Here is a 60,827-nt window from a genome sequence, read left to right on the forward strand (position 1 = left end):
CTCAACTCACTAGTATGTAAAATGCAAGTGAAACAATGATTCCGACCTCTGGGGCTCTTCATGGGATTGGATGAGTTAATGTGTGTAAAAATAAATGAAAACATAAAGTGCTAAACAAAAGTAATACAGTGTTCTGACCCTAAGGCTCAGAGCCTCAGTAGCACACCATGTTTTTAGAAAACATTTAGAAAAAGACTCCACTGTGGTGGAGGAATTGGAAAAACTTCTTTGAATAGACATCTTAGAAACAGGCATTCCTTTGGGGGAGACTAATTGGAAACAGGCTCAGCTTACCTTCCAATCAACCAATGAAAAAAGGGTACCCATCCTGGGTGGACCAATTAAAAGATGGTGCTCCTCTGGGCAGACCAATGAGAAAAAGGATGTACAGGCATATCACTGTGTCAGGGATCCTCTGGGTGCATAGAGCTGAAGAAGGGTTTCCTTGCAGATCCATGGCCCCTCTCTGAGAGTGTTGTTGTGCACATCTGTAAGAAGCGTCCCTGACTGAGTCAGTGCCCTAGAAATGGGAGACTTGAAGCCTGGGTCTTGTCCTCAGAGAGTTTCTAGTCTACCTGGGCAGACCAGTATGAAGGTTTCTAGTCAAGGACAGAACAGACAGTGAGCCCGGCATGGTGACATGAGCCTGTAGTCCCAGGCAGGAGGATCACTTGAGTCCAGGAGGCTAGCTTGGGCAATATAACAAGACCCTGATTCTCTAAAAGAAAACCAAAACAAACAAAAAACAGGCTGTGACATGGCTGCTGGTTCAAGCAAAGTCCTGCAGTGGACCTTGGGAAGGGAGATTCTGAAGGGGAGTGAGATAGGGTTGCCAGATTTAGCAAATAAAAATACAGGACCTGCAGTTAAACTTGAATTTCAGATTAATAATGAATAATTTTTAAAAATATAAGTGGGTGCTATTCAATATTCAGAATATACTAAAAATTATTCTTCATTAATCTAAAATTCAAGGTTAACTGGGTATCCTCTGTTTTATCTGGCAACCTGAGAGAGAGAGAGAGAGAGAGAGAAACGAAAGAGAGAGCGTGTGTATATGAAGGTTGCAGGTAGGAGATGACATATGGTAGCTTTTCCCAACAAGTGGATTTTGATAGGTCAAATAGCCCTGCTTTGGAGCAGGGAGCCCCAAGGAGCCTTAGTTGGTAAGGACGCTGTGGGCCAAGCTGGAGTCAGACCTGGGTCTGCCAATTCTTTCTCCAGGCAGAATCTCTCCATCTCTTCTTCCCTTATATCCTAGAGGTTCTCCATTTCAGCTGCACTGGGAAGAGAGGGGAGGAGGGGAAGCTGAGGTCCTCTGGAGGGCTGAACATTGGGAGGAGACAGGCTTGGCCATGCAGAAAGCTGATCCTGTCTTTCTCTGCATCCCGGGTTAGCCCTGGTCCCTGGACCCTCCAAACTAGTACCACCACTGAGTTTGTTGACTTCCTCTGCTTTCCTTTGGTGTCCTCGGTTTGATTATTTTATCCCATCTTCACCTCTCCTCAGTCCACCTCTGCTTGTGGTCACCTTGAGATGCCATCCAGAGGTGGAAAGATCTGCAAGAATTTATGCAGAACAGAGATTCCTCCATCTACACACTCAACCTGGGCTTCAGCCATGCCTTTGCACAGGATGTCTCCATGTCCCAGGAAGCCAGCCTGGGTAGCAGAAGGCTCGGGTCCCCTTCCACCTCTGAAGATTACTCATAAATCCCAGAGCACCAAATTCTATGATCTTCTTCAAAGTCCAGGGGCCTGTGAAGTCCCACAACTGACTTGCTGTTTTCACTTTCAAGGATACATCCTAAGCCAAACCACTTTGGATGATGTGGGGAAGGAGGGCAGCTTGCTTTGTGCACACTGGGGGGATGGGAGGGGAGTCCAAGGAGGAAAGGAAGATGAGAAAGGCAAGGTGGTTTATTGGAAAGAGGCTCAGTTCGTAGGGAGGGCATCCAGAGAGTGATTGGAGAATGGATTTGCAGCAGGGATTCTCAAAGTCTGACCTAAGATTTCCCACGTCCAAAACAATACTGTGGTGACAAGTCCCTGTGTTAATCCAGTACCATTATTTTATCCTCTGGTGGAAGTGGATGTGGGGATGGGAATGAGTAGTTGGGACAAATGAAAATGATTAATACTTGAGAAGTTGACATGAGCCAAGTATGTGCTATGTGCTTTACATAAATCATGTCACTGAATCTCTGCAACTGCCTTATGAGAAAGCTACTAGTATAAGCATCCTTATTTGAAAGATGAGAAAACTGAGACATAGATTATATCAGTTGTCCAAGGTCATAATTCTAGTAATGGAGCCAGCAATTTAAACCTGGCTGATATAACTCCTTGAACATTACACAATCTTACCTCAAGTCAAATTTATAAAATGTGAGTGAGTCTTGGGTTACCTGCACTGAATCACCTAGGGGCACTTGTTAAAAACTCAGATTCCTGAGCCCTACCCCAGACCTACTGAATCACTAAATTCTAAATACCAGTGTCCAAGAGGAAGCTAGCTCCAGCTTTTCTAAGGTTCTAGTTCTCTCCTTCCTTCCCTCCCCAGCTTGGCTGAGTAGGTTCCTGACCCAGTTGGCCAGTAGCCCTCTCCACACCTCCTCTTCAAAGAGAGCTGCTTCTCCTCCGCTCTCCCTGTGCAATGGGGCTTGGCTCAGATCCACAGTGCCTCCAGCCCTCCCAGAGTGGACAGGACTCTGAGGAGCTCATGCCAGGGCCTGGGCATGCTGCCTGCTCAGAGCAGTCTCTGGCGGCCGCCACTCCCTGGCCATTCCTCCTGCTCTGGCAGAAGGTAGCAGCAGGACCCCTGGAATCAGGCAGGATGTGTGAACCTGGACAAGGCTACTCTGGGCCTCAGTTTCTCTCTTCATAATATGAAGAACAATCAGCTTTGTCTCTGCCTCTTCCTCCTTCTCAGGAAGTGTACGGAACACAAAGTAGATTTTATCAGAAAGAATTCTGGGCTCCGGAGAAAGGCACTCATAAAAAGACCAACCTCGAACAACCATAGTAACAGGAATAATATGAGGAATCATGAGAACATGACATTAGTTTGGGAGAGCTGGAGAGGAGGCTGTCTCCAGGGTTGTGAGCACTCCAGCTGCGATGATTTGGATCCGTTATTTACTGTAGCCTCTGTGTTTAGCTGTGATTGGATTCCAGAAGCCCTGACTTTCTAGTAACTGTCTCTGCTTCTGGAAGAGAAATTTCCTCTCTAGCACATGGGGATGTAGTCTTAGCAGTCTGGGTTACATAAGCATACCTAGCTATCTCCTTCCCTGTCCATATACACACATGCACATGTTCATATGGGACTGGAAAAAGCAAGAAATTTGGAGGAAGACAGACTCGGGTTTGAATTTTTTTTTTTTTATTTTTGAGACACAGGGTCTCACTATGTTGTTCAGGCTGGTCTTGAACTCCTGGCCTCAAGTGATCCTCCCGCCTTGGCCTCCCAAAGTGCTGGGATTACAGGTGTGAGCCACCATGTCCAACTGGGTTTGGATCTTGATTTTTTCACACTGTTGTGACCTTTTTTTTTTTTGCCTTTTTTTTTGTTTGTTTCTTGTTTCTAGGGATAGAGATGGGGTGTCACTGTGCTGAGGCTGGTGTCGAACCCCTGAGCTGCAGCTATCCTCCTGCCTCGACCTCCCAGAAAGCTAGGATTACAGGCGTGAGCCACCACGCCCCGCTTGTTTGTGACCTTTACAAGTCCACTAACCTCTCTGAGTTTCTGCCATTTCAAAATGGGAGGAAAACAATTCCTGCCTTTTCTATTATCCCATGTGTTATGGGGAGCAAACTAAGAAACTGTTAAATCCTGCAAAGTGCTGGATATTGGGTACACAGACCCAAGCATGCACTCATGTATTCTGTGCACAGGTTCACACTTGATCACACTCACATCTAAACGACATACACGAGCCTGTCCCAGGGCAATGACATGAGCATCTCCTCTCTGGACAATGCTCTCTGTCTCTGAGCAGCCCCATCTCCCCTAACTCTCATCATGGTTTAGCAGGTCATTAGCCTCTTCTGGTTTGTTTTTTACTCACACCAGGACCCAGGGGACTTGCAAGGAGCACAATAAAAGCCTGGCCAATCTGGCGCTGTGCCTCACTTCCTTTCCACATAAAGGCTGTCTAACCGCTAGGCATCTGGCCTGAGAGGCTGGGCCAGGACCTGCTCAGCATCTGCTGCTTTGCTTAAAAGACCTGCTAACAGGAAAGTGTCTGGTTCCTTTCCACCCCAAACAGGAAGCGCCTGCCACTGTCGGGAGACGGGGTAGCCCGGTCATTTACAAGGATCCTCCCCTTGTGGCACTGGAACCTCAGTGTGGTCATGCTGGGAGGCCTGCTGTCTAGGAAGGCCAGAGGAGCAGAACTTGAGGGACACCTCCACTGGGGTGGGGGTGGGCTGGTGACAATGGCTTCACCCCGCCTGTGGCACTTGGCACAAAGCAGCTGTCATTCTTTCAACAAACATTCACCGCACGTTTATTTTGTGCCCCGTGGGAATCACAGCAAAGTCCTAGATAAGCCCTTTGAGCTTGAGGGGTTCACAGACAAGACAGCAAGACAAGTCATGCTCCTATTTTTTAAAAAAAATTATTTACTCATTCATTGAATACAATTTTTTTCTTTTTAAAAAAATGCCTACTCCTTCAGGCACTGTGCTAGGCACTGGAGGTTCAGAAAGGAATTATGCCACCCAACTAGAGATCAAATAGGCAAGGTTTGAGAGCCTTGAATCATGTGCTACAACTGTGGGTTCCACAAGATTTCAAAAGGGGCAAAAATCATTGTGGCAGATCTGGTTTTACTCTGGTCCATCCAAGTAATAACCTTTCCCTGATTCCTCTCTTGCCCCCTACAGTTTATTCTTTAAGTAGCAGCCCAAGGAATCCTGGTAAAACAGGTCAGATCAGGTTGGGACTCTCTGCTCAAATGGCTCCCTCTAAAGGCTTCCCTCTCACTCTAAGTAAGTTCACAGTCTTTTCAACGTCCTTATGAGGCCCTGCCCCAGTGGCAGAAGGGTGGGGAAAGGCAAACGGGATGGAGGCAACTCAGAAATTATCAACAGCAAGACCACTCTACAAGCCGCAGGTGGAGGGACAAAGGCAGGTTACTGGAGCTGAGAAGCCAAGGTCACCAATGGAAGCTGGAGCTCTGAGACACCCCCTGAGGCAGACAGGGAGGAGGAGTGGTAACCTTCACTCCTCTCTTCTCCCATCTAATTTCCCACTAGGTCACCCATTGGCCAATTCTAGCTGGAAGCTACTGCCTGAGGGAGTTTTTGAAACGGAAACAAGGCAATCCTGCTCCTCCTGTAAGGACGTGAGGAATGGATCAGGGGCAAATAGGCCCAGTACCAAGACCTTCCCAGATAAGATCTGTTAAGCTGATGTGTAAAATGTACCTGCCGTCTTCCCTAAACATGCATAGTTTGATGTAGAGGGAGGAGGATCTTGCATCAGGAAGAATGACTGGGTGACAATTAAAGCTTGCTGCAGATAATCATTCCCAGGGGAATCATTTCCAAGCAAAAGTCCGGAAGAGAGGAGGGCACAGGAGTCAATCTGTGAGTCAGTGTGCGGTAGAGAAGGCCCGTTGGAAAGAAGCCCCAGAGCCATGCAGACCAAGCAGAAGTTCTCTCTTGCAAGATTTGGAGGCCAGGGATACTGCGAAAAGACAGTGAGCTTGGTCCAAAGGCCTGTGTGAACCTGCTAAAGAATTTCACCTTCCTGAGCCTCAGCATCCTCATCTACAAAATGTGAATAACAGCAATACCTATTTCACAAGTCTGTCTAGAAGACTGAAAGAGATAATGGATATCAAAAACCGATGTCAGTCCTTTGATTAAATTCCTCCGAAGTTCCCCACTGTCTTTAATTTAATGTCCAAACTCCTCCAAAAGGCACACAAGGCTCTTCGGGATGTGGCTTCTGCCTATTTCTTTCATGCCACTTATCACAATTTCCCATCCCTGCAACTCCACAGACCAGCCAGACTGAATCACTTGCAATTCTCAGAACTTTTGTTTTCTCCCGGTCTTTGCAAATACAGCCCTTCCTGCTTGGGGCATGATGTTCCTGGTATAACCTTGCTGGCTAACTTCTGTTCTTTCTTCAAAACTCACTTTAGGAGGCACTTCCTACAGGAAGCCTTCCTTGATACCCTCCAACCTTCATGTGGGCAGCCTGCCCTTCTTTTGTGTTTTCGGAACACCATCTGCATCCTCCAATCCTAGCACATTCAGCAACTGATTGAAATCACAGGTTGGTACTGTCTCGTTATGAGACTGGAGTTCCTGGAGGGCAGGGGTCATCCTTCCTATTTCTCTACCTCCAGGGCCTTCCAGGGCCTGACACATGGTACATCTCCAGGTGTGGCAGTTGAGTGAAGAGTAAATGAATAAAATGGTGGTCAAACTTGACGATCAATGATGAGCAACACTTTCTGTATTTCATTCTTGAAAAAAATTCTAAAAAAAGATTTAAAAAGACTCACCCTCTAGGTTCCTCTAGAGATCATCTAAGAGCGCTTTCTCCCCCTGTAACCTAATTCTCTCCTGCTATTGCACATGCCCATCTCCTCCTCTGGGTTGCTTTCCTCTCTCTCTTTACATATATGCTAAACAGTTAAATGGCTCTTAGTCATACAATAATTTTTATTCCTTTAGCCTTGAAGCCTTGCTTGTTTGAACCTGTCTAAAGGGTTCTGTGACCCTCTCTATCTAGAGCTTAGGGCACAATTACAACTGGTACAATGAGGAGAGATGACCTCATGCCTTTTTTCTGACCTGAAGGCATTAATTCTGGACTTACCTCTCCACCCCCATTACAACCTGCTCCTCCTCTTGTTCCCTATCACAGTGAATGAGGCCACCACTGGACCACTTGTCTAAGCAGGAAACCCAGAATTCACCCCAGACTCCTCTCTCTCTCTCTGCTAGTCCCTCCCACCCAAATTGACCGTCAGCTCTTGTCCAGTCTACCCCTAAGGATCTCTGGAATCTCTTCACTTACCTCCATCTCCACAGCTACTACTTAAGTCCAGGGCACTATGATCTTTCACCAGCATTATTGCATTGGCCACCTAATTGGTCTTCCCTGCTTTTTTTTTTTTTAAGAGATGGGGTCTCACTCTGTTGCCCAGGCTGTAGTGCAGTAATGCAATCATAGCTCACTGTAGCCTTGAACTCCTAGTCTCAAGCGATCCTCCCGCCTCAGCCTCCTGAGTAGCTGAGACTACCTGCTTTTAAGCACCACTCATCTCCCTGCACTCTTCACTCCGCAGCCAGAAAATACAAATCTGAACTTACTGTTCTCCTTTCAAATCCTCTGATGAGTGGTTCCCATGGCCCTCAAGATAAAGCATAATCTCTAATGCACTTTTACAAGCCTCCAGCTATTGGACCCCCTACTTTTCAGCATCATCTCCTACCACTCTCCCACAAGGATCAATATCCATACACACTGAATTACTTGTTCTACAACTGGTCTGGAAAGCACTTTTGCCCATTTTTTCACGTGGTCAACTTTTCATCACCTAGGGTTTAGCTCAAATGTCATGCTCTCCCGGAAAATGTCCTTGCTGGCTCTCTGAGCTGTCCCAGCCCTTTTTCCTACCATAGAACCTAGGCCTCTCTGGGCTGTACAGCATGACGGTTAAATCAACAGGCAATGGCGTCAGGCTACCAGGCTTCAAATCCCACCTTGGCAGTTAACTCACTGTACGACCTAAGACAAACGAATTCTATCTTCTCATCTGCAACGTGGGGGAAAAGATTTCATCAGTCGGTTGTGAGAATCAAATGAGATGATGTAAGGTGCCTAACAATCAAGAATTTGCGGTTACTATAGAGCTGAAAAGTAAAGCTCAAGGCCCCCGCCCCGCCACATTCTTAGGGTCAGGGTCGTGTGTGATTTCATCTTAATGCACACTTTTGTTCCAGTATCTCCTTGTCTTCCACTCAGCAAGGCGGTTATAACAAACCTGGAGGCGGTCAGGGACCAGAGCTGGTCACGACTTCGCGTCCCTGAGCTTTTCGACTCCGAACGCCCCCAGGTGGCTCAAACTCCCTGCAGCGAAAGCAGAGCAGACTAGGACATACCATTCGAAATTTTAGGGAAAGAAAGACCTTTGAAAACCAAATAGTCTGTGTTTATAAAGTCCCTTCTCTTTCGCTTCCTAATGTCGAATTCTCTCAGACCCAATAAAGGGAGAAATAGGATTTTAAGTAGGACGGAGCGAGTGGCGTCAGCTTCCTCCCCCATCACAGCAGTGGCATTGGTACTTTCTCTTCTCAATTCCCTCTCAATAATGGTACCGTTCGCGGAGGGGAGAAAAACGAACCAGCGCAGAATCACCCCTCCTGCCTTGGCGCTGTGGTACCGCCCGCTGTCCGCTGATTGGCTGCCGAGGCCCCGCAGTCGGCCTCAGCTCGCCGCGCCGCCCTCAACACAGCTCCGGCCGCCGCGCCGCCTGGCTGTCGTATTCCTTGTTCTCGGCGGGCTCTGGGGGCTCCGCGCCGCGGCCGTTAGTCATGTCGGGTAGGTGACTCCTTCAGCGAGCAGCGGCAGCGGCGAAAAGGGCCTGGCAGGGTTGGGCCGTCTTCCCGCCCACCGGAGGGCCCCGAGGGAGAGTCTCCGGCCCTGAGGGAGGCTTGGGTGGGGGGGCGGCCGCGGCCGCCGCCATGTTGGACTGGAGGCACGCACGCTCCCAACGCTCTCTGGCTGCAAATCACGGCGGGAGCGCTTCGGGCCTCCTGTCTTCTGGCCCTGTCCTTGGAAGCTGAGGAGACTTGCCGCTCCCAGGGGAGGGTGTGTGTGAGTCGGGGGGCGGAGGCCGTCTACGCCATCATAGGGGCGGGGGGAGCCGAGATCAGAGCATCAGCCTGAGAGAATCGGTGCTCCTGGTTCTCCGCTCCGCCTCAGATCTTTCAGCGAGGCCTCGGGCCAGTCGTCTCGTCGCCTCGTCCCTCACTTTCCCCATCTGTGAAGTGGAGCTGGGCCTTCCTGACTCACCCATTCATCAGGTGGGGGCCTTGGCGCTCTGGGAGCCCTTTCGAAGGACGTTGCCTTTGACGAAATCGTACTTACTGTCGTTCCCTCAGCAGTAACCACGCGGATTCGAGTCGGGGGTGTTTGCGTATAATTCAGCTTCCTCTTCACGCTCCTGCCACTCGTCTCCCCCCTCCAGGTGTTTATCTTCTGAAAGAGCTTGGAAGTGAGCCTTGTGTGTTATTGATAATCTCCTGTAGGTATATGCGGCATTTCCCGTGAAACATGCAGACCAGAAGCGAAGGCAGCCTTTCTTCTACGAAGCGGTTAAATTGGCAGAGGCCAATTCTGCCCGTTGTGTGGAAGAGAAAAAGAGGCATTGGCCTCTTCAGGACAGTCCGTTTGGACCCTGCTAAAGCAGAATAAAAAGTCAGGAACATGGATGTTCTCTAGATTTAGCAGATCTAGCTGATCACGCAAGGTGCTCTATTGTCCGGCTACATCACAGGCCGAAAAGACCCAGGTATCTGTTTGCTAGAAACCACCAGGAGAGTTAGGTATCACTTTTCTGCTGGAAAAACATTTCCTGAAGCCATATGGTTAGAGTGAAACGTATGCCTTCTGACAGTCTTACATTTTTATTAAGGGCAAACCTGTTAGTAATTAAAATACAAAACCAAAAAACCCATTAACCAGTCTTGCAGAAGGATAGAAATGTGTCACCAGAAGGAAGCAGCAATCAGAGAAGATGACAGATTAGCAAGAAAGATTGGACATGAGAATGATACTTTCTTTAGATTAACGTTGCTATTAAGGAGGCAGGGTATTGATTTTTGTTTTTAGGGGGGGCCGTCTCCTTGATGTAAGAGGCTATAATCAGTTTCTGCTTAATCCTTGCTTAAATAGGGAATAATTTCTCATTCCAAAGTAGACATTGGTACATCTTTTACTAGGTGCATTATTTGGGATGAAGTTTGGTAAAACTCCACAGAAGTCCATAGATGTATACCCTCAGGAATGTTTGTAATCTCATGGCTTGAAAACAATTAAAATTCTATCCTCATGGAGAAATGTACCAAGTTTCAATGGATACAGTACTCATTAAAAACTTTTGTCTTAATTTTTAACATAATTGGTATAAAGCAAGGATTTCTTTTTATAGGACTGGGTAGTTTTTGGGTGGGGAACCTGTGGCCCTGGGGCCACATGTGTTCTTCTCAATCCTTGAGTGTGGCCTTTTGACTGAATCCAAATTTTACAGAACAAATCCTTTTAATAAAGGGATTTGCTCTGTGAAGAATCTTTAAATTACCAAGACACCCGATATTTGTCACTTTGTAGTTTGAGTTTTTTTTAATATCAAAATTGGCTTTCGTGTGTGAAAAGGACTACTTAATAGATGTTTGTTTCTAAATTAACAAAGCTAGACTCTTAAGTTCTTAGTCTTGGTGTACTATTTATAAATTTTGTAATATGTGTATAAAAATAATACTTTTGACTTTGTATGAAAACAGTGCTTTTGACTTGTTCTTTGAATGTTTAAGTTAATAAACTTAACAGATTAAACTCCCCCCAACCAACTAATGCCATTAATAAGTTTAGTTAGGTCCTTTAAACATTCCTTCTCCACTTGTAAATTTAATCTATCAAATTGACTCAGTCACTCTGAATGCCTGATGGGCAGACTTAGAAACCTAGTAAGTATAAGCACTTAAGTTATCGATCAATAAATAAAAATTGTAGATATTATAAGTCAGTCTGACATTCAAATACTGTTTACAAATGTGAATTGACACCTTTCAAATTAAAATCACAAGTATAATATCAGTTATACATATAAAAATTACAAAATCAAGATAGTTCTCATTATGGCAGTATGGCAGACCAAGGGTTATTTGAAAATCCTCTGTCTACAAATACCAAAAAAAATGTAAAAACTTAAAGAACAAACCCCCACTGCCAAAACTGAAGCAGAAACCAGCATGGTAGGCATAGTGGTAACCTAGGGGCTACCTGGAAAGGAGGGTGTAGCCTCATTTAGAGACTTGGGTTTTATTGCCCTTGTAACGAAGGATAAGAGATGAAACCTGGAGATCATTAGAGTCAGGTAAGGAGAACTGAAACTCTTATATAAAAATCCTGGACTAACACATAGATTTAAAGGACTGTATCTTCAGTGAAGGAATGACGTGGAACAAAAACCTTTCTACCAGGATAAGAGATAACAAGGAAGCCTGGACACTGAAAAAAAAAAATGTCTTTTCCTGAGAAATTGTAACCTGGGACCTGTGCTTCACACAGTTTGGGTATTCATTTAGACTCAAGGAAACCTTATGAGAAATTAACATAAAAATTGTTTTGGGCCTAGTAATACCCTTGGAATTTTGGTAAAAACAAATGAAAAAGCTTTTCTGGAGGAAATTTACAGTTTAGATCACAAGGAGTCTCAAAAAAAGCCTAGCAAAAGATGAGTTCATAGTAAAAAAAAAAAAATTGCAGAACTTTAGGAAATAAGAGTTAATGACAAATAGGATTAGAGTCCCTAAAAGATAGCCTGAAAAAGCATTATAGGTTTAAAATTACTAAAAACCTAAAAGGAGTCAATCCTAAGATCAAAATGTTATGAAAAAAAGCCACATAGATTTGAAAAAGAACCAAGTATAACTTCTAGAATTGGAAAAAGTGGATAAGTTTAATAGCAGACCTAGCCAAAGAAATATAGATATGGTAGATTTAATAGGTAGATGTAGATGGTAGATGTGATCTTACAGAATTCAGTTCAGAAGGATAAAGAGATGAAAATGAAAGACTGTGAAACATGGGAAATAGACTGGTGCAGTGGCTCACACCTGTAATCCTTGCACTCTGGGAGGCCAGGACAGGAGGATTGCTTTAGGCCAGGAGTTTGAGACCATTCTGAGCAAGAGTGAGACTGCATCTCTATAAAAAACAGAAAAATTAGGCAGGTGTGGTGTTGCACACATGTAGTCCCAGCTACTCGGGAGGCTGAAGCATGAGGATCGCATGAGCCCAGAAATTGAAGGCTACAGTAAGCTATGACGCCACTGCACTCTAGCCCAGGCAACACCCTGTATCAAAAAAAAAAAAAAAGAAACATGGAAAATGGATTAAGAATTCCTTTCATACATCTAATAAGGATTTGAGAAGGAGAAAGTGGGGGAGAATCAATAGTTAAGAAGAGAGTTGAGGCTGGGTGTGGTGGCTCACATCTTTAATCCTAGCACTTTGGGAGGCCCAGGCGGGAGGATCACTTGCGGCTAGGAGTTTGAGACTACCCTGGGCAAAATAGCGAGACTTTGACTCTACAAAAAAAAAAAAAATAAAAAGATAGTTGAGAATTTTCCAAAACAAATAAACATTTTGAATCAAAAAGCACTGGTTTTAAACCTGAGACATAAATAATTTCATACCTAGACACACTGATGTGAAACACCAATATCAAACAAAACCTACCAGAGAAAATAGCAATGGTAAGATTGATAACATTTCTTAGAAGTTTTAAGAAGCTGGAGAAAAATGATCCTGAGGATTTAGAGGGAGAATAACCATTGACCTTGAATTTTCTGCCCAAATAAACTATCATGTAGATATGTATTTGAAAAAGACTGGGAATACCATTGTGAGTGCTGAAAGAACCAATAAAGGAGATTAAATCTAGAAAGGAGGAGTGGGCTGTAAAAAATGTAGAGGAAGGAAACATAGTAAATAAAAAGCAAATATTAACTATAGAACATTGAAGATTAAAATAATTAGAGATTTAAAAAGTGAGCAAAATAATAGGTGAAGGCTGTGATTGGTATTAGAATATTAAGGTTCTTCTAGTATTCACTGGAGGTTGAAGGTAATTTTGAACTTTGTCAGGATTGCATGTTAAAAATTGATAAAAATTATGCATGGTGACTTATTAATAGAACTTGAACACAACTTCTAAAGCAGTAGGAGGAAAAAAGGGAGTAAAGAAAATCTTAACAGCAGGAAAGGAGTTAAAAGGAAAAAAAAAACCATAGTAAGTAGAAAGTTCCAATATAAAAGGGTGGAAATAAATAAGAACCTAATAGTAAAAGTAGTAAAACATCAGTTAAAAGACAAAGATTTTCACATTGGAAAAAAGCGATCTAGCATGGTGTTCGGAAAGAATATACTGAAAACATAAGAAATATTGAAAGTAAGATGGAAAAAAATTAGCCCAGCAACCAAACCGAAAGGTGATGGTTTAGTTATATTACCAGTGAAAGTTTGGACATTTTTAGTGCTAGTGTTCATGTAATGTTAAAAGAAAATTCACCAGGAAGATAATGTCTGTACTTCTATGCGCCTGACAATATAATCGCAAAATATAGAAAACAAAAAATGGCAATTACTAGAAATTGACAACTCTGTAATCAAGTGGGAAGTTTTAGAAAACATACCTCTAATTGATAGATCAGGCAAACAGTATGAATATGACCAAACATTAGTAAGAATAGACCAAACATTAATAAAATATGAATGATACAACTAACGAGTGTAATAATGTTATAGACGTATAGAATTCACTCAAAATTTAGAAAATATGTAATTCTTTTCTAGCACACAAGGGACGTGCTAAAGGAGAAAGACAAAACAGCAAATCCTAACAAATACCAAGAATGATACAGAAAATACGTTTTTTTGGCTGTGATGTAATATTCGAAAAAGCAAGAATCAAAACCCTATATACTTGGAAATTTAAAAGCACTTCAAAATAATTCTTGGGTCCAGACACAAGGCTCAAGTGTCAAGTAATCATTGAACAGTTTGAAATGCCTTAAATAACTGTAAACTAATTTTCTCTGAAGAATATAAGACATCTGCACTTTACCACTCAAGTATTTATCTAAGGGCCGGATTTACTGGTCGATATGCTTATTTCTGTATCTTCTTGGAGTAAGCCAGCCAGCTAAAGAAATCAGATTTCCAATTTCAGAGGGCTAAAGTTTAGCCCTCTGAAGTTTAGCCCAGTTTAAACTGGGTTAAGGTTTAAGGACCTTAATACTTAGTAGATTTGAGATAGGGTCACATGACCTAGGTGCTGTATACTTCTATAGTTTTGCTTGAGCCTAAAGGAAATATGCTGGGATCTTATACTCTGTCACTGGGAGAGCCCACATTCGTGCTTTGGGATATAGTTCAACCTAAAGCTTGATATGTCCCCATGTGTCTTGCTCATGTGCTTTTTTCTCCTTGTAACCCTTTTCAATCTCTGATTTGAGAGAATCTAATTTCCTTTGACATTTCAGAAATACATATAATCTCTTTATGGTCGAATTAGATTGTGTATTCTTTTCCTATTTCTCTTACTTGGTTGTTAGCTACAACACTAGCCATTTTGTTATCATGGGCCTGGCAGTGATGTATTGCTTTTTCATCTTCATTTTAGATAGCCTATGTCCTTCTCCACATTTATACAACAAGTAGTTTGTGTCAAGATTTCACTTAACATTCTTACAAATAAGAATTTTAAAAAATCGTATTCAGTCTGATAGCAGAATAGTGTCAGATTTGATGTCACCCACGTATACAACCAATGGCAATATTTTCATATCGTAGCTTTATATAAATTGAAGGAAAAAAACATTTGATTTTTGGTTGGTTTTAGAACTGTTTGATAATGATTTTGTTTTGGGTGAGGTGGGGCCTAATGGTCAGCAGTTTGAGACAGAGCCATATTTTGCAGTTGCAAAGTGTTTCATATAAAATTGCTTTTATTGATCACAAACTTAGGTCATTCATTTGATTCTGAGTAGAAGCCTGAAGGATAGATAGAGCCTGTTCAACAATTATTTATGTGATTGACATTTGAAAGTATTGAGAAAAGCTCATAGTTTCAATTCTTTTTCTTTTCTTTTTTTTTGACATGTGTTACTCACTTCATGCCTGCCTTGGTGTTTTTAATTGCTAAAATGGAAGGATATTGCTGACTTGCTATACCAGTTGGCTGAGTCCCTGAAAGCTTGGTAAAGTCAGACTTTTAAACAACTGACTGAACTTTTAGCAAGTATTTGGAAGTCCTTTTTTTGGTGCTGACAGCCACAGCAGTCCAATACAGAGGGATGCTGTGTGTGTTGGGGTGGTGAGGCTATATAAGTAAATGTCATCCTGGGGATGTCAAGAGTGCATGTCTTTCCCCTTTTTGGACCTGATTAGTTTTAACAGATGTCTTTTTGTATATAAAGATAGTATAGCTTGAGCTTTTGAATGTTCAAAGGATGAATTTTCACTGACTCTTTCACATTTGTTCACTTGGTTCTTATGACTATCAGCACACATTTGTAGAATAGTTGCTTTCAAATATGTAGTTGTTGTAAAAAGGAAGTACTATTTGTACAGATTTCTCCTTGCACAGTATTTAACTTCTAGCTTTCTTTCTGCAATTAATTTTTGACATCTTCTTACCACATTTCATCTATATGAGCTAAAATCAGCCTTTGAATGAAGCATAATTTTAAATAAGATTTAAAATTCTTTTTATGTGTTCTAGATTCTGGAAGTTACGGTCAGTCTGGGGGTGAGCAGCAAAGGTAAAGTATACGTACATTTTAATATGGAAGGGTAGAACTGAGGAAAACAAGCTTCTCTTTTGAGACTTGGTATTTGGATGTCTTAAGATAATTAGATATTGTCCCAGGACGAATTGGCCTATGTATATAGGTACTCTAAAACATTTATTCCTTTTCCTTTTTCTTGTGTTTTTTATTTTATTTTTTAAGAGACAGGGTTTCCCTCTGTAGCCTAGCTGCTGGAGTGCAGTGGCATGATCATTATCCCACTGCAGCCTCGAATTTACTCCTGGGCTCAAGCTATCCTCCCAACTCAGCCTCCCCAGTAGCTGGGATTATAAGCATGTGCCACCACCACACCTGGCTGAGTTTTAAATTTTTTGTAGAGATGAGGTCTCACTATGTTGCCCAGGCTGGTCTTGAACCCCTGGTCTCAAGCGATCCTCCTGCCTCAGCATCCCAAAGTGCTGGGATTATAGGCCTGAGCCACTGCACCCAGCTTTTTTTTTTTTAAATTTTTAGAGATGGGATCTTGCTGTATTGCCCAGGCTGGAATACAGTGGCTATTCACAGGCATGATTATAGTGCACTACAGCTTTGAACTCCTGGGCTCAAGTGATTCTTCTGACACAGCCTCCCAAGTAACTGTGACTATAGGTGCATGCTGCTGTCTTGGGCTTCTTCGTTTTCTTAAACATCTGTTTGTATCAGTAAATATTGATGCCTACTAGAGATTAAAACAGATCTCCTAGATATTGTAAAGTTTATGTTTTCTTTAAGAAATTTCATAGAAGAAACAAATATTAAGGGGATTTAAGCAATTGAACTCTTTAACAGTTTCTTAGAAAAAGCATTTCATTTTTTGATGGTATAATACAAAGCAGATTTTTTAAAAGCATCATAATAGAAATGTTTGGCATTTTTTAGAGTCCTTACCATTCTCACAATAAAAAGAAAGGTCTGTTTTTATGTGAATTTGTATATGCAGTAGGAAGTGCAGCCTTCAACTTAGACCATAAAAGTTTTGGAGCACAGTGTGAGATATTCAGAGTGGCTTCTCAAGTATCTTCTGTCATCAAATTTTAAGCTTCCTGAAAACAAAACTGATTTGATTCTTTTATTCTCATAAGATAATGCTTACCTCCTAATAGACATCTAGCAAATATTTATTCAATGAAATGTATTTTCAGAAGTTAAGGAATTCTGTCTGTACTTGATGGCTGTAAAATAATAAAAAGGTTTTTTTGCAAATATTTTGTTTTCCTTTGGATGTAGAAAGTCATAGTATATATTCAGAAAGTTTGCTTCTGAATTATTAGAGCTTATATACTATAAAATTAAAGAAAATTTAAATCCTAGGAAGGTACATTAATTCATTGTCAGTCAACAAATATTTATTGAGCTACATGTCAGGCTTTGCTGCGACACTGTGGATATGGTAAAATTTCATTCTATGATAATACTCTGGAGATAGACATGCCTTTAACTTGGAGGCATTTAAACTAGATTTTTAGTGCCACCCTGTGCCTTTTCTAGGAAGTTAAAGACATTTAACTAAGGCAAATGATAGGAAGAAATTACTCTGTCAAAATGTAGCTAAATTGATTAAAGTGCTAACTTAAGAGGTCTTCAGATATTTATTGCAGGTCTTGTCATGTTGTTTTTGTTCCCCCACCCCCATGCATAATTCTCTCAGAATTTTCTAGCTCCAGTGAAGTTTTGCTGATTTGTGGGAGATTGTCAAAGCAAAACTTTGAATGTGTGTTTGACATTCAGTAGGTCTGGGAGTGACTTCATTTGTCTTTAATAGTCTTTGGTCATCACCTTTCAATTTATACTCTTAAGAGATAGGCAGATTGACAGTTTCTCAGAAAAGAAGCTTATATTTGAATTGAAAGTTGAAAATCAAAGCAGGGTTCTTCATTTAAGCTTTTAAATTTTAGCACATTTCTTTCACATATTACATTTTTCTTTTACAGTTATTCTTCCTATGGAAATCAAAGCAACCCAGGATATGGACAAGCACCACAAGTAGGTTGAAATATAAATTGTGTTCTTTATAAGTAGTTATTTTTATCTTAAGTAGGTGATGAAACTTGAATATTTACCTAAATTTCAGAGCTATTCTGGTTATGGGCAAACAACTGATTCCTCATATGGACAGAACTACGGCAGTTACTCCGGTTATGGACAAAGCCAGCCAGGTTGGACTAGTTTGTTAAATTTGCTGTTTTAGAGATTGAAAAATCAGAGCTTTCACTAAATGGTATACCCATCCAATCTTTAGGTTATTCACAGTCCTACGGTGGTTACGAGAATCAAAAGCAGAGCTCATTTGGCCAGCAATCATACAATAACCAGGGACAACAAAACATGGAATCATCAGGAGGGTAAGGAAACAGTAAAGTACTGAGATGGTTATGGGCAGTGGAAATAACACTGAATATTATTAAACAGATTTCACTAACACATTCTTAGCTTTAAACTTTTTTTTCTTTTTTCAAGAAAAGTTTTAATGGAGTGTGGATTTCGCAATTTTGTATTATGGAGAATGTGGAAATAGCATTATCATTTGATTCTTCATTTGTCTTTTGTAAAATCATTGTTTAGCTGTAAATTAATATACATGATTTAAATGTTAGGAAAATTTGGACCTCTGCTTTATACCTGAGATTAAATAAAAACCTGACTATAGATTGAGACTTTTCAATATTTACCTTTTTATTTCCATTTTATTTTTGAGCCATTTAAATGTGTTACCTTTACAGGGACAAAAATATTAATTTAAAAAAGTACCAAAACTTACCCACATATTATCAGATATCCTAAACATTGTTTTGTTAATATAGGTAGGTGAATGTTTACCAACAAGTTTACAAGATTTTTTTGAGATAGGGTCTTATTTTGTCTCCCAGACTGGAGTGCAGTGGTGCGATAATAGCTCACTGCAGCCTCGAACCCCTAGGCTGAAGCAATCCTCCTGCCTTAGCGTCATGAGTAGCCAGGATTATAGGCATGGGCCACCACATCTGGCTAATTTTTTTTTTTTTTTATTTTTAAATTTTTTTCTGGAGACGTAGTCTTGGTGTGTTACCCAAGCTGATACTGAACTCCTAGTCTGAAGCAATCCTCTTGCCTTGGCCTCCCAAAGTGCTAGGATTATAGGTGTGAGCCACCATGCCGGGCCTAAATTTGTAGGTTTTATAAGGTTTTTTTAAATTTTCAAATTTTAAGAGCCTGCACTTAATTTTTATTTTTTGTTATCTTTATTTTTTTCCCATCTCAGGCCTAAATTTATAGGTTTTATAAGGTTTTTTTAAATTTTCAAATTTTAAGAGCCTGTACTTAATTTTTATTTTTTGTTATCTTTATTTTTTCCCATCTCATTTACAAAATTTATTATTATTATATTTTTTTGAGACAGAGTTTCAACAGAGTTTCAACTGTGTTGCGGCTGGTCTTGAATTCCTGGGCTCAAGCAGTCTTCTCACCTCACCCTCTGAGTAGCTGGGATTATAGGCATGTGCCACCATGCCTCACTTGTACTTAATTTTTTAATGGAACTCTTTTATTTTTTATTTATTTAGTCATTTTTTTTTTTTGAGACAGTCTTGCTTTGACGCCTGGGCTGGAGTGCAGTGGCATCATCATAGCTCACTGCAACCTCAAACTCCTGGGCTCAAGTGATTATCCTGCCTCAGCCTCCCAAGTAGCTGGGACTATAGATATGAGCCGCTATGCCCAGCTAAATTTTCTGTTTTTTGTAGAAACAGGTCTCCCTCTTGCTCTTGCTCTTGCTCGGGATGGTCTTGAACTCCTGGCCTCAAGCAATCCTCCCACCTTGGCCTCCCAGAGTGCTGGGATTACAGGCATGAGCCACCAGGTTTAGCCTCTTTTTTATTGTGCTTTTGCATTCTCTAATGTAATTGATCCTCAGATACCTCTATGAGATAGTGTCAGTAATTATCCCCATTTTATAGAGGTAAAGAGAAGTTAAGATTATCGAGCTTATCAAATTACACAGTTAAGGAATTAGGCAGAAACTAAGTTCTCTATTGTTATCTCTCTGCAATAAAGGTAATTAAGTGAAATTTATAAAAGCATTGAGGAATGATTTTTGAGGTCACATTATCAATCTTATAGATATGAGAGTGCTGTGAAAAGTAGAGATTACAAATACAGGGAATAATATCCAGAAGGCATCCTACATTTGGGGGAGTATTTCTTCAAGCCCTATTGGTTAACTTTAAGTTTAAGGAGAATCCTTTTATCAAGGATGTATTTTTGGAAGCATGACATAATGTAGACCAAAGAGATGTGTTAAGTTTGGTTTGACAACCGTCTTAAAGTAAAGTGCTAGGGGTTCAGATCATGGTTGTGTTGTGCTTTTGGTAGGGAGTTGGGGAACATACTGATCTTTATTAGATTGTTCTGATCCTCTGATGCGGAATAAAATGTGACTGTTAAGGTATGAGATGTTTTTTTGTTCCCTTTTTTTTTTTAAAGTAAACCTATTGAAACTGAAATTCAATTAAGTATTGCCTTTTAATATTCCCACCCTGAGAGCAGATAATTAATGCAGTCATATTGCTCAAAACATACTTAAAATTTTTCTTTCAAATTGTCAGAAATAAGAAAGCAGTTTTACTACTTGATAGATTTCTTTTCAGATAAAAAATGGCATTACAAAGCAAGTTCCTTCCTCTTACCAGACTTAAACTATCAGCGATTTATTACTGTCGTCTAAAATTTACTATGATTGAAGATGTTTAGAAGAATATATAATAGGTTCTAAAGATAATTTTAAAAGAGTAGTTCTACAAATACTTTAGGAGATGACGTTAAAATTAAGTGATACAGAGCCTTTCGATGTAACTATTAAAAGGACTCAACACTTGTGGCGTGTTTGTTAAAAGAATCAGATATATTGAACTTTGTAGCATCTTTTACTTTTTTTTTTTTTAATTCAGGGAGGTATTAAAAACCATAGTTATTTTTTGCGTTACTACAGTTTTCAAAGGTACATGTAATTTTTTTTCATAATGTGGCACGTCTTTAATGGTGGTGAAATTGTCTTTTGAAGGACATTCCTTTGGTGATAAGGGGACTTTGCAGATAAAAGAGCTAAATAATTACCATGAGAAAGTAGTAGTAAACAAGGTTGAGGTCTAGCTGGTCACACCTCTTATGTTAGTCTCAGTCGACTTGATACAGTAAACATAATCCTCCTATGAAGTTTCTCAAGTTCCTGATTTCTGTTTAGCCAAGGTGGAAGAGCGCCTCCCTATGAGCAGTCAGACTATGGTCAACAAGATTCGTATGACCAACAGTCAGGCTATGATCAACATCAAGGCTCATATGATGAGCAGTCAAATTATGATCAACAGCATGATTCCTATAATCAAAACCAGCAGTCCTATCATTCACAAAGGGAAAATTACAGCCACCACACACAAGGTAAGATATACTGGCCTCTATTATTTTTCTTTTTTCCTCTCACAGAATTATTTGTGTATTAAGTTTTGGATTAAAAGACTCACACAGAATTTCACCTGTTTGTAAAACTTTGGGGTGACCCTGAACATATATTCTTTCTCATGGTCATCAAAACTAGTTTATTAGAATTCTATTTCTAAACTTGTAGACTCCTAAATGGTCATATGACTTGCTGAGGACTGGTTACATGAATTTCCTTTGTTGTCTCAGTGAACTCTGATCATTTGACAATGCTGTTGGCACCAGTTCCTCTGGTGATATTGGTGTACTTACTTGATTTGAGGAAATCATCCTATATTAGCCTTCTCTAATCTCATCTAGGAAGGGCCAGTCATTATTTCCTCTTGTTTTCCCGTAGCACTTTGTTTATACCACTGATATTTAGTACTATGTGTCCATGCTATGAAAATGAATGCTTCAAAGGCAAAGGTCCTGTCTTACTCATTTTTGTACCTTCAAGGCCTAGTATATGGCTTGATTCATAATAAATGGTCAATAAACATTTGTTAAATAATTGAATGAATGAGTAAGCGAATGTGTAAAAGTGGAAGTTCATTCATTGAATATCTTCTCTCAGTTTGAAAATCCAATTATTCCCTGTCCATGCTTGATTTACACTTAAATGTTTTTGAGGTGAAGAAAGTAATAACTTTTAAGATTAAGGTTGTGCTTTTCATCTAAGTAATTGGGGTTCTTGTACCTAGATTGTATTTTAACTCAAACTATTATACATCACTGTTTTGCTCTCTGACTTTAGCAGAATGGAGTTTGACATAGATATTAATATAATTCTCAAACATATTTAATTCCATGTGATTTTATGATGACTTGCATTTGAATTTTGTGCACATGTGCCATTTTCCAAAGGATATAATGTGTGACCTAAAGAGCCATTTAAGATTATGTTATTTGAAGCCTTTGTCAGAAGTGACAGTGCTTATTTATATATGTAATGTTTTCCTTTTTGTAGATGACCGTCGTGATGTGAGTAGGTATGGAGAAGATAATAGAGGATATGGCGGGTCACAGGGAGGAGGTAGAGGGCGTGGGGGATATGACAAGGATGGAAGAGGTCCTATGACAGGATCAAGGTAAGTATTTAGATATAGATGCATACATTTCTTTTTGTGTGTGTGTGATGTTACTTAGCTGGTTCAGTTCCAGCATGTAATTTAGTTAAGAGGCTTAAAAAAGGGATTATGTTGTGGAGAAAAGGGCAGAAATTCAAAATTTATTTTTATTCTTGAGATCTCACATAAATTACCTTGGAATAGGCTATGTTAGAAGTTAGTTTATGTGGTGTATGTTAAAGATCAGTGGAGAAACAACTATGGTTGTGGTTAAGCCACTTGACTTTTTGCTACCAGAGCTAGAATCTAAACACCTTTAAAGAAGACTCTGGGAAATCCAAGTGTTTGTATGTTAAAAAATAAAAGGTAAGTTAATTCTAGTTTGAAGGGCAAAAAGGCTGTTCCTTAATCTTGAATTCCCTTGGGATGGGAAAGTTTAGGAGGCAGTAGCAGAGTAGAAAGATGGCATTGGCAAATAAGAAAAAGATTTAATATAACTGAACTATTTTGTCCCCCTCCTTAAATAAATAATTATTGAAACAATTAGTGTAACATCACATACCATTGTGTATTTTATCTAGACTAAGCTGTGGTAGAGGAATGACTTTTTAATTCAGCTTTTCTTTTCCCCATCACTAGTATTATCAAGTTTTGTTATTTACTTGCAGCATACATTATGAAGCTGGTTTTGAAATTACTTTTAGATATATCTGTAAGTTTAGCACTTTGGCCCTAAAACCAAGAATGAAAAAGTCATCGATATCTGTCCTCAGATGAGATTTGCAGGTTGCAAATTTGTGTGTAAATATAGTCTTAAAGATAATTTATGTTCCTTGAGAATTGAAATTATCAGTGGCCCGTTACTGATACTTAATAATATATCAGTACCAGTTCACTCTTTTGCTCCTTAAGGACGAAGGTGACCTGAGAAACAAAAACAGTTGAATATAGGCTGTTTATTCCTTCAGGTGAGCCAAGAATTTGAATTCACTGACTTGTATTTCTCTATTTTTAGTGTATAGTGCTTTGGTATTACAGAAAAACTAAAGTCTAAACATATTTAAAAATTTTTGTAATACTTGGACAGTAAGTCTTTGATAGCCAAAGTCAGTTTACCAAGGTAAAACACATATACTTTATGCCTCTTTATTTTCAAAGAGGGCAGTCTGCCATCATGTGGATATAAATGAACAGTGTAAAGTGACGTCATGCTTACTTTCTATGTAATAGCCTCCCTCCTACCTAAAACAGGATGTCAAATAAGGTAACCAACAGTTATATTTAATTTTCTAGTTTTCCAGTTAATGTGTTTTAGGTAATTGGCCGCCTTGACATGCTGCATATTTTACAGTACATCATAAGTTTAATTTTCCTCATAAGGAAGTTATAATTATATCTAATAGATTATCTATTAAACTATAACTGCACCTGACTGAGAATGGTAAAGTCCCACTTTTTCAGGAGGAAGAGAGTAGGGTATGGTCTTTATATTTTCATCTGTGAGTGATGACTCATCTTACAACTAACGAGAGGGTTGAGAGGGCATTGAATGATCATCCTGATAAAGAAGGGAAGGAGGACCTTAACCAACCCCGGGGTCCATTTCTTAAGTACTTTTATAACCTCCTTGGCAATATATTTCAGTATAATTTGTGGCTCAGATAATGATTCATGAACTAAGTTTTTTATTAGAATCCCTTCATAGAAGATCTTATGCTGAAGCCCAGTAGATAGTTGGTCAAAATGATGCTGATCTGGTTTAAGTGGGGGTAAGATTGGGTGAGGAAGGGGTCTACAATCATGTGCTACCCCGTCAATAAGTGGCATGCTCACGAAAGGCCTTTTTTAGAAACCCGTGTGGATGATGATTACTCTTAACATTCGGTTGGCAGATTTTTCATGTGGGAGGCCAGATAGTAAATGTTTTACGTTTTGCAGGTCACATGGTTTCTTTTATAACTATTTAACCTTGCCCTTGGAGTGCCAGGGCAGCCATAAATAATATATAAATGAATAAATATGGTTGTATTACAAAAAACTTCATAAATGATAAATGGATACTGAAATGGGAAGTTCATATAATTTTCATGTGTCACAACATCTTGTTCAAGATGTGCTTTTTAGCTTATTTGTTGGGGTAAAGCATTCTGAATTTGAATATAAATACCTAGTTTTAAGATTTTTTTTCACACTTGGTTTTGCATTTAAGTACCAAAAATACCCAAACATTTCTCATTAGTCTTCATCAACACTCACATTTGTGTTTCTAATCATCTTACTTAAAAATAGCAAGGCTGAAGATGTTATCTTTTGGGGGCCGTTTGAAGAATATCTGGCATTAGTTGGGTTTATATTTAAAGAAGAAGGGGTGTAGTTTGTGCGTGTGGGTTGGATGCATAGTAAAGGATGGTACGTTCTTAGGCTTATAGATTGTATGATTGCTTGGCTGGAGGAAGAATTCAGAGCAAAAGGCAGCCATCAGCATTCCAAATATGAAACATGAAGATTATAGGGACTATAGGAAACTTAATCTTTTTCTTTGAAAAAGCAATTGTAGCAAAAAAGATTGAATTTCTTTCTTTCTTTTTTTTTTAAGATTGTGTTTCTTGTGATCTACAGTTGGCATTAACAATTGGATTAGAAGCCAAGGCCATAAATTCTTAGTGTTTTAATTTTACTGTTTTTTAATTTTAGCGTCGTGGTTAATGCCTTTCAAAATTGTTAGAACTTAATAAGGAATTGTTTTTCATTATTAATATGTCATCAAATTAAGTAGCTGTTTCAGGTTTAAATGGGTCAAGCCTAAAATTATCTTAAATTTTGAGTGTCTTCTCCCTCTTAAAAAATGTTTAATTAGCTCCCTTAAAAATGAGCATATATTCTGGTGACAGTCTAGAATAGCATTGCCCAATAGAAATATGATGTTGGTTGCAAATGTGAGCCATGTGTTTAATTTTAAATTCTCTAGTAGCCACATTAAAAAGAAAACAACAGAAATAAACAGGTGAAATTAATTGTAATAGTATATTCTATTTAACCTAATATATCTAAAATATTTCATCATTTAATCAATATAAAAGATTTTTTTCCCACACCTCTTTAAAGCTAAAAGAATTCTTAGATAGTGTACATTCTTAGAAATCCATTTTGTGTTTACATTTGGAGCACATCTCAATTTAGACTAGCTACATTTCAAGTGCTCAACAGCCACGCGTAGCTAGTGGATGCGGTATTGGACAGTGCAGCGGTAGAATGACACATCCTTGGCCTCCTGAGATGTTGATATTAATAAGTGCTGAATCCAGAAAGCCTTTTTACCACACATATAAGACACGGGAGGAAACAAAATGTAAATACAGCTGTTATTGAGAATGATATTTAAATCCAATGAGTCATTTACATTTGTATTTAATGTTGGTCTTTTCCTCACACCCCAAAAATTGTATTTTGGATTTACTAGTATGAAAACTCAAGCACAGCATGGGTTTTTAAACTAATTCTTTCAATTTTTAGCTAAGCCCCCTTTTCTCTCTGGTTATTTTGTTTTTTATTTTTTGAGACAAGAATCTCGCTTTTGTTGCCCAGGCTAGAGTGAGTGCTGTGGCATCAGTCTAGCTCACAGCAACCTCAAACTCCTGGGTTCAAGTGATCCTCCTGCCTCAGCCTCCCGAGTAGCTGGGACTACAGGCACGAGCCACCACGCCCAGCTAATTTTTTATTTCTATTTTTGGTTGACTTGCTAACGTTTTCTATTTTTAGTAGAGACGGGGTCTCGCTCTGTGGGTCTCACTCTTGCTCAGAGCTGGTCTCGAACTCCTGAGCTCAAACGATCCTCCTGCCTCGGCCTCCCAGAGTGCTAGGATTACAGGTGTGAGCCACCGCGCTGGCCCTCTCTGGTTATTGAATTTTCTAGGAATAAAGATTCTTGCATTGTACTTTTACTTCTTGGCAGTTTTAGTTCTTGAATAAGATATATTTAGATTTTGTTTTAAAATTAAAGATTGGGAATAGAGATTCTGTCAAAGAACTTTTTCTTTGTTGAGAAGCACCTGAAATTGAATCATTTGTCTCCCCTAAATATGGAATGCTGTGACAGTGAAGGAACCCTCAGAGTGTACCCGAGGGTAGACTGCTTATTGTGGTTTTGGGCTTGGGAGAACTATGTCCGTATTTGAGTCAAGAATATGCAGCTAGTTTTCTTATGCAGGGGGTACTCAGCCAATAAAGTTGAATGTGCTTATATTATGTCTCTGTTAAATATCTCTACCACTTCACCTTAAAATATCCTTACTTCAGGAATTCTTTTTGTGTATATAGTTATCTGCTTTTTTGGGGAATGAAAACAGATTTGTTGGGGTAACATCTTGACTCAGATGTTCTAGTACCTTTGTGTCTTAAATTTGCCTTAGTATGTGGAAAAGGGACTTGTAACTTTATTGCAGATTTGAAAGAAAGATTCTTAGCCTCTGGCACATATTCTGTTACTATCTAATAGTGAGTACTACTTGAAGTTTACTTACTGTATTTAATGTAAATTTCCTAATAAAGGATTGTAATGTAACTAATTTAGAATTTCCTGATAAGGAGATAGAAAATGATTAAAACGTTTGAACTTGAAAAAAAACTTCACATAAAATTGTAGATCATCCAGACCAGTGCTTCTCAGATTTTAATGTGCATATAAATTACTTGGGTGAGCTTATTAAAATGCAGATTCTGATTCAAGAGGTCTGGGGTGGGGCCTGAGATTCTGCTTTTCTGTGAAGCTCCCAGGCTATGCTTATGCTGCTATTCATCACCCTTTGTAAGGATGCAGATCCTTGTTTTGTAAGGGAAACTGGAGCCCGGAGAGAATTACTAACATGTCCAAATTTTCAAGATTGATTAGTGATAGTTAAGACTATACCCTGAGTCTCTTGGTTTGAAGACTAGTTCTTTTTCCAGTATTCTATGTTATTTCCATATTTATGGCCATCATATTGAAATCTTCAACTGCTTTATTTTCAAAGGAATGCTTAGTAAAGATGACAAAATATTTTATGGAGGAATAGGAAATTGTAAACCTATTCATATGTCATTTGTTTTATATCCCTTCCTTTTTGCAGCTGTATGTCTTTTTTGTTGTTGTTCAAAGTTATATTGCTGGCCAAAATGGAAGTTATAGGAACTAGCTGTTATGTGAAATTGCATATTTTCCATCCATTGTGGCCGGATAAACAATTTGGTACTCTATTAAGATGACAACAAAGTAATTAAGAAGTATTCTTCTAGCTGTTACTTAACACAGTAATCTCCAATTTCCTTTTTCTTTCTTTCTTTTTTTTTTTTTGAGGCAGGGTCTCACTCACTCTGTTGCCCAGGCTAGAGTGCAGTGGTGTCATCATAGCTCACTGCAACCTCAAACTCCTGGACTCAAGCAGTCCTCCTGCCTCAGCCTCCGAGTAGCTGGGACTACCTGTACACGCCTTGCCTGGCTAATTTTTTTGTTTTTTGTAGAGAATGGGGTTTCCATATTGCCCAGGCTGGTCTGGCCTGAGGTGATCCTCCCTCCCTGGCCAACCCAAAATGCCAGAATTACAGGCATGAGCCACCGTGCCTGGCCAGTTTCCTATTTTAAAAGTCTTTATTCTGGAGGCTTTAACCTCCTGATACAAGAATGTGAGCTTAATATTTTCACTAGTTCTTTTCTCTCTTTACTTTTTGGAGTTAAGAAACTTGAACTGTCTCTGTTTCTAATAATAAGATTTTCAGCAGTTTAATCTCAAGAACTCTGTTGGCCTCCCTTTCTTAAAGAGTTAAGCAGTGATATACATATCATTTAGAAGTATAGGAAGTGTTTGGTACTGTTCTAAAGTAGTAGTCTTAGGAACTCAACAGCAAACTGTATGTATATGAAGGACCTGAGTTTCATATTGTCTGTATAGCCTTGAAATAGCTTTATTCTCCTGCTTAAACAGTTCTCCTGCAAATCATATAAAAATTTATAGCAAATTAAAATGCATGTATCTGTACCTAAACCAGTTGTAAGGGGAAATACTTTTACATCAAGGTGTAGTAGAATAGATTTATTAATAAGGGAGAATGCTTTCTCATTTAGAGTGGTTTTGTTCAGGAGGCTCAGAAAAGCCTTCTGTAGGGTAGGATAATTCCTAAAGCAGAGATTTTTAGGCGGTGAGAGATTTTAATATATTGGATTAGCTTCTTGGGTTATAGTAGAATAAGATTATTAGTAGTAGAAGATCAGATATTACCATCTGAAAACTTTGGGTATTTTTATTTCCATGTCAGCATATGAATCTTAGAGGATTATGTAATTTAGTCAAGAGAAACATGCTTTTAGTGGATGAGTATTTAAAGAGTTTCTTGATAAGAGAGACCCTCTTAGATTTCTTAACATACAGTGGTGCTCACAAGGACCATTGACTTACCTGGCAGTGGTAATTTGCTAGATAAAGTCACAGTCTTTTGGGTAGCTACAATATTGGAAATGTTCCATTCTGTCTTTAATGTGTGCTACTGATTGGTATACAGAGCATTTGGCAGCATGAACCTCAGTAGCTCTGATGGGAAGAGATCTAGTGTATTATAGTGGGTATGGAGTTGGAGGGTAATTTTAAGTTAATGCTTTTTTCAGTCCTCATTTTATCAAATTTCTGAATGATTTGAAATTTTAAGACTATTCTCATTCAGGCTCACTTTTGTGTATATTTGTATCTCACTTTTTTTATTCATCTCATAAAACCACTATTGGTATCACAGCAGAACCTTAATACTCAAGTTTTTACTCCTCCTTTTCTACTATCAAAATCTTAACCTTGTTTTATATTCTTCTAGTCTTTTCTTTTTCTCATATTTTAAAAATATCCCTTTGGAAAGAGTACTTGCTCTAGTTTAGCATTCTTCATGCTGTGCCTCTAGCTTTAAGTTATGTTTGAATAGTATCCCTTTGACTTGGGTTGGGCAGATTTAAAAATAAGAGTATATTAGATATGTAGTAAGCTTGAAAAGGCATCTCGTGGAAATAGATCCTTGGGAAAACACTTAGATGGAAACAACATTTTGAAGTCTATGAAATGGAATTTACTGGAAAGTTAGAGGTGCTACTGTTTTCCTAGGCGCTCTACTTGTGACAGTTAAGTGTAGATTGAGCCCAGGGCTCAGCACATTAGAGACTTAAGGAAGAAATCATTTCTTCAATTTTTCCTCTGCAGTGGTGGTGACCGCGGTGGCTTCAAAAATTTTGGTGGTAAGTGCTGAGTATCCCAAAATGTTTCAGTGGAAATGCTATATAAATCTAAAAGCCACCAATATCCCGCAGACGTAGTCAAAACCCTTTCTCACTCTGTTGAGGCTGGTGTGTGTTGTGTGCTTAAAAAAAAAATTAGTATATATATACACATATATATATCAAAGTAAACGTTAAAAGGCCAAAGTTGATCTCAGACAGTCCAATGGGTTTCTACACAGTGAATTTGCATGAAAGAGTCTGTGGTGACCAATGAATGAAACCTTCACTGGATTTTGACAATACTTTTTTTATAAAGGTAGCTGACTTGGTGTTTTTAAATTATTAGGGTTTTCTATTCAGCCTTCACAACCAGAACCTAATAAAAGTGATCTAGCATAATGCCAAAGTGGCAGGTGCCGTCTAGGACAAGTTTAAGAAATGTTGACATTCATCTTGATCTCTTAAACTTTTAATAAAACTTAATTTATATATTTACTTTGTAAATCTGTGATGGTTGACTTTCAAGGATTTTGGAAGTATTGACCTTTCGTGCCTTGGTTATTATTGCTATGCTTTTGTGATTTCAAATGAGTTGCCTTAAATAGCTTTTTTTTTCTTTTCTTTTCCCTTAGGTCACAGGGATTTTGGACCTAGACCAGATGCTGGTAAGGTTTATGGTAGTTTGTGACTTTGTAATTAAGAAAATGGTAGTTTTTTATTTTTTGAAGGGAAAAGTATGTGTGTTTGGTGGGTTTTAGCACAGGAGGAAGATTTAATTGGATACTGCTGCCAGAACCGAAGAGTTTCATTTCTAAAGAAATGCCAGAAAAAAATTCAGGGGAATTGATAGGAAAGTTTGCTGGGGAAAATTGCTGTTTGTACTTTCCTGTACTCTACTTTTTCTTCCTTAAAGAAATACTTGAATTTTTTACTGCTAATTAGCATTAATTATTTACTTATTGCCAATCAGATTTAATGAAATAATTAATACCATTGTGGAATTAAAAGTAGAAAAACTGTGCTTAAGAAAATCATACATTGGATTGGTAGTCTGCTTTAGTGGGCCTAAGAAACCTGAGTTCATACATGAGAGAATTATCTTACTCTGTGTAGAGGTGACTAATTTTATGTGGCTTTTTATTTTTAAATGAAATTCAAGGCTACATACATACTTGTGGAGCCTTTTGAAGGTTATAATTTAGAGGTTAAAAATCTATTTGAGCCAAAAAATACTAATATATATTGAAATCAGAACTTTTGTTTTTATTAAGATGCCAAAGTATTCTATATGGATGGCAATTTCTGAATTATCCCTTGATGGACTGAATTTTTATACATCTTTCTTACTTTGTTGTACTAATCCAAAAGTGTGCATGTAAGGTAAGGTGTGTGTACAAAGTGCTTCTACTCTCTGGTATATACAAAGCTTATTGCAATGAATGGGAAACCAACAATTCTGCTTGGCTTGCTTGGTAGTCCAAACTATCAAATTTGGGGAATTTTCTACAGGAATGTCTTTAAAATACTGATTAGCCATAAAGAATTAAAATTCTCCAGTGGCCCATGCTTATAATCCTAGCACTCTGGGAGGCCAAGGTGGGAGGATCACTTGAGCTCAGTAACTTGAGACCAGCCTGAGCAAGAGTGAGACCCCATCTCCACTAAAAATAGAAAAATTAGCCAGGCTTGTTGACATGCAACTGTAGTCCCATCTACTCGGGAGGCTGAGGCAGGAGGATCACTTGAGCCCCAGAGTTCGCGGCCGCAGTGAGCTGTTGATTGCACCACTGCACTCTAGCCTGGGTGACAAGAGCGTGGCCCTGTCTCTAAAAAAAAAAAAAAAAAAAAAGTCCAGAGAGAGGAATGTTAATTTAAACTAATTCTCTCCATCTCTTCATGAGCTTTAGTCCTAAAATCTGAAGAGTGAGATTTTTAAGATCTTCTTTAATTAGTCTATTATATGTATTTCACATAGTGTGGATTTGATCCACTTTACCTGAAGTTTAGTTGTAAGAATTGATCTACTACCAAATAATTATTGTGAATACTTTGCATGTATGTAAGATTATTCTTATATTGATCCTTCTTTCCTTTTGTTCATAGAAACAGTTGAATTTTGGATAATAAATTAATTGTTTTTGATTACTGGACAGGATGTAGTAAAACCAAGGAATATTAACCGTAACTTTTTTTCTCTTAGATTCAGAATCTGATAATTCAGATAACAACACAATCTTTGTGCAAGGACTTGGGGAGGGTGTGTCTACAGATCAAGTGGGAGAGTTCTTTAAACAAATAGGAATTATCAAGGTGAGTAAACAATGTGGTTTTTTTTAAAAAAAATCTCATAATTATTAACATATTCTGGTTAAGATACATAGACTACATAAAAAGTGTATATACTTCAGTAAGACTTGTCTTGTAAAATCCTCTGATGCACATGTCTGTAGGCCTTTGCTAAATTTGCTAAATATATGAAGATTTTATTCCTTGCTTGTGTTTTTCTTTCCACAGTCGCCTACCTGTGCTTTAGCTTCAGTCCTAGGGCTCTAAAAATAGTCTCTGCCTAACTCCTAAAATCATGAGAAACAAAGGAGATTGTGAGAACATTTTATAGACTCTGAAATCCCAGTATATGCATTTAATATCTATACTACATATAATGCATTATTTTATAATTGTTTATTGTTCATGTATCTTGTTCACTATTTATTTTATGTGTATATTTTTTATCTCTTCAACTAGAAAGCAGCCTTTAGAGCAGTGTTAAGTAGATAGTAGCACTTATTTGAAATCAGTTTGCATTTGTCCTTGTTTTGGTATCTTTGGAATTACTCATTTTTTTCTTTCTTGGGGAGTTATGATTTTTTAAAAAATTAATTACACAGGCTGGGCGCGGTGGCTCAAGCCTGTAATCCTAGCACTCTGGGAGGCCGAGGTAGGCGGCTTGTTTGAGCTCAGGAGTTCGAGACCAGCCTGAGCAAGAGCGAGACCCTGTCTCTACTAAAAATAGAAAGAAATTAATCGGACAACTAAAACTATATAGAAAAAAATTAGCCAGGCATGGTGGTGCATACCTGTAGTTCCAGCTACTCAGGAGGCTGAGGCAGAAGGATCGCTTGAGCCCAGGAGTTTGAGGTTGCTGTGAGCTAGGCTGAAGCCACGGCACTCTAGCCCAGGCAAAAAAGTGAGACTCTGTCTCCAAAAAAAAAAAAAAAAAAATTAATTACACATGAAATATATTAAAAATTCATACAGTTTTTATAAAGTAAAAATTCTCCCTGTCTTCTACCACTATCCCAGCCAAAACCCAGTGTACTCTTTAGTGGTAACCTGTTGGTTTGCTTGGTGAATATCCTCCCTGACTTTTAAAAATGTTTTACAAGTTACATATTTACATGGAGCATTATCTAAATTTTTTGTTATTTTTCTCTTATTTATATTTTTATGTTTGTTAACCTTTTTTTGGTATGTACTTATAATGAAACATTGTCTACTTAATTTTTGTGGGTTTAAAGAAATTATACATAGATAAAACAGTATACTATATCATTTTTATAGCTTGGTTTTCCCTTACTATAGCTTGGAGAGTTTTCTTCGGCTAAACCTATAGGTAACTTCATTTTTATATTAGGTGAATAGAATTTTGTAGTATGGATGTGTGAATTCCTTTTAAAAAAATAAATAATTATCTAAATGGTACATGATCACTTATTCTTAAAATGCTAACACCAACTTGTTTTTCCCTCAGACAAACAAGAAGACCGGAAAACCAATGATAAATCTTTACACAGACAAGGACACAGGGAAGCCAAAAGGGGAGGCAACAGTGTCATTTGATGACCCTCCTTCAGCTAAGGCAGCTATTGACTGGTTTGACGGTATGCCTCATTCGTATAGTTTTCAACATGAAGTTTGGGTAAATCTTTTCTAGTCTGGAAGTCTAAATATATTCCGGGAGATGGTGGTTATATTCATGTTTACTTTGCAGATCGTAGGAAGGCTACGGGCCAGATTTTTATATATCTTTAGAAGTGACATGAGCTCTATCTTTTTTTGTCTATACTATTTCTTCCATCATGACTGTGTATGAGGTCACCCTGATACAGGTGTAGGTGTAGAGAGTTGGCCTGGTTGAATTCATATTCTTTTTAAATTTAGATTAATTTTCTTCAAATATAAACTTAATACATAGAAGAAATAGACTTTTTTTCCCATTGAAAATAGGGAAATATGGAAAGTAAAAGAAGTAAATAAAATATCCATAGGCCTCTACTCAGAGATAGCCACTGATAATATTTTTGATTAATTTTCCTTCCAGTCTTTTTAAATGTATTTTTAAAAGCTTATCATGCTAGCTACTCGGGAGGCTGAGGCAGGAGGATGGCTTGAGCCCAGGAATTTAAAGCTGCAGTAAGCTATGACTGCGCCATTGTACTTTAGCCTGGGTGACAAAGCAAGACCCTGTCTCTGAAAAATAAATAAATAAAAATTTTAAAAAGTTTATCATGGTACTCCAAATATAGTTTTGTCTCATGGTTTTTTTATTTAATATTTTAACATAGTTATTTCCTCATGTTAGTAAATTTATCATTTTTTTTTCTTGTACCCTAATTTAATGATAACTAACACTTACTTTATATTTACTGTGGTTTATGAACTAGGCACAATTTTGAGAGCTTTATACACGTTAACTCTATTTAATCCTAGTAATAGCCCTATGAGACATATGCCTTGTTGTTCCCATTTTACGTATAATGAAACTGAGGCACAGAGAAGCTAAGTAATTTCCAAGATCACAGAGTAAGTGGCAGAGTCAGGATTCAAACTCAGACTGGCTCTGGTATCTCCAAATTATTTAACCATACTGGATTGGCAAACACTTGTGGTCCCTTCCAGTTAAGTACCATGCCTTCCAAATGTAATTGTATTTCTATACTTCTTCAAAGATGAGGTTGTGACACCCTGTCTGTTCCTACCTCAATATTCTTGCTCTTGAAGGCTAAGTCCATTCTTCCTCACTTTTCTGCTTCTTTCATAGATTTTGTGACATACAAACCAATTTCTTTTGTTTATGGTATGTGTAGAAATTACTGTCTTTTGCCTACAATACATATGAGCCTTTTAAATCTAACTCCATAGTTCAGATTTTACCAGGTCTTATTACAGATTTTGGAATACTGATCTATGAGTTACTTCCTATGGCAAAGTATCTGTTACACCATCTGACATCACAGGAAGTTTCCAGCTATAATGCTTAGGGCTTTGTTCAGGGAGCTAAGGCTCCTGGATTTATAACCATTTTATGAATCCTTGAGTATGTTTCCTTAAACATCAGTTCTCTTATGTAATATAAAGTAAAAAGATTAATTCTTGTCCCTCAGTTCTTGGGCAGCAGAATCTGTGTATGTGTGCGTCTATGTAAGTAATCATTTATACACACATGTTTAAAGACACTACTTGCACATGGTAAAAAAATTTTAAATGATACCAAAAGTATATGATAAAATATGAGTTTCTTTTCCACCTTTGACCCCTAGTGATCTTGTTTCTCCTTGTAAGCACAGTGGGCAGTGCATATATAAAATCATATGTGGATATATAGGTACATGTGCGTGCATGTGTACACACACACATTCCCTTTAAAAAGCACAATGATAACATACTTCACATATTCTTCTATAGTTGGCTTTTTTTCATGTAAAAATGTTAGATGTGGGTTTTTTGGTTTTTGTTTTCTTTATCATGGGCACAGATGGACATGTGCCCTGATTTCTTTTTTAAAATTTTTTTAGAGATGGGGTCCCACTCTGTTGCCCAGGCTAGTCTTGAATCCTGGGCTCAAGTGATCCTTTTGCTTCAGCCTCCTGAGTAGCTGGGACTACAGGCGTGAGCCACTGTGCCTAGCTTTTTTTTTTTTTTTTTTTTAAAGTTTAGTAAGAAGTAACTGTCTCCCAATGGCAGATCTGCTCTATTCAGTAGTGTGCCATTTTTAGCACTGTTACCTTGACTCCTTGGAACACTAGTATGTTTGAATTTCTTGGAGGACATGTCACTTATTCCTCTGAAACTAAAAATTTCCAGGACAGGTTTATTTTTTTGTTGGAAAGTAGAGTTGCGGAATAGCATTTCTTCAAAACTTTTTTTTCTTCCTTAGGAAAAGAATTCCATGGCAATATCATTAAAGTGTCCTTTGCTACCAGAAGACCTGAATTCATGAGAGGAGGTGGCAGTGGAGGCGGGCGGCGAGGTAAGATCCTTGCTGCACACAGGCCTGGTTACTAGAGGGTTTGAATTGGAGTTCATGTTCTGTTCCCCTTTCCCTCCCTGGGTCTTTTTCCTTCTATCTTAAAATTAGAGTGGATATTGAATAGGAAATTCAATAAAAAATGAGATGATATAGCTAAGAAAGTAGTGGGAGATGGCTGTAGAAATATCTCTGAAAAGTTACATAGCAGTTTGTTTTTCACTTGGGAAAGAGGAGGCAATTGTTTTAATAATACCTAATGAAGTAGTTCATCAGACCAGTTTTTAAGCTCCCTGATGCAGTTACTGTCAGCTTCTTTATTCTATTGGGTCTGTTTTCTCAAATTTGGAATTTATCTTCTCAATCTTTGACACTGAGATTCTAAAACAAAGTAGGGTACTGGTTAAGCATCCCAAATTCAAAATCCGAAATGCTCCAGAATCCGAAAACTTTTTAGTGCTGACATGACACTCATAGGAAATGCTCATTGAAGCATTTTGGATTTCGGCTTTTCAGATTTGGGATGCTCAACCTGTAAGTATAATGCAATTATTTCAAAATGTGAAAAATCCAAGGTCTGAAATACTTCCAGTCCCAAGCATTTTGGTTAAGGGATATTCAACCCGTATTACAGAAAGTGGACTTGGAAGTTTTTTAATAAATTATTTGCACTGTACTGTGTGCCTGGGGTCTGTTCTCATATTCCTACATTTAACTAAGTAAAGGCCCAAATCAAGGAATTACAAAGTCCTGCTATAAGTGGTTAATTTTGTGGGGGCTGCCTAGGTATTGATGGGCACCTATTCTTATTTCTTTAATCTAGTGCTTTTCCTTTGCTTTGTCTGCTGCTGATTTTTCTCCCTTGCCTTCCTTTCCCCCCAGGCCGTGGAGGATATAGAGGCCGTGGAGGCTTTCAGGGGAGAGGTGGCGACCCCAAAAGTGGGGACTGGGTTTGCCCTAATCCGTAAGTATCCCGTTTACTTTGGTGGGAGTAGGAGTTGGCATTGGGGTTAGAGGGTGGAAGAAGGGGTTCTTTATTCATTGGAAACTATATAGGAGCGTTTTATTTTTCTCCTTTCTCAGGTCATGTGGTAATATGAACTTTGCTCGAAGGAATTCCTGCAATCAGTGTAATGAGCCTAGACCAGAGGACTCTCGTCCCTCAGGAGGAGGTGGGTCGGCCCTTTAATAGCATCTGCGTGGTACTTATATTCGACTAACATTAATGAGGCTTTCTGTTGTTGTTCTGGCCTCACTGGTTTACCTTTCTACCTTGCAGATTTCCGGGGGAGAGGCTACGGTGGAGAGAGGGGCTACAGAGGTCGTGGGGGCAGAGGTGGAGACCGAGGCGGCTACGGTGGAGACAGAAGTGGGGGTGGCTATGGTGGAGACAGAAGTGGCGGTGGTGGCTACAGTGGAGATAGAAGTGGGGGCGGCTATGGTGGAGACAGAAGTGGGGGTGGCTATGGTGGGGACCGAGGCGGTGGCTATGGTGGGGACCGAGGCGGTGGCTATGGTGGGGACCGAGGAGGCGGCTATGGAGGAGACCGAGGAGGCGGCTATGGAGGAGACCGAGGTGGCTATGGTGGAGACCGAGGAGGTTATGGAGGAGACCGAGGAGGTTACGGAGGAGACCGAGGAGGTTACGGAGGAGATCGAAGTCGGGGGGGCTATGGAGGAGACCGTGGTGGTGGCGGTGGCTACGGTGGAGACCGAAGTGGAGGCTATGGGGGAGACAGGAGTGGCGGCGGCTATGGAGGAGACAGGAGTGGTGGCTATGGAGGAGACCGAGGTGGCTATGGAGGCAAAATGGGAGGAAGGTGAGTATTAGAATGTACTTGTTAACCTTTTTACCTCACTGCTCCTAGATTTTAGGGTTTGAGCCTTTTTGCCGCATATTCTTTTTTTCCCAACTTTTTGGAACTTGAATTTCTTTCTTTCTTTTTTTTTTTTTTGAGACAGAGTCTCACTGTGTTGCCTGGGCTAGAGTGCTGTGGCGTCATCTTAGCTCACAGCAACCTCAAACTGCTGGGCTCAAGCGATCCTCCTGCCTCAGCCTCCCAAGTAGCTGGGACTACAGGCATGAGCCACCATGCCCGGCTAATTTTTTCTATATATTTTTAGTTGTCCGATTAATTTCTTTCTATTTTTAGTAGAGACGGGGTCTTGCTCTTGCTCAGGCTGGTTTCGAACTCCTGAGCTCAAACAATCCGCCCGCCTCGGCCTCCCAGAGAGCTAGGATTACAGGCGTGAGCCACCGCGTCTGGCCGGAACTTGAATTTCTTATTGGCAACTCTCTCAGGATGGAGAAGATCCATTTAGTTCCTGCTTAGCAATTTCTAAAATTTATTTTGTTTTGGTATTCTTTTTCATAAATCTTTGTATTTGGGGGTGTGTGTGTATTATTTTTTCTCATAGCTAAAGATAATTGAGATTGAGAAATAACTTGAAACTATGTAAATTGGGGGTTCAATCCAGGTGAGGGGAGAGCAGACCTTTCATAGGGGTGTTCTTTTTCAAATCATGTGCTACCCTGCAGTTGTTTCTCTGGAGATTCTGGGAATATGTTTTCCACATGAAGACCACCGATGGGAGTATATTGTGCACATGAGTGGTGGGAAGGCAGAAAAAGTTGAAGACCAGTGATGTAAAATAACTTTAGTTATTATGCTAAGTAAGGATCTGTATGCCAGAGGTGGTATAGGGTAATGAGAATTAGTATAGACTGTGGTTAAGAGCTTAGAGTTGGGAAATGGACTGTTCAAATCCTGACTTCACCACTTACTAGATGTGTGACCTTAGGGAAGTTACTTAACCCTTAGCAGTGTCAGTACTCTTATCTGTAAAATGAGGCTAATAATACGTCCTTTGTAGAGCTGTATTAGATTACATTGTAAGAGTTGCTGGCCCATAGTAAGCACTATATTGTTGTTAGCTATTAGTAATTATTAATAGCCTGATCACCATCAGTTGAACACTCCTTACTATGTGGCAAATACTGTAAAGTGTCTTTGTATGCTTTAGTTCTAGTGTTTCTGTCAAACCCATGAGGTAGATGTACCTCCCATTTTACAGAGTCAGTCATTTAGTAACTTTTCCAAGGTCATATAGTAAGAGGCAGATCCAGAATTCATCCATGAAAGTGCTTGCTTGCTCATTCCACTATGACGCTCTTCTGTTGAGAGTGCTGGAATTGGCATAGTCTTGTCTCCTGAATATTACAGTGGTTTGGAGTCCTTAATTCTAGGTGGAAAATTTTTAAGAGAGTTAATGATAGCAAAGCTTCTAGGAACTTTGTGAGTCTTAGAGCTAATTAGTTAGACATTTATTAAGTACCTTCTAGGAATATAGAAATAAATTAGACAAGATGTCATCCTTATAGAAATTGTCTAGCCGATGCCAATCACCAGAACCCTGAAGAAGTGTGTTATGCTCTCCATTGGTAGAAAATTAGAATTTAGTCTGGCTCTCTATTTTTCATTCCTAGAAACGACTACAGAAATGATCAGCGCAACCGACCATATTGATGACTGTTTTGAATGTTCCTTTGTCTCTGACATGATCCATAGTGAAATTGCCAGAGTTTTGCCTGCTGCTTTCCTCGTGGCCTCCTCTTGGGTAGTGAAATTAAGTGACATTTGGATTTTTATTTGGGTGGGAGGGCTGGGACAGTTTTTCTTTTAGAAATGTCCATTGAAATTTCCCCCTTTAGTTTCCAACCTTCTCCTCCCCAATCCCTGAAGCTAAATGCGTTGTAAAATATTGCCAAAATGAGAAGTGTTTTGTAATACTGCAATAAAGGCTGCTTGTTTTTGTGGACTTTTGTACATATCAGTGCATTGTTCTGTCACACTCAGACTCAGTTATAGCAGACTCAAACCCTAAAGGAAATGAATTCTACTTCAGTAAATTAAGATGTTACTTTCAGCAATATTTATTGAGCTATTCTGTTTAGAATAGTGGTTCCCAAGAATGACTGCAAGTCAGAATCATCTGAGGAGTTTGTTAAAATTATAGATTCCTAGGCCTCACCGCAGGTCTGCTAGATAAGAACTTAGTGAGGTGTGAGGAGTTAAGTCTGGGAATCTTTATTTACATCAAGCTCACCAGGTGATTTTGATATGGTCACTTTAGTACTAGTTTATAATTGACAATCACTTATTTAGGGCAGTGTTCTAGATGCTGGGAATATGGAGTTCTAAGGACAAGGCAGGATGGGAAAGGATTTGACAAGCCACGGTTAAGATACTAGTGTACATGTATGTTATTTGCTGTTCATTAGAGACCTATTATCCTGCCCTTAACTATGGGTAAGGCACTGGGTCAGATTCTTTATATGTTGCTGATCAAATAAGCAGAAAACTTATTCTGGTAAGTGCTCCAATAGGACACTTAATCTAGTCACATGGGAATAGGAAAGGCTTGGTGAGTCTGGAGGGAATAGGAGAAAGCGGCCAACTGCAGAGGCTGGGGTGAGAAAATGGAGGTCCCAGCAGGAACACTGACATGAACAAATCAGAAGTTAAGAGAAAGACAGACGAGGGAGCAGGCTCTACGCTTTCGGAGTAATGTATGTAGTTCATTATGACCAGAGGGAAGAGTTTGAGGGTAGGCATGCAAAAGAAAAGACGAGAGGTAAACAAGTTCTGTGATAAGGTCCTCGCATTTTATTTTTTGCCTGCCTCCAAATAGGGAGTCATTGAATAATTGTGAACAGGGAGTGGCATGATCTGATTTGTGTGGCATCAACTGAAAGATGATTGTGGCTGCCTTGTGGAAAGACTGGACTGGAGACGGAAAAGCCAAGTGAGAGATTATATTGGCCCAAGCTCACATACTGACTGGGGGAAAGGAGATAACTAAGTAAATTTGAAAAATGAGGAGGGATATTTGACAGGATTTAGCTGGATGTCAGTAATGGGAAGGAAGAGTCGAGTTTCTGGCCTGGGTAATTGGGTGGGTATGGTGTTCATCAAAATAAGAAACGCTGGGAATGGAACAGTTTTGCATGTAAAGTGGGAATGCAGTTTTGGGGTATGTTGAGTTTGGGGCATTTGTGAAACTTCCAGGTAGAGACATCCAGGAGGCGAAAGTGGCATTGAATACCATGCTCCCCTGATTTTCTGCCTTACTGACCTCTGCCTAGCTCTTCTCAACTTGACCTCTACATGTTGGAATTTTCTCAGGACTTGTTCTAAGCCCCTTTCTCCTTTCTATTTATAATCACTTTTATCCTGGGCAAGCTCATTCTGGCTTATGGCTTTATATACCATCTAATATAGTGATGACTACTAAATTTGTGTCTCTAGTCCTGACCTCTTCTCTTAACACTGTCAAATTTGGTGATGTCTCAAGCACTTCAGGTTTAAAACTCAGTCTCATTCAGGATTTCTTGCCCTTCCTTGTGCCTTTCTGGAGCTGACCCTAAACCCCAGGGGAAGAGATGCAGGGCCCGTGTGTGTTGTTACAGCCCTGGTGGGGGGCAGAGGGGACAGACTTGCTGTCAGCCTTTGTAGCCATCATGGGTGGTCTACTCATCCTCCCTGGCTCTGGCCACGAGAAGACCCCTGCAGGCTGCCAGCTCTCATCCTCCCGCTGGGAACCCAGAGATCGAGCTGGTCCGCTCCTCTCCACACACCTCATCCCATGTAATTTCCATTCTACCACTACCTACCCTGATGGTTTACAGGACTTGTCTGAGCCGTGCTGGATCCCCGGGCCTCGCCATGGAAGTCACACGAGTCCTCTCCACTCTCAGATTTCCAAATTTGAAAAGGAGTTCCAGGAAAAAGAATGGGCCAGGCTCCCTGCCCTGTCCTAACTCCCTGTCTCTTCTTCCTCATCAGCGTATTTTGCTCTCCTCCATCCTAAAATGTTTCACCTCCTTGTCTGGGGAACATAGGGGAGATACATGGCTCATACCAGAACCTGAGCCCTTGGAAGTTTAAAGGAGATGGAGATGGAAACGAGTGAGGGGTAAGTAAAGGAATTGCAGGAATAACAACCACCACCCACAGAGATGATCCTTGCCATCTCATCCCACTGCGCAGACACTGCATCCCTGGCGCTACATTTATGGTGCAAACTGAAAATATACACAGAGTATGGATGAAAACACTTATAAGTTTACTAAGACTTGCTTAAGACAGAGCTCCTTGGTTAAATATACAGTAAAGTGCCTCTGCAATAGATTTCAAAGTCTTTGTTATGTTGCTGTCAAGTCGTAGCAGTCATGGAGACTTTTGAAATAGTCCCCTAATTGATTGCACTAGTCAGGACTGCCATGGTGACATGGGACAAAGCTCTACCTCTAAGTGACTTAAGCTAAAGAGGGGAGCTTAACAACTTGCATAATGGAGACTTGTGGAGATTGCAGGCACAGCTGGAGCTGGGACCACAAGGAATGTTGTCAGAGCTCAATTTCTCCAACACTCAGCTCTGTGTAGCTGCTTGACTTTAGGCTGCCTGCTGTTCTATGCAAGATGATGGCTGGTAACTCCAAACTCACATCCTCCTTGCTGAACAATGCCAGTGTAAGAAGAAGGGAGCTGCTGTATCTCTGGCAGAAAAGTCCCAGAGAAGGTTCTCATTGGCTTAGCTTGAGGGATACTCCCAACTCCGTACTAATCGCTGGGCCAGAGACATGGATATTTGGACAAAAAGGAACAGGTTTTACTTAAGAAGAAGGAATTCTGTGGTCAGGTAAGAAAGAGTGTTCTGGTAACTAACAGCTAATGTCAACCACCCTGGAGATGTCACTGCGTTTCTTTCACCCCTTTGCACAAACAGAATTGCTATTCTAAAGCATGAATAAAATCTCATAACTCCTCACCTCAATTGTCATTCGTACATTTAATAAATATTGAACATCCACTCTGTGCCAGGTGCTGGCTAGATCTTGAAAGCAGCCATAAACCAATGGAACAAAGAATCTACCTTGTTCCAGGCACCAGGCTGCACTCATGACATTCATCATGGCTTAACTTTTCAACCCTGAGAAATAGATAACACAATCTGTCCTTCATAGGTGAAGAAACCAAGGCTCAGAGAGTTCAGCAATATACCCAAGGACTCCCGGCTAGGAGGTAGTAGGACTTCCCACGTTGACCCAAGATTGTTCCACTTCAAAGCCGACACTCCTCCCCCAATATTGAATGTGCCATGATTATGGGGAGCAGCACCCGAAACTTCTCCCTGTAGGCCGCTACTTTGGGTTGCGTTGTTACCTGCAGAAGATCACTATTCAGATAAAACCCGGTTTCCCTAGAGGTAACACATAACACAGACAACTGGAGATGAGGAAGGCCTTGAGGTGATGGGATGTTGGTCAGATGTTCTGTGATGGAGGAAAGAAAGTTGAGGGAAGGTGTGGGGGCTTAACCAGGTCTAAATAAGATTCCACAATGGGACCAGGACCCCAGGGCTCACAGGAGGGTATTTGAAAACAGGACATAGTAGGGGGACAACCTGGGAAGGAACAGGTGCAAGAAGCTTCCACTGGTTCAGGTTTGTCCTGGGCCAGCCTTCATTCCCAGAATCAACTTTTAAACAAATTCAAATCGTGAGTGTCTCCTTGCTCCTTCTCCTAACAGGCCCCCATAGCCACTAACAGGGTAAAGGAATCCTCTTCCTGAATGGGTCGCCGTGTTCCTGAAGAAGGCCTCAGATGCTTCGCCAGCTCCGAGTGGTTTAAAGCATCATTGCACTCATGCACAACCCCCTTCCATCACCATCTTTTATGTGGCGTTGAAAAAGCTTTCATTGAAAAAGCTTTCAGCCAGAGAGAATCCTAATTAATTTGAGGCAAGGTAATTTTTCCTACATCTTACTGCCTCCAGCTTATAATATAGGGCCCTTTAAATCCACATCTTCCAATCCATGTTCCCTGTGTGGTCAAGGGGAAGTAGGGGTGTGGGTGACAGGACGGTGGAGGACAGTGCCCATTTTTCATCTATGTGGCCCCAAACTTCATGCCCACCGAGCCCACGGACAGCCTGCTGTGCATGGGACCCCCATCTTGGAGGGTCTTGGGGGACCCTCAGCCTCTTCCCCAAAGGCTGGCCCATGTGTTGTCCCAGTCACAGACGGGCAGTGCTGTTTGGAGCAGGCAGGACCTTCTTCTTCATCCTCCAGGACACTCCTGCCCTGACCTCCCCTTCTCCTCCCTTGCCACCCAGGCCTGAGGGCCTGGGCTGCTGTCTGAGACCCCATCGCCACCACATTTAGGAGCCCCACTCCAGTCACCCTCCAGCCCGCCTCCCTCATTCACCCAGGCCTGGCCACTTCGACCGGGCACACTGCCCTGGGCTCTGTCCAGCAGGCCTCTCCCTTAGGCACCAGGGCCCCCAGGGCTAGTGCCCAGGTGGCAGGCCTAGCCCCACTGTGCTCAGTGCTCAGGGAATATGGGCATCCCTACCTGGTGCACATGGGCCCCTGGGGCAGCCTGGCCTGTGAGGGCACAGCGAAGCCCAGGTGGGCAGGGCAGGCGCCAGTTCACATCCCGCGCCCTTCTCTGTGCATTCCAGGCACCAGCCCGGCAGGGTTACTCCTGGGGTCCTGTGTCAGCAGTGCAGAAAAGGCCCTGAGGGCAGAGGTCACCAGGAGGTCCTCTGGAGTCCCTCCTAGAGGAAAAGGGGCCCATCAAGGCTTAAGAGCTGAGGGCAAGTGGCTTCTTTCCACTGGCTTCCCTCCTCTTCCTTCCTGCCCGGCTCTGCTGGCCCAGCCCAGCCACGCCTGCTCTCCTGCTTCCCCAGCACATCTCTGGGAACCACGCAGGGAATTTAAGTTTTCAGAAAAATGAAACCTTTAAATTGTTAAAGAATCTAAACAACCCCAAATCTCTATTTACTAATAGCACAGACACCCTGTCTGTCGTCTGTCTTTCAATTAATCGATGTATCTATCATCTACCAGTCACCTAGCCTTTACTCAATCATTATCTATCTATCATCTGTACCTACATGTCGTTATTAATAGTTACCTAGTATCCTATTGGGTTGATAAACCATTTATCTGTCTAGATATTTTCTTATTTCTGGGCCTTTGTGGTGGTTTGTCGTTTTGTTTTTGATATTAAAATTTGTGCTGTTTTGAGTATTTTTTCATAAATGACTTTTTTTCCCCTTTCAGATTCTTTTCTGCATTGAATTCCTGGATCAAAGGGTACAAACTGCCTGAGGCTCTGCTGCATCTCGAGAGACCCCCGTCCAGCACCCTGGGCCCAGGCTGCAGCAGAGAGGGTGGACTCTGCCCCGCATCGAAGGTTTCCGAGGGCTCCAGCCCTTGCATTTACTTTAGATGGTTAGTAGGTGCATCTGGTACATAAATGGCATTGCTTCACGTGCCCTTAAAGTCAGCCCAGGGTGCCTTTTCCTAGCTGATGACATATTTGTATTTAGTCCCTTTTCTGGTGGATCCTGGACACTGGGCACTGGGCCCACCTTTACAGTACGTTTTCATTGCCCGTGTTTAATGGCTAAAGTTCTACCTGCTCTGTCTCTGCAGTAGTTTCATCCCATCTTCCCGGGGCTACTCTGTCTCTCACAGAGTAGGCAGTGGGGTCCAGAGGGCAGGTACGCGGCCTTTACTGTATTGCATCCCCGACCTTGGCCCTCTGGGAGGCCTGGTGGGGCCTGTACTCACCGGGGACCAGGGACGAGGTGTTGGAGCCAGGCCCACAGTGATGCCTGGGCAGTAAAGCCCCTGGCACTCAGCCAGGCTGGCTCTGCCACAGTGGGCCCTGGGGCAGTATAGCTGGCAGTCCTCCGCCTGGGAAGCTGTGGGGGCCTTTTGGAAATTGCCCTGGGTGAAGAAAAGGATGAGATGCCACCAAGGTCAAGGTCCTAGAGGCCAGAAAAAGGCTGAAGGCCTTGGACAGGCTGGCCCTGCACCCTCCCCTTGGACAGACAGGGCAGGAGAGAGAAGATGGATCAGTGCTCTCCAAGGAAGGATCCCCCAAGATACATGCACTAGTGGTAGCATTGATTTTTCAGTAGACCGAAAGTGTTTGACCACAAAATGCCCACCCTGTAAGGAATGCTGTAACTGTGAGCTAAAAATAAAATCTTAAGCCTCCTCCCACCTGCTTCTTCCCACCTACCTCCTCTATTAACTGAACAGACCAGACCCTTCTCAGCCAAGGGAACCCCAGAAATACCTTAAAACAGAGTTCCCAGCCATGACGTGATGGAAGAGGGAAAGCACAATTACAAATGCACATGATTTCTCTTTTCATAAATATTCATGACTCCTGTAGCTTGTTCAATGTCCTGTGAAGCACTTGTCCCTGGCTTCTGGCCAGGGTGCTGTTGGAATGTTCACCCAACAGGCCGCTACCCTTTATGAGAAATAGAGCTCTCCTTTTTCCAAAGTATAAACCTCATTTTCTTCAAATTAACATAACCATGAATACTTCATAGCAGATGTCGATGGCAGGGGGGAAGAGAGATCAGAAGAGCGAAGGCCATCTGAAAAGGTGTGTGTGCACTGGGGCAAGGCACCTGGCTGCGGGGCATGGAGGAGAGGCTGTCCCACTGACAGCTGCACCTGCACGTGCCCCCCCACCTCCCACAGGCCTGGGATACACTGTCCCTGTGACCTTCTGTCTAGCACCCTAGTAGGAACCAGCTGTGGGAGTGTGAGCGGTCCAGCCCTCATCAGAGTGGAGGTGGGGACTGGGGTGTGGTCCTGTCATGGTGAAGGCAAGTTGTCCCTCCGGACCACTAGTACAGGCCGATGGCCCCTGGGCCTCCTTGTGCAGAAGCTGAGAGACACCAGCTGGAGGGACCCAGGCGAGGGTCTCACTGCAGGCAGGTGGTGGACAATAGGCCCCCGGCTGGGCAGTAGTGCCAGGCAGACATGTCATGGGGCGAGCCAGCTTTTTGTCTGGCTGCACAGTTTTCTTCCTGGGGATTCTTGGCAGCAGAGGTGACCTGACCTGGACCGTGGGAAGGGGTGTGGGCAGTAAGGTCCAGGTTCTTTCCACACCTCTAACTTGTGGGCCTGGCTCACGGCAGCGACTCAGGAAACGTGTGGAGTTGAGGAGGCTGCTGCTGGCCCAGCCCAGGCTCTGTGTGCGCCTCCCTTATGAGGAGGGCAGATGCCGGCAGACCTGAGGTGCTCTCTGTGCCCCTGGCCTGGCTGCAGGATTGTCGTGCCTAGAGGAGGGGGCCCAGGCTGGAGGCCTCCCTATGGGTCAGAGAGGCTAATGAGCCCTCCTGCACAGCTGGGACCCATGGGTGGTCTTGGGCTGTGTGGTCACGGTGGCTGCACGGTGGGCCACTCTGTGGGTCTGTGCCACCCACCCTGCCTACCTCCTCCCACCTTCCAGGACTCACACGGTGTCTACATGAAGCCCTGGGCTCTCAGGGAAGACATGGGGCAGATGGTTGGGGTCTGCCACATCACCTTAGTACTGGGTGCTGGAGCCCAGCTGGGTTTGTGTCTCGGCTCTGCCATCTGCAGACCCCTCCTCATTCAGGAAGGGACAGCTATGCTGGGGAGGGGGTTGGCCCTGAGCTGACACAGGTGAGGGCGCTGAGGATGGTTGAGCTCCAGCTAGAATAATAAGGGAGAATGATGGTGCTTCCTGAGAAGGCAGGAAAGATCATGGCTAAAGACATAATTAGGCTCTTTGGGCAGCAGCCATTCCCCTCAGTTCTCCTGCTTGGAAAATGTACGATACTGAAAAAGAGGCACATTCTGTGAGTTGTTCTGCCCAGGGCTTCATGTCATTTCCTCGAATAATCACTAAGTTCCTCCAGTGATAGGAGCTTCCAGAGATAGCAGCAGTAGAGCAATGTGGCATTTATGCAATGGCACTTCCCCTCTAAATGGTTAAAATACAGTCGCATCCCAAGGACAGGGCAGCGATGCAGGAACGTGCTTTAGGAGAGCTCCTGCCCTCACCTTTCCTTGGGACGTCCCCTGCACTTCGGCAACTTGATGTACTTGTAGTTTAACATGTAGAATTTTGAAACTAATGTTTATAGACTTCAAAGTCTTTTTAAAATAAAAAAAATTTAAATTGATTTGATAAAAGTCTTTTCTTGGAGAAGGATGCAGAGGATTTGCCACACTGAGGACCTCAGGGAGTCTTTATTAGACTGTGTGCACCTGCCGCCTCCTCCCTGGGCATCGCTGGCTGCTGAGGACCATGCGACATTACAGGCAGGAAGCCACGGACGGGCCTTCTTGCTGCTTTTGGAAACATGAAATGGAGAGGGAAAGTCCTCCTGCGAGTTTTATCAGAACTTACACTATTCCCGAGCCTTCCTCCCTTGGTGGGGGTAATGACCAGACTTTAGGCTCAGCTTGTCATAATAGAATTTCCAGGGCTAGGTTATGTCACACGTGACTTACTCTTAAACTTTGTTGGGTAAAGCAAAACAAAACAAAAACAGAAACAAATTATTTAAAAATCCACGGTTTTTCACAATTAGCTCTCTAGAGCCCAAGAAGCAGAATATAAACCTGGAAGAACAGTTCCCACTCTTAGTGTCTTGATTCCGGAGGGTGTTCTTATCGGTGACAGCTGCACAGACTTGTGAGGGCTTTGCCTTCTTTTAAGTGAGGTTATGCTTCAAGTAAGACTCTCTCTAAACGATCAGTGTCACATTTCTGCTTCTTTTAGTGGAACTTGTGCATATAACTGTGGCAACTCCAGGAGAGAATCCCATGTGGTGATTTATGCCAGGGCTCCTGTGCACAGGGTAAGGGCAGAGGGGAAGGCAGGTGGATGTGGATGGGGGAGGGTGGGTTCTCCCCACATTGAGGCTGAGTCCAGAGAGGTGAGCAGGGACCGGCTCTATCCCAGCGTTTAGTGGACAGGGTCATCTGTTCCCCACCACGAGATCCAGGGGGACCAGATCTCTCTCTCTCTGAAACAAGGGCCAGCGCCCCAGCCCCAGAACTTCCCGGACCACTGGAGCGTGTCAGGCTGTTTGGCTCCTACATTTCTGGAGCCCCACCCATGGGAATTTCAGCCCTAAGAAACCTCTGTAAACCCCTCCCCTACCACCACACAAATTCGTGGCAGAGGGAAAGCCCGGGAAAGACAGGTGAGCCAGACCCCAGAGTGGGGTCTCCATGGGGTCTGACAGTCCCGAAGACTCTCTGTAATGACCAGGTTGTGAAAACAAAGTGCAGGGAGGGACCTTGGGGTGAGGGTGGGTCTGCAAGCCCCTGTCAGGCTCCTCCATGCCTGTCCCTTCTAGGACCCACTCTCAGGAAGAGCAACACTGGCCGCTTACCTGCACCCCGGCACCCCATAGACAAAAGCCACCAGCACTAGTGAGAAAAAACACATCTATTAGGAACATTAGGAAGCAATACATGTATTGGTAGGAGGAAGCCATTAGCACATAGGGGATGTGATACCATGAGACAAAACAGGTCTTCTCTGAATGAACAAACTTTCTCTTGGAGAAAACTTTCCACTAGGAAAGGCACAAGCAGCATGGTCTTGTTCAGCAGACAACCGTGTTGCGTGATAGTGAAGGTGACCCCAGGATCTTGCTTTGCTCATGCTGGCTGGGCCGGGCTGAGACTGGCTGGGGGCACAGGCTCCCTGAGTCAGGAGGCCCAAGTGCTGTACCTGTTTTGGACCTCCCTGTTCTTCCTAGGACAGCTGTGGCCCATGGTGGTGATATGGTGACTGCAGGTCACATCTTGGATTACTCTCCTTTGCCTTGGGTGGGAGGGATCCCTGGGGTAGCAGGAACACCCGTCCACTGGGGCCTGCAGTTGCTCCTTGTGACAATTGAACTCCAAGGGAATAAGTCCTTGCCAAACCCCAATTTCTCCACTAGGATCTGTCCAACTAGTGCAACGATTGCCTGGATTTCAGCAGCCCTGCTGTGCACAGACACTCTTCTTGTGGCTGGCCCTGGGCTCTGGCTGGGGCTGACCCAGGCTTGCCCTTCTGCGGGGGATCTTCCTGCCTTTTGCCTTTTTTATTGGGCTTCAGGCACTGCAAAAAATGTGCCCTTTACTGAAGCGGCTTTCTTCTGTAAGTTTTCTGCCAGAAAATGATTCCCCTGACCTGGGCAGTGTGGCTCATCCCACTGTCTTGGGAGGTCCTTGGTCCTGCAGACCTTTTTTCATGCTCTGCTAGTTTGGGCCTCCCCCAGGGCTCTGTCTTCTCAGTAGGGCCAAACTTCTTGCTCATCTTCCAGGACACCTTGAGTTTTGGGCTGCTGGGCTCCTGCTGCTCCTGGCTGCTCCCTCCCTTCCATGTGGGGTCACATAGCCCCTGGGAAGATGACATTTCCCTACTGGACACACTCACGGAATAAGACAGAGGGGCCTAAGAAGCAACAGGTCTATGGGGGGAGCATGTCGGTGTGACGGCCTCGAAAGTACAGGCCAGTGGCACAGTCTTGGAGAAGGATACCAGTGGCAGGACCTTGAAGCTGGTTCTCTGACTCTACCTCCACTTTGAACTCAAACTTACTGACAACCTTCATTTTTAGGCGAAGCTCTCCTGGATCCTGGCTGGGAGAAATTCTAGAGAGTGGGGAGCTCTTACTGGTCTCCAGAGACGCTGAACTCAGATTCACATCGATGGCTCCATACTTCGTGATCATACTTGCTCCCAAGGTGACTTCCCAAGCAGGAGTCTTCTCCTCCTCAGCCTCTATGGTCTCCTGGGCCCTTAGGATTGGCACCCACTGCTAAGCTCCAGCACTGCTCCCCTACTGAAGGGGTCTCCTGAGGCCACGCTCTCCTTCTTCTCCCCTGGCGCATTCCTGCCCATTGCTGGACTTAGACTTGGCTCTGCACTGCCCCTCCTGGCCCCAGGACAGCCCTACTCTGCCAGGTTCTGTCCCCAAGGCTGCATGTGAGGGGCTGAGAAGGTCATCTGCCCTCCTGTCCAGTGGGAGGCGCCTCTGAGTAGCCATGGTTGTCCCCAGACTGGGGCCATCTCTGGATGTCCTCTCCCACAAGTGAGGGGACAGAGAGAAAGCCAGTCAGGTGAAGACTGACTTCTCTGTTGTCACTTTCCCTCCTGGACCTCTCCAAGGACATTCTCCCAGCATGTTGTCAACCTCACCTATAGAGTCATCCCCAAACTCAATGATGGCCCAGGAGGGAAAAGCAGAGTGTGGAAGGGGCTGGGGCTGAGTCTTGAGATCTATGGGCTTCAGGGACTGGAGGTTTGAGCCCCACCTGTGCCTTACGTGGAATCTTACAGTGTGAGTTTCTAGCATCTGCTGAGTGCAGGGATTGAGGAACAAAAGCTCCTGGGAGGTGCTCATGCAGCATTTCCGACCCCTGCAGGATGGCAGATTTGTGGGGTTTGTGCGGGAAAGAATCTCTGGGAAGGGCTCCATGAGGGTGAAAGGAAACAAGGACTTGAGCAGGGACCCAAGGCAGGGGCCAGAAGATCCACCCACAGGTTCAGAAATACCTCACTGAAGGTTCTAGAGGATGATGAGGAGGAGGCAGACAGTGGGTGGATTAAGCCTCAGAGCTATACATGAGGAAATTGCTTAGTCAGGGGCCCAGAGAAGCAGCATGTCAAAAAACCCCTGAAACTTCATTTGGACAGAGCACCATGGCTGAGGGCATGGTCCCTGCGCCTGTGCGCGGGTCCTGGCTTCCTGCCAGCTGTGCTGTTCCCACGTGTGACGCCCCCACAAAACCCACAAATCTACCATCGTGGAGGGGTCGGAAATGCTGTGTGAATGCTTCTCACGACCTTTTCTTCCTCGATCCGTGCACTCAACAGATGCTCGAGGCTCACATTGTAAGATTCCAGGTTAGGCACAGGTGGGGCTCAAACCTCCAGTCCCTGGAGCCCATAGATCTCAAGGCTCGGCACCGGCCCCTTCCACACTCTGCTTTTCCCTCCTGGGCCATCAATGAGTTTGGGGATGACTCTTTAGCTGAGGTTGACAATTTCCTGGGAGAATGTCCTTGGAGAGGTCCGGGAGAGAAGGTGACAACAGAGAAGTCAGTCCTCACCCTGACTGGTTTTCTCTCTGCCCCTTCACCTATGGGGGAGGATGTCAGGAGGATTGTGAGAGGACCCCAGTCTGGGCACAACCGTGGGCACTGAGCTCCTGGACCCCACCTGTGGTTATGTCCTTGCTGCTTTCACTTGCACACCCAGGAGGCTGGGAGGGCAGAGAGGTCCCCTGCTTGTCTTCTGCCAAACAGTGACCCCTCCCTGAGAATTCACCCTGAGGCTCTCTCAGCTCCCAGGATGCAAGGGTCTGCAGGGGGTAGTCCCACTGGCCTTTGTCTGGGATGAAAGTCTTTGAATGTGTTGCTCCTGCTGCTCCTGCTGCTCAGGGCTGATGGAAGCCCCAGGAACGGTGGAGGCTGCCCTGTGGCCCGGGAGGCCCAGCTGTCCTGGGGATGGTCGGGAATGGGTTGGCTGAAGGCTGCCTGAGCGCTTTTGAGCAGAAAGGGTAAAGTTCTTTTCCATCTCTGCCGCTTCTACAAGGCCATTCCAGGTGTTTACTTCCGGTTGGGATGAGGAGTTGTGCCTTCTCCTGAGATGTGGGGTAAGTTGTTCTATAGCTTCCTGTAAGGTCCCTTTACTCTGGGGTGGAGAGCAGGATGGGATGTCTGGGGAGGTGGGGTGGGAGATGGGCCTGCGTATGTTCTTCTCCAGAGGTGGGTCTGGGGCTGGGACAAGTTTTGAGTCCTAGGCTGTGGCTGGGCCATGCGGTAGGGCCAGGGTTGGGCCTGGGGAGGCTGAGAAGATGCTTCAGATTGAGTTTGCAGTGGAAAAGCCTCAGGGACTTCATTGAATGAGATGGAGCAATGCGGGATGTTGGAGCTGCAGAGGACCAGGCAGTTGCTACAGTTCGTCTCTCATGTTCCAGAAGGGATCGGGGGTTGCAGTGTCCGGTTCCCAGCTGCTGACTAACATATTCCCCAGAGAACCTCAGCGGCAGTCTGGGCTCCTGTGTTGCAGAAACGACCCCTCCTTTTCTTCCTCCTTCCACAGCTTCAGTTCTGCTCTCTTGCTGAGGAGCATCTCCAGGAGCATCCGGACATCAGGGTTGATGAAAGTGGGGTCACCACCCTTTGTCTGTGCACGGGGTCTCCCCAGAACGAAGCCTCTGGTGGCTGGTGGAGAAGAGGCTCTCGCTGGGATTTCCTGTGGTGCGAGGTGGGAAATACAGGGCATTGGCCGCCACCCACCACCGGGACAGGAACAAAATGATGCCTTCAAGGCCTGAGATGGCCAAGAAGGGAGGCCCCAGACATGAGTAACCTGGAGGTGAGCTGTACAGGACAGTGCCCAGGGGGCTGTCTTCAAGTCAGACTGGTCTCTGTACAGTTCTACTGACAGGGTGGAGCCCAGAGGTGGAAGGTGCTGGGTGAGGGGAGCCGGGGACGCCCATGGGGATGAGGCGGTGGCACGAGCATCTTCCACACGCTCCCCACGCGGCCGGTGGGCTCAGGCAGGTGCTGCCTTGCACCCTTGCCCCGGGGCTTGTGGACATGAGAGCTGATGAAAGCCCCCCTGGTCCGGGAGCTTCACCAGGCGGCTGCAGGAGGCAGGAGGCACGAGCTGCAGCACGGCTGGGTGGGGCCTGGGTGGCAGGCAGGGCACACCGCCCTTCCATTGTCCCCTTGCTGACTCCACAGAGCTCTGCCCCTCCCAGGCCCCAGGGCTCCCGTCACATCCCTTTTCCCCTTCTCTCATCTCCCCCTCCCAGGTCAGCCCTAGGCCTGGGGTCCCATCCCAGGCCCTGGTAGGAAGGGGGACAGGGAGACAAGGGGAGAGTCCCTCACTGTGCAGAAGTGGAGTCAGGTCCACAGACACCTCCGGTTCCCTCGGGCCATCTCTACAAGCTGGAAATCAGGATCCGGATTAGGACAGAATGGAGAAGCCTGGGTATCTTGCAGGAGGCTGACTGTCCCCCTAGGACAGACCGTCGGGGGTTGGCCCTGCAGCCCACGCATCAGTGTCCAGGCCGTGAGAACCTGGCAGTGACAGAAAAAAGCGCAGCAGGCAGCGCTTCATCGTGTTCTCAGTTCTCCATATCCATCCCCCAGGATCCTCACACGCCCCCTGTGGGGGACAAGACTGGGGTCACCTCCAAGATGAACCGGCCTTAGGCAGGCTGAGCCGCTGTCCACAGTTGGGCCTGGAGGCCCCACCTGCACACCCAGCTGGTGATAGGTCACGCCCACCTCCCCGCTGTGGGCAGCAGCCATTCCGGGCCCGCCTGGCTTCACGCCCAGCACAGGATCTGAGAAGAATCCCGGGTCCCATTTCCTTCCCAGGAGCCCCCTCAGCCCTCTGCGGCTGACTTCCTGGTAGACTCCGTCCCTCAGGATCGGCGAGGCTAAGTCCGCCCGGGGACTCCGGGCCAGAGCCTTACCTTTCAGACCACAGCTCTTCTTCCCGCTCCGGGGCCTCCCCGTCATGGCCACCGCACGCTGAGGGACAAGAAACATCGAGGGGCTGGGACCGGCCCTACCCGCCTCCCCCCAGAGGAGCGGCAGACGTTCAGTGTCTGTGGAGGACGTGACCTTCTGCACCTAACTGAGGGACCTCTGTCTGCTTTTCTCTCCTTCCACTCATTTTTAAGGTGCATAAAAGCATCTTTTGTCATCCTTCTTTGAAACATGCACGGAGGGATTTTCCATGTGAGATCCACCATGGGTGTCTTTTGTCACCATTCCTCTGCTGGAGAAACTCACTGACTCAGGCCTATGGATCCTGCTGTCAGGCAGGGTCCTCCTTCCCGAGGAGGCCAGAGGCCACTCCGGTCTCTGATGGGAGGCTCTGGGAGGCTCAGCACAGCCCTCAGGTCACCTGACACAGGGGAAAGGCCAGGCTGATGCTCCAGCCACGGGAAGGGGACCGATGCCTGATGCACGGAGCCCGGGGACTTCCTCCCACACAGACCTCAGCTCTGTCATCATCTCGTCCCGGCCCCTGGGTCCTGGCGTTTGATTGGCCCTGATGCCGCCTGCACGCCTGCACATGGGGTCTGAGAGCTTGGGATAGAAACCCACACCACTGTCACTTCCCTGCCCCACCTGGGCCTGGCAGGATAAGGGCATGTCCCATCTCAGGGGTCTCCAGTCAATTTGGAGAAGTAGAAATAATAAAAGGAAAGAGAGAGTCATTCTCTGTTGGGTCTGCGCCGACGGTCCTCACCTTACTGATGCTTCTTTTCTGCCCATGGGCTGGTGAGGGTGGGTCACCACGGAGGCAGGGGAGTAACAGGAGAAAGAGCCCCAGTCCACAGGGGTAGCCCAGCACGAGATCTGCCACCCAGGCAACTGAGCTGGGGCTCAGCGCTGTGTCACTAAGGCTTTTCAGAGGAGAGAGATGATTCTCCATCTTCAATCGTACTGTTGCCCTCAAGTCCCTGAGCCCTGGGAGTCTCCTCTGGGCCTACTGACCAGGGCCCAGCCCCGCATCACAGAGCTGTGGCCTCCCTGTCACAAAGGGCTGCTGGTGTGGGGGGGAGGGGCCCTGACAGGAGGAGGCTGACCCACAGCCCCTCCCCCACCCTACAGATCCCTCCAGCCCTCCTCCTGCCTGCTTTAGCAGAACTGGCACTATTCCTATGCCTTCCTCCCTTGGTGGGGGCAGTAACTGCACTTCAGGCTCACATTGTCATAACAGAACTTCCAGGACTAGATGATGTCCCACATGACTTACTTTCAAATGTTATCCGGTAAAAGTATGAAACAAAAACACAAGCAATTCTTTTTTAACCCCACCGTTTTTCACCACTAGCTCTCTACAGCCCAATAGGCGGAATAGAGCCCTAGAAGAGCACTTCCCACTCTCAGCGTCTTCACTCTGCAGCATGTTTGTCCTGATCGGTGACAGCTGCACAGACACATGAGGGTATTGCCTTCTTGTAAGTGAGGTTATGCTTCAAGTAAGACTGACTCTGAATTATCAGTGTCACATGTCCACTTCTTTTAGTGGAACTTGTGTATGTAACGGGGGAAACTCCAGGAGCGAATCCCACGTGATTATTTATACTGGGGCTCTCGCGCACGAGCTCACGGCACAGGGGAAGGCAGGTGGACGTGGACAGGGGATGGGGGTGCTCCTGGAGTCTAGGCTGAGCCCAGAGGAGTCAGCAGGGCCCGGCTCTATCTAGCCTTCAGTGGGCAGGCTCATCTGCTCCCCACGATGGTATCCAGGGGGGCCAGATCTCTGGCCTGTCTCTGAACCGCAGGCCAGCGCCCCCACCTCCAGAACTTCCCGGCCCACTTGATCACGTGAAGCCGTTTGGCTCCCACATTCCTGGAGCCAGAGGGGAATTTCAGCCCTGAGAAGCCGCTGTAACCCCTCCCCTACCACCGCACAAAGTTCGCGGCAGAGGGAAAGCCAGGCGAAGAGACGTGACACAGACTCCGGGCTGGGGTCTCCATTGGGTCTGACCATCCCAAAGACTCTCTGTAATGCCCGGGTTATGAATACAAGGTGCAGGGAGGGGCCCTGGGGTGAAGATGGGTCTGCAAGCTGCTGCCAGGCTCCTCCATGTCTGTCCCTTCTAGGACCCACTCTCGGGGACAGGGACCCTGGCCCTTCAACTGCACACCGGCACCCCATAGACAAAAGCCACCAGCACTCATGAGAAAAAACACATCCATTAGGAACATTAGGAAGCAATACACGTCTTGGTAGGAGGAAGCCATTAGCATATAGGGGACGTGATACCAGGAGACAAAACAGGTCTTCTCTGAATGAACCAGCTTTCACTCGGAGAAAACTTCCCACCAGGAGAGGCACAACCACAACGGTCTGGTCGAGCAGACAACCATGTTGGGTGATAGTAGAGGTGGCCCGAGGCTCTTGCCACCCTTAGCTCATGCTGGCAGGACCTGGCTGCAGACACCGGCTCCCTGAGCGCAGAGGCCCAACTGCCGTCCCTGTCGTGGACCTTCCTGTTCTTCCTGGGATGGCTGTAGCCTGTGGTGGTGGTGCAGTGACCACAGGTCACATCTTGCATCACTCTCTTTTGCTCTGGGTGGGATAGTTCCCTGGGGTAGCAGGAACACCCATGTGCCGGGGCCTAGGGTTCCTCCTTGTGACAAGCAAACTCCAAGGAACTAAGTCCTTGCCGACCCCCAGTTTCTCCACTAGGATCTGTCCAACTAGTGTAACGAGTGCCTGGACTTCGGCAGCCGTGCTGTGCACGGACACTCTTCTTGTGGCTGGCCCTGGGCTCTGGGCTGGGGCTGACCCGGGCTTGCCCTTCTGCAGGGGATCTTCCTGCCTTTTGCCTTTTTTATTGGCCTTCAGGCACTGCACAAAGTAGTCCCTGTACTGAAGCGGCTTTCTTCTGTAAGTCTTCTGCCAGAAAATGATCGTATTCCCTGGCCCAGGCAGCATGGCTCATCCCACTGTCTTGGGAGGTTCCTTGTTCCTGCAGACCTTTGTTCGTGCTCTCCTAGTTTGGGCCTCCCCCAGGACTCTGTCTTCTCAGCGGGACCAAACCTCTTCCCCTGACTCTTCCAGGGCACCTTGAATTTTGGCCTGCTGGGCTCCTGCTGCCCCTGGCTGCTCCCTCCCTTCCATGCGGGGTCCCATAGCCCTGGGAGGATGACATTTCCCTACTGGAGACACTCATGCAATAGGACAGAGGGGCCTGAGAAGGCAACATGTCTGCGGTGGGTGGGGGGAATGTCGGTGTGACAGCCTGGGAAGTCAGGCCAGTGGCACAGTCTTGGAGAAGGACTCCAGTGGCAGGACCTTGAAGCTGGTTCTCTGATTCTATTTCCACTTGGAACTCAAACTTACTCACAACCTTTGCTTCGAGGCGTAGCTCTCCTGCACCCTGGCTGGGAGAAATTCTAGACAGTGGGGAGCTCTTACTGGTCCCCAGAGACCCCGAGCTCAGATTCACATTGACGGCTTGGTAGTTTGTGATCATACTTGCTCCCACGCTGACTTCGCAAGCAGGAGTCTTCTCCTCCTCGGCCTCTATGGTCTCCGGGGCCCTTAGGATTGGGCCCACTGCTGAGCCCCAGCACTGCTCCACTACCCAAGGGGTCTCCTGAGGCCACGCTCTCCTTCTCCTCCCCTGACGCGTCCCTGGCCATTGCTGGACTTTGACTTGGCACTGTGCTGCCTCTCTTGATCCCCAGGACAGTCCCACTCTGCCAGGTTCTGTCCCCGAGGCTGAATGCGAGGGGCTGAGAAGGTCACCTGCCCTCCTGTCCAGTGGGAGGGGCCTCAAAGCACCCACGATTGTCCCCAGACTGGGGCCCTGTGCTATCCCTCTGGACTTCCGCTCTCACAGGTGAGGGGACAGAGAGAAAACCAGTCAAGGTGAGGACTGACTTCTCTGTTGTCACCTTCTCTCCTGGACCTCTCCAAGGACGTTCTCCCAGGAAGTTGTCAACCTCACCTATAGAGTCGTCCCCAAACTCACTCATGGCCCAGGAGGGAAAAGCAGAGTGAGGAAGGGGCCAGGGCCAAGCCTTGAGTCCTGCGGGCTCCAGGGACTGGAGGTCTGAACCCCACCTGTGCCTAACCCGGCACCTTCCAGGGTGAGCTCCGAGCACCTGTTGAGTGCACGGATCGAGGAAGAAAAGCTCCTGGCAGGTGTCCACGCAGCATTTCTGACCCCTCCAGGATGGCAGATTTGTGGGTTTTGTGCAGGAAAGAATCCCTGGGAAAGGCTGCATGAGGGTGGCAGGAAACGAGGACCCAAGCAGGGACCCAAGGCAAGATCTGGAGAGGGGCCCAGAAGATCCACGCACAGGTTCAAGAAATACCTCACTCGTGAGAGGTGAGATGGTGGGTAACAGACGTAAAGCTAAGATGTGAAACGATTAGAATTCTAGAAGAAAATGTTGGAAAAACTCTTATAGACAATGGCCCAGGCAAAGAATTGATGAAGAACATGCCAAAGGCAATCACAGAAACAACAAAAATAAATAAATGGGACCTGACCAAATTAAAAAGCTTCTGCACAGCCAAAGAAACTGTCACGAGAGCAAATAGACAACCTACAGAATGGGAGAAAATTTTCGCATGCTACACATCCGATAAAGGGCTGATAACCAGAATCGATTTAGAACTCAGGAAAATCGGCAAGAAAAAATCAAAGAACCCTATCAAAAAGTGGGCAAAGGACATGAACAGAACAGAAACTTTTCAAAAGAAGACAGAATAATGGCCAAGACATATAGGAAAAAATGCTCAACATCTCTAATCATCAGGGAAATGCAAATCAAAACCACAATGAGATATCACTTCTCTCCAGTGAGAATGGCCTTTATCAAAAAGTCCCAAAACAATAAATGTTGGCCAGGATGTGGAGAGATAGGAACACTCCTACACTGCTGGTGGGACTGCAAACTAGTGCGACCTCTGTGGAAAGCAATATGGAGATACCCTAAAGAGATACGAGTCAATCTACCATTTGATCCAGTAATCCCATCACTGGGCATCGACCCAAAAGAACAAAAGACATTCCGTAAAAAAGACATCTGCACTCGAATGTTTACGGCGGCACAATTCACAATTGCAAAGATGTGGAAACAACCCAAGTGCCCATCAATACATGAGTGGATTAATAAGACGTGGTATATGTATACCACGTAGTACTATTCAGCTATAAGAAACAATGGTGATATAGCAACTCTTGTATTTTCCTGGATAGAGCTGCAAGCCATTCTACTAAGTCAAGTATCCCAAGAATGGAAAATAAGCACCACACGTACTCACCAGCAAATTGGTTTCACTGATCAACACCTAAGTGCACATAGAGGAATAACATTGATCGGGCATCGGGGAGATGGGAGGGGGGAGGAGGGGATGGGTATACACAAACATAATCCATGAGGTGCGCACCATCTGGGCGATGGACACCCTTGAAGCTCTGCTTGGGGGGGTGGCAAGGGCAATGTAACCTAAATGTACCCCCATAATACACAGAAATAAAAAAAGAGAGAGAGATGCAAAATGAGAATGCAAAAAAAAAAACAGAAAGAAAGAAATACCTCATGGAAGGTTCTAGAAAATGATGAGGAGAAGGACATAGATAGTGAGTGGATTAGGCCCCAGAGCTATCAATGACGCAATCACTTACTCAGGGGCCCAGAGAAGCACCATGTCAAAAAAAATCCTGAAAGCTCATTTGGACAGAGGACCATTGCCGAGGGTGTAGTCCCTGTGCCGGTGCGTGGGTCCTGGCTTCCTGCCAGCCGTGCTGTTCCCAAGTCTGCAGCATCAAAAATAAATAAGTGGGATAAGCTTTTGCACGGCCAAGAAAAGAATCATTACGGCGAATGGGAGAAAATATTTGTTCTCTACACATCTGAGAAAGGGCTGCTAACTACAATCTATCTAGAACTTTAGAAAATCAACAAGAAAAAATCAAACAACCCCATCAGCAAATGGGCAAAGGAAATGAACAGAAACTTTTCAAAAGAAGACAGAATAATGGCCAGCAAACATAGAAAACAATGCTCAACATCTCTAATCTCAGAGAAATGCAAACCAAAACCACAATGACATATCACCTAACCCCGGTGAGATTGACCTCTATCAAAAAATCCCCAAACAACAAACGCTGGCCAGGATGCGGAGAGATAGGAACACTCTTCCACCGCCGGTGGGACTGCAAATTAGTGTAACCTCTGTGGAAAAGAATTTGGAGATACCTCAAAGAGCTGCAAATAGAAACACCATTCGATCCAGCAATAGCACTATTAGGCATCTACCCAAACGAGCAAAAGACATTCTACAATAAAGACATCTGCACCCGAATGTTTGTGGCAGCACAATTCACTATCGCAAGGATGTGGAAACAACCCAAGTGCCCGTCGATTCATGAGTGGATCATCAAAATTTGGTATAGGTATACAACGGAATATTACTCAACCATAAGAAACGACAGCGATCTAGCACCTCTTATATTTTCCTGCATTAAACCTAAGCCCATTATCCAAAGTGAGGTATCACAAGATCGGAAGAATGGGCTCCACCTGCACTCGCCATCAAATTGGTACTAATCGATGAACACTAGGGTGCTCACATGGCAGTAATATTCTCCAGGGATTAGGGGGATGGGGGAGTAAACCTGCAACTAAAGGACACGGGGAGCATTGTAGAGGAGAAGGGCATGCCTCTAACCGTTGCTTGGGTGAGGCAAAGACATAAAATGTAACCATAATGCTTGTACCCTCATATTACCCTGAAATTAAAAAAAAAAAAAATCTTACCCTTAAACCTATCCCTAACAGTACCACTAACCCTAACCCTGATGCTAACCCTA

General features: G+C 43.7%; 2 protein-coding genes across 2 annotated transcripts; one reads left to right on the plus strand and one right to left on the minus strand.

The window, feature by feature from the left end:
* The first annotated feature begins 8,452 nt into the window (after positions 1 to 8,452).
* On the plus strand, positions 8,453 to 39,425 carry TAF15 (TAF15 RNA polymerase II, TATA box binding protein (TBP)-associated factor, 68kDa). Its single transcript, XM_012648679.1, has 16 exons — positions 8,453 to 8,568; positions 15,539 to 15,578; positions 17,537 to 17,588; positions 17,677 to 17,761; positions 17,845 to 17,947; positions 20,821 to 21,014; positions 22,024 to 22,144; positions 29,335 to 29,369; positions 29,984 to 30,016; positions 31,552 to 31,661; positions 33,103 to 33,232; positions 35,509 to 35,601; positions 36,481 to 36,562; positions 36,682 to 36,770; positions 36,878 to 37,418; positions 39,086 to 39,425. The coding sequence occupies exons 1-16, from the start codon at positions 8,562 to 8,564 to the stop codon at positions 39,123 to 39,125; spliced, it is 1,755 nt and encodes a 584-aa protein (XP_012504133.1). The 5' UTR covers positions 8,453 to 8,561; the 3' UTR covers positions 39,126 to 39,425.
* Positions 39,426 to 49,119: 9,694 nt separating this feature from the next.
* Positions 49,120 to 57,118, minus strand: LOC105813830 (spermatogenesis-associated protein 31E1-like). Its single transcript, XM_012648631.1, is given in 15 exon segments — positions 49,120 to 49,303; positions 49,692 to 49,903; positions 49,935 to 50,257; positions 50,260 to 50,345; positions 50,393 to 50,534; positions 50,651 to 50,871; positions 51,839 to 52,043; positions 52,046 to 52,129; positions 52,204 to 52,210; positions 52,264 to 52,387; positions 52,533 to 52,635; positions 52,638 to 52,680; positions 53,722 to 54,003; positions 54,722 to 54,970; positions 57,038 to 57,118. Coding segments are annotated over 15 exon segments (2,346 nt in total).
* Positions 57,119 to 60,827: the final 3,709 nt, after the last annotated feature.

This window comes from Propithecus coquereli, unplaced genomic scaffold, assembly GCF_000956105.1.
Source record: "Propithecus coquereli isolate 6110/MARCELLA unplaced genomic scaffold, Pcoq_1.0 Scaffold291, whole genome shotgun sequence".
Lineage (NCBI taxonomy): Eukaryota > Metazoa > Chordata > Mammalia > Primates > Indriidae > Propithecus > Propithecus coquereli.

Coding starts and splice junctions, on each gene's coding strand:
- TAF15 (XM_012648679.1), top strand. Junction 15,579..17,536: donor TCTGGGGGTGAGCAGCAAAG/GTAAAGTATACG, acceptor TTTCTTTTACAG/TTATTCTTCCTATGGAAATC. Junction 17,948..20,820: donor AACATGGAATCATCAGGAGG/GTAAGGAAACAG, acceptor ATTTCTGTTTAG/CCAAGGTGGAAGAGCGCCTC.